This window comes from Haliotis asinina, chromosome 16 (assembly GCF_037392515.1).
Source record: "Haliotis asinina isolate JCU_RB_2024 chromosome 16, JCU_Hal_asi_v2, whole genome shotgun sequence".
In the NCBI taxonomy this organism is placed as follows: domain Eukaryota; kingdom Metazoa; phylum Mollusca; class Gastropoda; order Lepetellida; family Haliotidae; genus Haliotis; species Haliotis asinina.
Window position 1 is genome coordinate 24,295,239 of NC_090295.1, and position 72,089 is coordinate 24,367,327.

The window sequence follows — 72,089 nt, forward strand, 5'->3', positions numbered from 1 at the left end:
GTTGATTTCCAAGACGTTGTCAGTGCATTTTGCAAGGGGGCGTTAAAATTATATATTCAAATATGTCAAAGTCATTTAACGAAACCCCGAGTGGGAATTCGTCTATCATCATCGCTCCTGCTCGGAAGATACAAGAAGTCATCCACTCGTTTGGAGTGAGTGAGTGGGTATGGTATGGTTTACGTCAGTATATCAATATTCCAGCAGTATCACGGTGGGGGACACCAGAAATAGGCTTCACACATTGTACCCATGTGGGAAATCGCCACTCGTCTTGAGACATCAATTCAACACACATGCTCGTACGACCATCTCATGTATGTGATCTGAAGCCAGTCTGGTACCCCGGGTCTCTTGCGCAGGCGCAACAAACCCACCCAACCAAGCTGTGTCGGAGCGTAGCGCAGGCGCAGCAGACCCAGGGCACCAGTTGTAATAACATCTAATAACCGTCTATTTGACATGGGCTATCACAATATTAACATAACTGTTTTTTATGTTATCTGTACAGATATATACCACCGCAAAACATAGCTCTTGACAAGGATTGATGTATGAGAACACATATTTATTATCGGCATTCATACAGAAAGAGGTGGTAAGGGGGTTAGCCGTCTAAGCATCTTCTGCTCAGAACTGCGGCACTTACACGTCATCAAGTTAAGCCATAGTTAAGCTTACTTGTCATTATGTGAATGAATACTAGTCGTACCCATTCTCACTCCCTCACTTTTATCCCTCCACTGTTTGAACATGATACGAGCATTGTCGCAATGCCTCAATGTACCAGAACTCTCTCTCTCTCTCTCTCTCTCTCTCTCTCTCTCTCTCTCTCGTAAAACCAACTCACTTTAATTACAAGTACCGTGCGATCCGAGATTTGAACCTTCGAACATAGGGTCCTGGAGTGCCAAAGGGAGGCAACTCTAACTCTACACGAACAATTGTAGCATGCCAGGGCCCTGGGCCCCATGTCCTCGTTAAGTTTAAGGTGACGGTACATTTCTGCAAGATTGCCTCCATGTTTCAAATCGAGTGTATGTCTGTACGTTTTTCACACACAACAGCGCTCATAATATCAATTCAACCTTGGTACAAGGTCATGTCCTCTTTGATGGCGTATATAACCAAGATCAAACAGTTGTGGAATTAATGACCCCAGAACTATTTTCATAAAAGATGCAATATACTCCCAATGACTTCTTAATGATGTCAAAATATCTGCTTTCAAAGCAACATTCCAACTGCAATCTGCTCCGATTTCAATCGACCGATGAACCCACAAATCGTCAAACATATTTCATAAATCATAAGAGACCTCTCTCCTTCTCCATCACTGGCGATCTGTGTTAATGCACCGTGTGTTTGTACATGGTCCTGTTTAAGCGGGGTGCGATATCGCAGTGGTTTCCTTTCACGACATTGATGTATTGCAATCTCTCCTACAACAGACTTGTTAAACAAAAGCGGCATTTTGAAACGCCCGATTAGCAAGAACGCCATTTCTTAGGCTCCATTTTTATTTCGTGTTTACCTGACGTGTTTAATATATTACACAACAGGTAAAATAAGCTACAAACGGCTGTTTCGCCTGCTTTCTATGTGTGTACAATTTAACAAAGTTGTGTGAAATTGCAGACAAGTTACAAAACTGTTCCTATCAACATGCATGTTGTCATGTAAAAGTGCATAGTCAAAGAAATCGATGCAAAGATTTAAATTGACATATGGCTTTGTACTAGATTATTAGAAGCTAGAAACAGGAATACTCTCTCCTGTACCGAAGATTAGAATAAACAACAAAACATCAACATTGACAAGCTCGGGTGAAAATGTCAATATCAGGTGCAATGTTAAAAAGACAACTATCAAGTTCGGCATCTCCCCTGCAGCCGTGGTTAAGGGGATATGGGTGGTACAGATGTATGAGGCGCCAGAAGTTGCTGTACAAGGTGGCGAAACATATATCGGTGGTTCGAATCCAGGTTGTCTATAATGGTTGATTCTGTCAGCACTATTTCCATGCTCGTGGCTTTCATCAAGAAAGTAAACGGCATCAACAAAGGGCTGCTCTCTGACCAAGTTACGATGCTGTGATATAACTGAAATACTGTTCAATAAACATAGCTCATTAATAAAAACAAACAAATAAACAAACGCACCTCCAGTTGAAATTGGTACGGTGGTGTAGCCAAGTAGTTGAAGCGTTCGCTCGTCGCGCCTAGGGCTCATTCGGCCAAGATATTATTTGAGCTTACATGTGAACATTGTTGAAGCTAGAGTCCAATGTATCTTCCTCAGAACTGTCCTGTAAGTCTCGTGGCGTTCGCTCGTCACGTCGAAGACCTGGGTTCGATTCCCCCGCATGGGTGGAATATGTGAAGCCCATTTTCTGGTGTCCCCAGCCGTGGTATTGCTGGAATATTGCTAAAGGCGGCTTACAGGCTTACTCATCCCCTCACTCACTTCAACTGGCATTAAAAGCAAAACGGCTTTCGGTGGTAATTGGAGAATGGACGGACCATCTCACTACCCGATCAACTTCAGACAGTACACGAAGCCACGCAGTGAGGGCTGGTAGTCTGCTGTGCACAGGAAATTAAAACTACTCGCTGTATCACTTAAAGTTGTAAACTGCATTCAGTCAGTGGCACTTAGATTACAACCGTCAGTTCTGTTCACTGTGTATATCTAGGGGTTGTATTGTCATGACATTAATAGAAGTCACTGGAAGAAGATGGAATCGTAATGAATAGACTTGCCGAAAAGATGGAATGGAAAGGAATCGAAATGTCGAAAACTTAAAATTTATATGGAATCCTAATGTCAGAAAGATTGGATTGCATCAAATCCAGTTGTGAAAAAGATACGATTGAAAAGTATGGAAATGTTAAAAAATTGAATTATATGGAATTAAACTATCAAAAAGACAGAATAGAAAGGAATGAAAATGTGAGAATGACAAAGAATTGTATACACCCGGAATGTCGTCGGAGTGCGTGATTGAGTTTAATGTTACGTCGCACTCAGCAATATTTATGCGAAACGGTGGTCTGTAAATAATCGAGTCTGGAGCAGACATTGCAGTGATCAACAGCATGAGCATCGATGTGAGCAAACGGGAACCGATGATATGTGTCAGCCAAGTCAGCGAGCCTGACCACCTGATCCCGTTAGTCGCCTATTACGACAAGCATAGTCGCCTTTTGTGGCAAGCAATTAACCGCCTTAAAGCAAGACGTACAACCCGAAGGTTCAGATTTCAAATGCATTCTAATTGTGTTTTTATTTATACAGACAACTTCATTAGGATATAGCAATATTTCGTGAATGGAGAACATGTGAAACGAATTATATATTTCATTTCACAATCTTTGATCTTCATATTACAACCAGAAAGAATATTTTGAGTTATTACCACCTTTTAACTAAATAACTGCACATTGTAACGAAGAATGCTCACCTCACATATGCAAATACAGATTACTTCAATAAGAGCTCTTCATAATACTTCTCCTAAAGGAGTCTCCCAACAGCATGAGCTCTTGGACACACAGAACAAATATAACGGTTCTCTTACGGATGTCGTTCACGAGAACTAATTCGATTTCAACACACTGCACTCGCGATGACGGGTAACGAGGGTCTAAATTAGCCTGTCTGTTTTAGTTCAAACATCGGGCCAGTTCACACGACCGCGCACTAAATACCTGCTTTTGTATGGCCATATCACGGTGTTATCAAGCAAGAAACAACAATACTGGGTGACATTCTTGTGAACGTCATCGTCTAATGGAAGTTGATATGAGTTTATCACATTTGCTTATTGTCTTCAATCTACGTGAATGGTTTGTGAAAAACAGGCCCAAAGATGCTAAATGGAAAAAAGTGATTCTTCATGACACAGATTGCGTAACTGAATGATAACACTATCTATATTGCTTATGTTATCCTGTCGTAAAGAGTTTGTTGAAACATAGCCACATACTTCTTCTGTAATAAACTTGGCAGATAAGTTAAATATGTTCACCAAGCTCTTGAATTATTGTGGTTAATGGTTAAAAACGTTAAGTAGAAAATCATTCGTTACCTACAAACCTGATCTAATCGACTAGAGAATTCAGCCAAGATGGGTTTTCTGAATTTGTGCCTCTTTCGCTAATTCTTACTTAAATGAACCATAAGTCCATCTCAGTCACGCAGATGTACACGGTGCCAAATGTTTGGTATTTGTATGTTAATGTGTTTCAAACAAGTTAATATCGAACGTGCACTTCTTGTGGAAATGACGTTTAACAAAAACAACGCGCACATCTTCTGCTCGCTGTTTAGAGGTAATCTGAGGGCAGAATTTAAAACAGCGGAAAATAAGTTATCGATCACGATCTGCCAAAAATGGCTTCATTTGAAAGTAAGGAAAGTAACAGGCCAAAGACATACGTCCTACCCTCGTGGCACTACCAGTTACCTTGTAGCTGATGTATCTTGTTGTGAAGAAGCATTTAGTAATAGATTTTGGCTTTTTTATGGTGACAAACGTGTTTATTTTGCTCCTCGTTTATATCAAGATTAATCATATTAATGTAATATCATGGCTTAATGTACATATATATTGATCTATCAAACATTTGAGTCTCATTTGCACCTTCAGAACGGTAGAGTGTATTTTTTTAATTTTCATTTTCATGGAACATCGTTCACATTATGCGAAAAAAAAAATAACAATAGCTTTTCTTTACTGAACGATGTTGTTATGGTGATTTTCTTTGTTGGACATGGAAACCTGAAGATAAAACTGACCATTATCTGAAGATGAACATTATCTTCCAGATCACGAAATAAGCGCACACTGACGCCGCCGGATTGATATTGTGGCAGCCTTCTCCAGCTCCACCGTGCACATCACCTGAAAACCCATTCCACAGACATTTTCTACAGAGATCTCCAGGAATCGACACTCCCATATCATTTTACCGCGCGCTGCTCAATCAAGCCGTAATTCACTTTGGACAGATTCTACAGCGTGGGACAATAATCACGTGATTACAAACACCTTGGAAACGTGGTTCGCTTCAATCTGACGTCACAAGTTTCTCGGACTCGCGCTCTCATAGTTTTGGAATACTTAAATGTTAACTGCCGTATCCTTGGTGCCTCGAAAGTTGGTAAATTCTTGCTGGTACCGGATTTCTGAATAAAGATGTGATGGAGAGGATGAGACGGGATTAAGTTGATAACTGAAAGCAAAGCATGGTGTATTGAAGACGGATACCGTTTGGACAGCTATGTAAGGTAGGTTTTGTAACTACATGTTACCATTTTTCTTGGAGAATACCCCGAATAGAATAACACAGAATCACAATAACCCATTGTCATTGTGCAAAACTCCTAGGTTTCATGAAAGACACATACAGTGTTAGTCTAGGCGACATCATTCTGGTTCATGTTTATAATTTTTAATTTTTTTTGTACTAAACAAACTTGCTTATGCTTATTGCAAACTTTGCAAACAGAATCTGTCATCACCATGATTGTCCATGAACATCTTTTCATGTGACTGCTTTGTGTCTATTTAATTTCAAGCCGCACAATTTTACAGCTATGAGTCGGTAGTCTGTAACTGATCGAGTCTTGTCTACACAATCCTTTCAATATAAACACCGTATTTCGTTTACACACATACATTACACAAATCAGTACTTGGTAGTTGAAAAACACCCAGAAGTTAGATTTTTCAATTTGAAAATTAATATTTGAATTTAAGATTGATATGTCTAATTAATATGTAGAGTAACTCACCCCAGTGTCTTTGATATGAAATATATCATCACGAGTTGATAAAGTCATAGACATTTACACTTTTTTAAACGAGTTGTGTATTTTATATCAGAAGATACGAGTATGCGACTCTTTTTATCATAAAAAGTCACTCTTCATTTGTTTTCAATGACAAATGTGCATCTCTGAACACGGTACTGCCATTAGACTTCCACAGCACGATGCCATGGTACAGTGACGTCATTTCTGATGTCATAGCGTTGCAAATCATGGAAGTTATGATGTCAGGGCATTGTAAAAATCTACTGTCAAAACAATATTTCACAGGGGAGATCATATCAGCTATCTGAATACATTTCTTCACAATATGCATAAATATATCTTTAGAAACTATTCTGGCAAGTTTAACGGTTCTGATTTGACATGTTGCAGAGCCGCTAGTCATGGGTTCGATTTCAATATTTTGCTCGATTATCCCCCAAGATCTGTAGCACCATGCCAGAAATATGAAAGTAACCAGCATCACTCAATGTCCTAATTATAAGCGTCGCATAATATATCGTCATCGTTACAGCAAACCTCTACGAAGAGCTGGGTTAAAGTGTATTTTCAGAATCCTATGCTTGCCGTAAGATGAGACTAAGGGGATCGGATGGCCAGGTTCTCTGACGAGCAGGATACGCATCATCATGCCCCAGTTGACATTCATGATGTCAGTCACTAAACTGTCAGGTCCAAACACGATTGTTTACACATTGTTATCGCATACCCAGAACGCTGATGACTGCGGTGTTAAAGAACAGAGAATACGTGTTCTCTGAATTTCCTGACATGTCTCAAATGTGCTGATCTCTTTGCTTTAGTTATTGATTTTAATTCACTGAAACCCAATAATCCCTTGCTTTCAAAAAATGACATCCATGTGTTAAAAGGCAATCACCATTTAGAAACCATTCTGTCATTAGGCTCTCATCAGTGGGTGTGTGTGACTGAAGCACTGAATCACATACCTAGCTGTGATAATTGTCATAGCAACCAGATATACAAACAGGTAATCTAGTCACCCAAGCAACGAGTCTCACACATATAAACGTGTGAAAAATACAGAGAGCAGTAATGTATCTTTTTTGTAAATGTTTTTCTAATGTGCAGTTGACATCGGGTTGCTCAGGGTATATACTGACTGTATTATCAAAGATCGTGGCTGATCAGCTTTCTTCTGTTTGTCAGGTAAACATCATCACTCCCTCTCTTATCTTATTTGCTATGCATACATTCAAATGTTCGTTGTGATATTATATTATTGCCATGAAACAATTGGATGTGTTTCGTTTCTTTTGTTCGTTTCTTGTTTAACGTCGCACTCTACGGCATCGCTCTGTATGTAATCCAGTCTGCACCAGAGAACCCAGTGATCAACAACATGAGCATCGATCTACGCATATGGGATACAAAGACATATGTCAATAAAATCAGCGAACCCAACCTCCGGATCCCGTTAGTCGACTCTTACGACAAGCTTGTGGTGCAGAAGATCCATTCTAACCCTGATCTTCACCGGTCGGTTTCGACGAGCGTCCTTTCTCACTAATGAAATTGATGTAAATCATCCATGCAGTGTTGGGTTTCATTGGGGATTTCTGACAGATGTATGCGGGAAGGATGTTTTATATGCACACCGGCAGCGTTCTTCAAAATGGTATGAAAAGGCGTTCTGATTTATATTGCTGTGTGATGGATATACTGAGTGTACACAAAAATGGATTCCGAGATTCGTTAACATCTGGGGTACATTTCAACGTAGTCTCGATTTCAACGAGATGCTAATAAGATTAATCACAAAGGACTACTGAAGCATGGTTTGGAAGGGGTACTTCCTATTTGTGCTCATTGATTACTGTGATTCGGAGTCCGCTGTTGATGCGAATCCTTGCTGTGTTTTTCTTGAGGTGTATGGCAAACAATGAATTCGTGTTGAGGGAGACGCTCCAGCTCCTTACAAGGGAATGGAACAAGAACCCATCAATGAATAAGTGTTAGGTTTCGTACATATTGTGGGTGAAGTGGTAGCCTAGTAGACAAAGTGTTCGCTCGTTTACTTTGTCCGATTATTCACAGACCGCTGTGACATTGGTGTAATATTGCCGATTACGACATAAAACGACATTCACTCGTTCCTATTAGTAAATTCCAGTAGAAGAGATGTGTTCACCTGTCCGTTACTCTACATTCTAATCATATTTCAGCGGGACACCTGTAATTAAGGAAGCCATGCATTATTCGGTTTCTTTGAGCTTGTTTAACTAGTTGTTCTCGCCATAAGTCTCCTGAAGTTGCATCTGGTTATCTTACTTTTTGCTCTGTCACTGAGGAGTAAGCTACATGTCTCATTCCATTTGTATAATTACACAGTATAAAGTCCACAGAATACCGCGTTCGGAACAACGACTCGTTGTTGACTGATGCCCCATTGTAAAACTGTCCCATGCTTGTCCGTCTTTCAAGGATTGCGCACTAACGATGCTCCGTGCAAATTTTTCTCCATCCTATTTCTGAGGTAGTGAGTAAGTCGGTGAATGAGTAAGTGGGACAGAGAGTGAGTCAGAAAGTGAGTGAGTCTGTGCGTCAAAGAGTGAGTCAATGAATCAGAGACTGAGTCAGTGAGTCAGTGAGCGAGTAAGCAAGTGGGGCAGAGACTGGGTGAGTGAGTCAGAGTGTGAGTGAGTGATTCAATGAGAGAATCGGTGAGTGAGTGAGTCAATGAATGAGCCGGAGATGGAGTGAATCAGAGACTGCATGAGTGAGTGAGTCAGAGAGTGCGTGTGTGAGTCAATGATTGAGTCAATGAGTGAGTGAGAGAGCGAGTCAGACACTGAGAGTGAGTGCGTCAGAGAGTGAGTGAGCCAGTCAGTTGATTTATAAACAGCGTTGGAAATTAACGAACGTCCCTAGGCCCAAAGCCGACTGAAAACCACTCGGACCCACAGCTTTTCTGTTCTGCAGATCTCTATGGTCGACGACGATTTCATCCCCAATAACTAAAAGTATTAAAATCTCATTTAGTAACTTCTAGTTCAAATTTCTAAATTAACTGTGTCACATTGTTTGTTTGCTGGGAATTACTTCTATTGCAGCTAAAATATAGGGCTTATGCATTCTGATCAAGACCCACAACTACCGGCACCTGTCTTATCCGGCGCACTGTCAAAACCGACATAAACTCATGGTTCCGCCATTTTACAACGTTATAATGACCATTAAAAGATTGTCTAATCCGGCACCTGTATATTTCCGGCACGACTTTCCAGTCCCAAAAAGCAATGTAACTTTTATTTTATAGGTACTGTTATTCTTGCCATGGGAGGTAAGCCCGAATTTATACAGATGTTAGATGTTTGATACTTTAGTGACACGCAAGAAGACGACTATGATGACGATAAATTTACAAATATAATTACAGTGGAAGCTGTCCAAACTGGCACTCATTGGGATTGAAGAAATAATCCGGTTTAGACAATGTGCCGGATTATGGAGCTGATGGTAAATGCACAAACCACGGACGGGACTGAGATTTTACGCCAGTGTTGGACAGATGCTGGTTTTCACAGCTTTCACTGTAATTGAAACCAATTCGTTTTCGTAATCAAAAGGGAGGCAACTCAGCACTAGTGTTAACGGCGCCTGTGACAATTGCACCACCCGCTTGCGTTAGAAAATCTCCCGTCCCGCAGATGTTCAGGCGGGAGACAATGTGACTTGGTTCGTCTGTTGATTATACCCCTGAGCGCTGATCTACTACTGGAGTGTCTACTGTATGTCACCGTCATATAACGTGAGTGTAGCTAATTATAAGTGAAACAGCTAGCAAGCAAACATCCACACAGACTTCCCCATTCTGGGTGTTTAAATCGCCATTTCCCTTGTTTTGATCATGTATTAGAAATGAGTGAATGAGTTTAGTTTTACGCCTCTTTTAACAGTATCCCAACAACCAGAAATGGGCTTCACACATTGTACCCATGTTGGGAATCGAACACGGATCTTAGGAGTGATGACAGAGTGCTTTAACCACTTGGCTACCCCAGAGCCCGCATTAGAAGGAATGTAACACAGAGCAGACAAAACGTAATATAGTGCCATGATATTCACGTTTCAAGTGCCAACAAAAAGTAATTCATTGCCGACCGTGAAAGAGGAAGTTCCAATTGATGAAGATATCTGTCAGTGAACCATTTAGTTTAACCCCCGATCTGATATTGCAGTCCTGGAAGACTCATAAATTTGGAGCCAAGGTGTAATAATTGTATCACATTACGTACCAGCTTCTGATACGCTGGTGATAAACCACGTGTGATTAATACAGACAGGAAGCACGTGCAAATTACCGCCCTTTAGTAGTATTTTTTTTCAAGGCGTTAGTGTCAGATATTTTTGGCATGCAGAATTCCTTTCTCCATATTATGTGTGGTTGTATTGAGCTATGTCTTCAGAAGGATGGAAGGGTATGTTTTACTATGACTAAACCTCGTTTTACAGCTTTACAATCAACCCGAAAGCGTCGAATTAAGAACGATGTTATAATACGTATAATCATGAATTAAATACTAAAAGGTGATGCTATTTTCGTATTTAATGTTATTTTTGACATTTGCACAAATTTCTGGCTTAATGCAGATGGTGTGATTTCTAACTTGCAGGATCTATTGAAAAGAGTAGGCTTTATTCTCCACCTTCGTTTGGTTTTATGTCGTTTTCAGACACCATTACGCACTATCATGTTTCGTACATTTTATCAGTCTGGGAAGTCGAACTCGAACTTCGACGAAACGAGCGAACACCTTCACTACTTGGCCAGCCGACCGCCCGTAATGCAGATTTGAATGGATACGTACAGATTCGGGTTGTAACTGGTCTTCAGTAACCCATGTTTGTTGAAAGAGACGAGTAACGGGATCGGGTGGTCAGATTCGCTGACACTTGTTATTTCAGTCCGATTGCGTAGATCGATGTTCACAATGTTGATCACTGGATTGACTGACCCAGGCCCTGTTATTAAGAGACCGACGCCATATAACTGGAACATTCCCGAATGCGGCTTTAAACAACAAACCAACACCGAAATAAAAAGGAACACTGATTCAAACAAACACTCACGAGATATTTTCACTTTCAAATATTCTGCTTTATATTCGGTGCTTGCTCACAGTAACTACGTGAATCTTGACTTTTGACCCTGAGAATAAAACTCTTAGTGCTCACTTGAACCTAAGTAAACGTATTGACTTGTTTGTTTCCCCATTACCAACAGGGACACCGCAGTGAACCCACTTAATGCCCATAAGTATACCTCAAAATGGTTTCCGAAACATACAGCTCCGAACAGCATCCCATGACATGGCAGCTGGCACCGAGTTCTCAGTAAGATGTAAACACAATGTTATTGCTACTCTAGTTCTTCTGTTCTTCTGGTCTATCTTTCTCCACAGTTGTTTAATGGTCGGCTTAGAAACATGACGCCTCTGTTTCAATTACGCCCACATTGCTGTGGTCCCAGATGAAACATGGTGTGCAGAGGTTTTGAGACGGCAGATTCAGTTAATAATCTGAAATTTCCTCCAGACAACAGACTACAGCATCTTAGTACGCTGTTCTTGTTATGGTTGTCTGGGTTTGATCGGAATGAGAGGTGCTACGATCATTCTCCCATCACTCCTCAGGTGCCATGGATACGGGCTTTGTTTTGAACGTCAAGTGGAGATGTGTTTATTTGTGTGTACAGATGGGTCTGTCGGGGATGAAAATGTTAGTTGTTGAAATAATGATTAACAGGAAATTGTTTGGTTGACGCCAGTGAGTGAGAGACTGAGAGAATGGGAATTGAGTGAATGATTGGATGGTTTGGATGGCAGCTTGAGTGGATGAGTGAGTGAGGGATAGATGGATCGTTGGTTCATTGGATGGTTAGGCGACTGTAAAGTGATTTTGTGGTTTAGGTGGATGTGTAAGTGGTCGTGTAAGTGACTGGGAATGTGGTTCGGTAAGTGATTGTGGAAGTGATTGTGTATGTGGTTACGTAAGTGGTTCGGTAAGTAATTGTGTGAGTGATTGAGCATGTGATTGGTAAGTGGTTGTGTAAATAATTGTGTAAGTGGCTGGCTATGTGATTGTGTAAGTGGTTGGTTAGGTGATTGTGTAAGTGATTGTGTAGGTTGTCGAATATGTGATTGTATAAGTAGTTGGGTACGTAACTATGCAAGTCATCGTGTACCTTGTTGGGTGAGTGACTGTGTAAGTCATCGTGTAACTTGTTGGGTAAATGTTTGTACAAGTAGTTGGATATCTAATTATGTAAGTGGTTGGGTAAGTGATTGTGGGTAAATTGTTGGGTAAGTAAGTTACAAAGTGACTGAGTGGATGGTTGATTGGCTATGTGGGTGAGTTCAGGATATGTTGATTCATTGGTTGGTTAGGTCGACCGGTAAATGAGAGAGTAAGTCAGTGAGAGTATGTTTGGGTTGGGTGGTTGATTGACCGAGAGAATGACAGTGAGCTTGTCTGTGAATGGATCGTGTTTGGGAAGGTAAGTGAAATGTGTAAAGTGTTTGTCGTTGATGTTTCCCGCATTAATTTATACCGCTTGGTACCAGATGCGATTCCGGTATTTTTATCCAATGTCAGAGGAACGATATGCAGTGTCATAAGCCGTAGGACTATGGATTATGAGCACCATGGCGTTTGAGGCTGCTTCTCAACAGCACTGGATCACTGATTCTATGCTGACATTTTTTTCATATAGCACTGAATGAATTACTGGTCAAATATCTTTACTCGATCTTCTTCTGAAACTGACATACATGCCATTTACTATATATATTTAATGTAACCTGTACTGCACCCCCAAAATATTGATTTCCCTTGCATTCATCTCGTACGAATAACATCATTGAACGTTATTGCCAATCCCAAAACGAATAATTTTCCTCATAAACTGTCTATAACTAAATACTGAAGTATGAAACATTCCCGATAAATTGACATTTACAGACGCCGTTGAAGTATCTCAAACCTCATCAGCACATTACATCTCATTCCGAGACATATTCTGATTTCATGATGCCATGCCTTTAGCCTTTCAAGTGGATCTTTCTGTAGCAGTAATTCAAAAGATCAACTTAAAGCGCATTAAACATTGGGACCGCCCACCGATATCATCAATGTAGCGATCTCTTTTATCTGATGCAACGTTGATCTGTAGACCCGCCACAGCCAGCTATAAACGTTGCTAATGGATATGTAGACGCTGTTACGATGTTTCAGGAGGGGGTGCACCTGGTGACTTCGTATTATTATATCACAGGGTTGGTTCCAGGAAAGGCGCTTGCATCAGATTAGATATGATCAGACTTCTTTGACACAGCTTTCTAATTGGTTGCACTGAGTATTATACAGGATGACATGCTAATTCTGAGACGTGGGTGCTCGAGTTTTGAGTTCTGCAAGCGTTTGTGACTCCCTCCGTAACGACCAACGCCGTCAGAGGCGCCACCGTCATTATGCTGGCAATTATTCACCTCTTGGGGTAAAACATGATTTCTAGTCGTCATATGTTGACAACGAGAACACACTCTATATTTTAATGACTCCGATCCTTTCATCATCGCCACCACCACCACCACCACCACCACCACCACCACCATCATCATCATCATCATCATCATCATCATCATCATCATCATCATCATCACCACCACCACCACCCCTCTCCCCCCCCCCCCCCCCCCCCTACCACCACCACCACCACTTATCGGCAGATTAAATGGCAGCAAAGAGGGTTCGGGTGACCCTGACATAGTCGTGCTGTATCAAGATTGATAAATAATAACAATGATTAATACGAGGGCCGGTCAAGAAGTTCTAAGCCAACATAACGTCTACACTGGTGACACCAACTAATCTTAGGAGTGTTGTTGGACAGTGTTCTTCATCAGCATTTCCAGTTATTTTACTCAAGTGGATCAACTAGTTCGAAAGCAACAGGTCCTTGAAGCATACTGGGTATACACCGATATTCGTCTATAACTTTGACTGTTGAGTCTTATCCGAAAGAATTTGTTTTATTCCTTGTGATAAAATCGATATCTACATGCCGCATGCAGGTGGGGACGCAGTGGCACCGCCGTTGTTTGCATAACTGATAACGAAATCACCCTAATGATTTTTCTGTTTGCAAAAATATATGTTATAAAGCCGTCATATAATACAACTTGACGGCCCTATCTATGTGATGTTTGTATGCAATGTATGCCTGCCGTCTGGTACATATTTGTGGAAATTGGACGTGAACGAGGAGACCAATTTCAAGATGTTTAATCAGTCAATCTCGTTTCTGATTTTCGTGGGAATTTGTCTTGTTTATAGTGCTTGAAAGTAAAGCATAAAAAGCATACGTTGTTGCTTTGAACTTAAAAGTGGACATTTCACTATTCAAAATATTCTGGAAATGGATTTCGGAAGAACACAACACGCAGTGAAGTGTTACTAACATTTAAACTTATTCATGTTAATATTCAGAAGTATACACGTGTACGTATGATATATATCTATACATGCAGAATGCAGGTTATGCAAAGAAATGTTTGTCTCCTCATCTTTCAAGCCAGTTCTATTGTATTGTGCTGTGTTGTATCGTGTTGTGTTATGTTAATGTTATGTTATGTTCTTTATATTCATAACACGACGCATAGCCGAGGCATTAGTTTAACAGCATATTTTAACTGTTTCGAATGAAAGACCGGATGCAATCAGATAATTGCTATATGGTGTCAGCACTGTTATTCTGGAGGACACCGGCACCCGGATGTAATGACTCATCAATTATTGTACTATCCCAGTTGAGATACGATATGCTGATGTATTATGAGCTTGGCCTCAATCGATAATGAATAATTTATCTTTTACGATATTTCTTCAGCAAGATTGTATTAAACAGCCAGATACACTGTTCTTGTCGACCAAATTACTATTTGAAATATGTTTATTTTCGTTGGTCTATATTGACAAAGATCATCACCAAATCACTATATATATATAACAAAAACAAACAAACAAACAAAAGAAAAAACTGCAGATAATTGTGACCCTAGCCTTCAGGTTCCCGTCTTCAGGCCTAAGCTGGGGTTTATTCAACTTGGTTGTAACAGCTAATGGCAATTCTTGTGTGAATATTGTTTCTTTGCATCAGCAGAGTATCTTTAACGATGATGTACACCGACAGCACCCAGGAAATGTAATCTCCATTCATACTTGTGTGGCTAGGTGCATCCTCGTTCATGTGAATCTTTATTGGACGAAATATTAGTGCAGCCCAGTGGACAAGTGAATCAGTTTCGTTATAACCATCTTAATGGGGAACTATCAGAACTCTCCCCTACTCCCTAAACATAAAATAATTACCGCACACTTTTGTGTTTAACATAGCTGATGACTCTAATGTACAATAGGGCTGTGCAACGTGTATCGCGTGCGAAACCTGTGCACTACACGTGCTGTGTATCTGAAACGAATTATCTGATATATTTTGACGTTATCCTTCTGACAGCTTCATTAGCCCTGCTTTGCATCATGTTTATGAACCATGATCTACAACCTGTAATGGCTTTACAAAGATTAGAGAATTTAAGTGGAATCAAAGTCAAGACAGAGACCGTATACTGAATGGTGAATGGTTTGCGTGTAGATTTTCCTTTCCATGAAAACCCGATGAAGGCAAGATCAGCGGATAATGGACAATCCAGATTCAGATTCAAATTGCTCCCTTGTTAAACCATAGTGTGTGGCCTAGTGGGCCCAAGAACCCCTCATTATATCTTAGTGCCAATCCCAGCAGACTTACAGAAATATCGCTAGCCACAGGGGATTGGTGAGTCGAGTACTGTCTCTCTAGAAGGCAGATGCTAAATGGTCATGCTCTTTTGTATCGTGGCATATGGCAATATAACGTTTATGATAAGGCCGAAAATATGTTCTGGCTCCGATTACACTACCGACCCTTGAATTCAGGCGCCGACCCTATTTTTAAAGCAGAATGAATAAAATAACCGTTCAGAAGGCGTTGTTTTATCCAGCGCCGACGAACATCGGTCAATCTGATGCAGAAAGATGACATGATGGCTGCAGCTTGATTAAATAAACAAGTACACCTACCTAACCTAAATTTTAAACAGTTGTAATAGGAACCACAACATTTATTTGGACTAACACATATATATTCATGATACTGCAAATACATATGCATGTGACCTTGACAACAATTGATTTTATGTATTATATGTTTTTTTGAAAGGCCATTTGAAACGTTTTTACTTTTTTTGCTTTTCTCGAGATTTCGATAAAGGTTTTGTATATTTTCTTTCCATATGAAGGGGCGGTGGGGTAGCCTAGTGGTTAAGACGTTCGCTCGTCACCCTGAAGACCGGGGTTCGATTCCTTCGCATGTGCACATTGTGTGAAACTCATTTTTGGTGTCCCCGTGATATTACTGTAATTTTTTGCTGACAGTGGGGTAAAACCAAACTCACTTGCTCACTCACTTTTAATATGAGTCAGTAGTCATGACAACGTATGTCGCCATGCCTTTGTAGTTTGGAGTTGTTTGCCCTTACACATGATAGACTGGAAGCTTGTGGTTGAAAGCAACTCCGGCGGAAACGACAACCAAACATATTTCCTCGCCAACAGCTGTCAGCCTCATGTCTAAGCATGTCTACGGCGAAGATCCCTCCTGTAGTAGTCGGTAGATGTATGTAAAATATATTTTAATTAGTATGTATTTAGCCTCAAAACACATTAAATTGAAGTTTAGAGTCAAGCAGCCGTGGAAAACACATAAAAGTAAAATCTTCTTGCATTTTATGTATTTACTTTTTTGGAAATGAGAGGAACCGGAGGGCGTGGGCTCGCTAGAAACCTGTGAGTGTAGGTTCGAATCCCTGCCCGCATCGATTATGTTTCTAGGTTTGCAGCACCGTCCCAGTGTCCTTGGAGTTGTCCAAGACCTGCTCTCCGCCTTGTGTTTTCGTCCCACATAACACTGGTGGCACGCAATGACATCACTCACTCACTCACTCACTCACTCACTCACTCACTCACTCACTCACTCGCTCACTCACTCACCCATCGAGTTCCAAAAAATATTTCATCGTTTATGTGAAGGTTCGTAGACCGAAGTATAGATACATACACGTGTTTGCTTGTGCGTACGCATATGTGTGCCAATGTGCGTGCGTGTGATTTTTAATACATTTGCCAACTCGAAGCACTGTCCGTCGGATGATATCATAAAAATGACTTGAATAACGATTCATACATCTCATCCCACAACGAACTGACTTGATGTTCTCAAAACAGAAATTCACGGACAGATGGTCCATGAACGTGATGATCATATAATATTCATGTAATTCCACATTTGCTCCGGTACATCCGTATAGCAAGTAATTGATCGTAAACGTTAATCACATAAGTAAATAATGTGATCAATTGCACTGCCATTCCTTTCTCAAGGCAGGGAAGTAACCTCTCGGGTGTTGGCGAGCAGTACTATCACAAGAGTATGCTTCGAATCATTCAGCTGTTTGAAACACGAGCGGCCGGACTTGGAAACTCTGCAGTCGCACTGCCTTTCGAGTAATGACGTTGATTCATGTTGGTAAAACAGACGCACACGATTTCATGTTGGAAAAGATGAAGATGGATGGATGTCTGGGTGTTTCAAAGTTTTGATGAATTCGTATTAGCCATAATAAAACAACTGCAGTTGTAAAGAAACAAACCTCGTTACACGTAGTTCGTCATACGCAGTTCGTTACACGTAGTTCGTTACACGCAGTTCGTTACACGTAGCTCGTCATACGCAGTTCGTTACACGTAGTTCGTCATACGCCGTTCGTTACACGTAGTTTGCTACACGCAGTTCGTTACACGTAGCTCGTCATACTCAGTTCGTTACACGTAGTTCATCATACCTAGTTCGTCATACTCCAGTACCCGAGAGGCAAAAGCAGCCCCAATGTCGTAGAAACGTTTTGCTTCTTTAATTCTTTACAGCTTCTGTAAATTAACCTTTGCCGAAGTTTGCGAGATATTAAAGCAGGTGCTTAAATGAATAGATAGATAGATAGATAGATAGATAGATAGATGGATAGATAGATGGATAGATAGATAGATAGATAGATAGATAGATAGATAGATAGATAGATAGATAGATAGATAGATGAATAGATAGATAGATAGATAGATGGATAGATAGATGGATAGATAGATAGATGGATAGATAGATGAATAGATAGATAGATAGATAGATAGATGAATAGATAGATAGATAGATAGATAGATGAATAGATAGATAGATAGATAGATAGATAGATAGATAGATAGATAGATAGATAGATAGATAGATAGATAGATAGATAGATGTGGCCCAACAGAAGATGCACTGCAAGGTATTACTTCATTTGATACATGTCCAATTAGATTATAAAATAAAAAAATGGATCTAAACATGACAGCATTACCTTAACATGGATGATATGTATTAGTACAAGTACTTTAATAATACAGAGATATAGGAGACTCATTCTGAAGTACCCGTGAATATCCGGGTTTGAACTAATCTTCCGTAAACCATGATTGCTGTAAGAGGCGACTAACGGGATCGGGTGGTAACCTCGCTGACTTGGTTGACATCATCGTATCCCAATCGCGTAGATTGATGCTCATGTTGTTGATCACTGGTTTGTCTGGCCCAGACTCAAGTATTTACAGACCGCCACCATGTAGCGCGAATATTGCTGAGTGCGGCGTAAAACTAAACTCACTCACTCATTCTGAAGCTTTGGTGAAAGGCTTGGTTGTTGTAAGTGAGTGTCGTGGAGAGCTGATGAGGAGATATTTTCCTTGTCTTTGAACCCCTCCAGTAATACCCCACCTTCCCAATAAGAGGAGCATTAAGTATGATAATTGGACGAAATGGAATCTAGTCTTTAAGAATCGGTTACGGTGTTACCACGGATAATGGCTCATCCTCTTCTTTACGGTTTAACACTCCCATTATGCGCAATCACCCATCCTATCTGGGTGTGTTTTAGCAATAATATTTTCGTCCGTGTACTAACATTTCGGATTATTTTCCCGAGGGAGAAAGTAAAGGACAGATAAATGTTTTTCTTCCGAGAAGTAAATATGTATAGTTATTTTAGGAACGAAAATGCGATCACTATCTCTGCCAAACAAAACATATTCAGATGACGGGAGCATTTTCAAGTGATATATGTTCTAGATGAACATGTTTAGAGACGGTTAGTGGGCTCTTCTTTAAAAGATAAGGTTTCTACCGATTGTCGGGCTGGTTATTGCCTGGGAGGTGTGTCCATTCAAGAAGCTGCTACGTGTGCCAGTCCATGGCCTGATGTGTCAACACGATCGTATGTTACGTGTGTCACCTCAGCACGAACACGACGTCATTTGCTGAGGAACTGAGCTGTTCTTAGTCTTGGTAATATTTAAAGGATTTCTGCAGCGCAGTATTGAATACAGTGCACGCAATAAACTTACAAGAAGCATGCCATGACACCAGTGTTAACATAATCGATATCTCTTACGCTAGTCTGTTTGATGTTATCTTGTGTACAGTCGAGCCAGTTTCATGCAACTGTGCCTGGCTCTAAGCTTTCAGATTTTGTCGACAAATAGTTCCCCTGTAATTTCAATTAATTTTCGTGTACAAATACACCTGTTGGTGTCATCATGCGAATTTGATTGCCCATACCTTGGAGAGAAAAAATACCAACGCGAGAAAAATATCGCATCGCTAAGTTTCAGAGAAACGAACACGGTAATTGATGTTCTTATAATAAATTATTCCAGTACCTTCATTCAGAACGAATTACCTTATAATTGGTTCTACACCTTCCTGTAGCACAGGAACCAAAGCCAAACCAGGTGCATCTCGTTGGTGTCAACATGCAAATATAGATAGAAATATTTTCAAAATTATACTTTCGAGAACAAACTTAATTGTAATGGGAATTTCGGGCGTGTTTTGAAAACGGATAAGATTGAAATGAAATTGGTTTGATAATGGTCCTCTCATACATGACATAATGGTAAAATATGAAGCAAGCTTCACTTGTATGCCTTTCCATAGAAACAAAAATGATCACAATGACAAATAATAAAGAATAATCGTTCACAGAAATCTGGTTGGTTGGTTGGTTGGTTGATTGGTTGATTGGTTGGTTGACTGGTTGAATGGTTGGTTGGTTGGTTGGTTGTTTAATGAGGCCCAAAACGTCACGATTCATGTAGGGACTGAGAGCAGGTAACGGATATGAAGCAGAATATTTGAAAGTGTAAATATATCATGAGTGTTTGTTTGAATGAGTCCTCCTTTTCAGGTCTGTGTCTACGAGACGTCGAAAGCATGGCATTCAGTTCCGATTTGTCGGGTTGGCTTGTTGTTTTGAGCCGCATTCAGCAATATTCCACCTATATGTTGGCGGTCACAGACTTGATATACATTGTCATAACTTCAAGTTTTTATGTTCCTTTGAATGTCGTGTCGATGTTATCATGCCCACCACATCAAACGTACCATATTACTCAGCAAGTATTGGAATATTTATAACACACGGTCCTGACACACTCAATGAAACATCAGGTTATCTTGTGAACACCATCACGTGCTGTGTCACGGAGACGAAACACGTCACACGTTAACAGTTAGCTCTACTCTGACGAGTACCACGTGTTCATTACATTTCCATTGTTTTTCTTTAGTTTAGATTCTAAATTCGCATTTTTAATTATCTTGGTTTGTCTATTCCATGTCTGCCTTCGTTGTGTTTACAAAATGAGGTGGACGTTTAATTTAAAAGAGTGAGTGAGTTGGTTGTAAGTCAGTTTTAGAAATATTCCTACAAAATCACGGCGGTAGACGCCAAAATGGCATTGACCATTCACACTTTATACCTATGTGAAGAATCGAACCTAGATCGTCAGCAAGACAAGACGAACGTTTTATCAATAGGGATACCCACCCCCGTAAAAGTTTAAGACTATTACTTAAGACTGTCCCCTGGAAAGTCCTATGTTCCCATGGAAACAACCGTATTTGACGTCATTGTTCAAATAACTTTAAACCCACTATCGATGTGAAGTTTCAAGGGTTAAGTAAGAGATCGTATATTTCAAGATGTCCCACATCAACGACCCAGCATGTCCTTGTGGCAGTTAAGACTAACATGACCGGCAATGCAATCCCTACCGCCGAGGGCAGTAAATTTTGTACCTATTTTAACGCCGCTGCAATCATTAATTATCTCCTGACATCACTTTCAGACTCAAGGTGGGTCACGTTTTTTATTATTATTTTTATTTAAGTAGATTAAGAGAAAATGTATTGAATACCTGTCTATCAGCCTAAGATAAGCACCTGTCTTTGAACGAGCATCGTTAACGAGGGTCAGAAAAGATTTAGTGCGATACATCTCCATCTATCAATCTCGACATCTCGGGGGATTCCGCAGTTGCTTATGAAAACAAGGTTTTATTTTGTCTAGGACTGTCCGGAGATCACAAACATATTGCTAATGAAATATAGTTTCACCTGTTTAGTGCAATCTCGAGGGGTACAAGACTCTCTTAGACCTGATCAAAGGAAGTACTACAAGGTTATGTTTTTTGTCTTGGTTCGGGGACATGCTCCTACCAGTTCATCATCATCATCATCATCATCATCATCATCAACAACAACAACAACAACAACAGATGCTGTGTTATCCATCACAAAGCTGTCCGTATTTCCACATTATAATATAAACTTCTGTATGTTATTAATCCTATTACTTTTCAATCTGACTGATTAAAACAAGTGATATATATTTCAATGTCAGAAACGGAGCATGTTATTTTGGCAAGGATATACGACTAACTATATAAACGAAACAACTATTCAGTGTATTTATTTGATAATTATGTGAAAGCTATTTCAATTGTGTATATTAACATTATTAAGGTTTGTTTTACTGTTTTGTATGCGATGGGAACAGTATTTTGCTAATGATAACGTAACGTAACGTAACGTAACGTACGTATTTAAGCCTTACTACCTAACCTATCACACGTGTACGTTATTAAAACTCCCGCTGTCTCTCTCTCGCATTACAACAAGAACATCAGATCCGCTAAAGTGATTTCAAGTAGAACAGGCATCTCTTTGTCCACTGTTTATCGTGTTTTGAAAAATATTGCAAATGGTAGGTAGACCCAGAAAAATTATAGTCGGTGACAGAAGGCGGCGTGGTATTCTTGTTTCAAAATACACAAACGGAGGAGTTTAGAAAACTTAAGGATGGATATGACTGATAGAATGTGACTGTGACTGAATCTGGAGTTATGTTCTGCTAATATTCACATTAAATACGTGAGTAATGAATGAAAAATTACAACCTTTAAATGCTCAATAATTTCTGGTCATACCATATAACGCCTTGTGTGTATGTGCGTGCGCTCTGCGAGTGTGCGTGCGTGCGTGCGTGCGTGTTTCTTCTCGGTCCATGTACGTGACGTGGAAGTGCGTGCGTGCGTGTTCGTTTCAATAACAATTATTGTATTAAATAAACACTCATTATTTGGGAGACAGTGTACTAGCGGGGCTGTGTACTAGGGTTCATGCAAACTCTTGTACTCTGCAGTGTTTAAATATACAGCGTACGGTTCTTCGACCTTCGGTAGTATTTAGTTCGCCCTTTCATGTAAGTACCAGTCATGAAAACCCATGGCTGCCAAAATATGAGAATCATCAAATTACAAGAACTGTCCTCTTCATAGCCAGTTATAATGCACCCACAGAGACCATACTGATTTAAGTGAATATTATTAAGTTAGTATTTTCCCCAAAGAAATAAAATGAAAACTTCCAAAATTGGCATCCTGAGATATGTTTCGTGGGCCCAAAATAAGTTGCTAAGGAAAGTTGCTTTCTTTTGGCTTAGAGAAAACTATTATACTACTTCTATCAGTGCTTCGTCTTAGCATTCTTGAATGTTCAGGTGATACCTTGATGTAAAGTGATGCAGTGATGTTAAGTGGCGGTGGGGTAACCCTGTGGTTAAAGCGTTCGCTCGCTCGGGTTCGATTCCCGACATGGATATAAGGCGTGAAGCCAATTTCTGGTGTCCCCAACCGTGATATAGTTGGAATAATCCTAAACGCGGCGTAAAACTCACTCACTCTGATGTAAGGTCGCTGTGGACTGGGTTCTGCGATTACATCCGCTAGTGGCACAGCAGAGAAAGCGTTTCAGCAGAAAATTTCAACGGCAAGGCAATTCTGACATTTTGTCTTATCTTCTGAGGACGGTGGTGTAGCCTAGTGGTTAGACATGTCTAGAGTATCGCTGGAATATTGTTAAAAGCGGCATAAACCCATACTCACTCACCCTTCTCTTCTGAAATGGATTGACATATGTACACTGCAAATAAGGGTAGAGACATGGGATTAAAGTAAATCGAAAACAGCACACCGTTTCTTAAAAGTGTTCTCTCATAGGTTTGTGGCTGGCTCCATCACGAAAATGATTTTCTATTTTTGGTGTGCACTGTTGGATGTTGCGACAGGGACGTCGACTCCCACTTCCTCACTAAACAGCTTTACTCCCCCGCCAGTTGACGTCATAATGCCTGAAATATACAATTGAACTGCACGCTTATCATGTAGAAAAGAGCATACCTGCATCATTGGGCGGTGCAATTGCGTGCCTCAAGCAGCTCGTCTTGCACCATTTCCGACACGAGTTACATGCATGTTGTACATATTGTTAAACAGTGTTGGTTGAAGGAGAGGGATTTAAACAAAGTCTCTCGTAGTTAATCAAATCCCGAGACCGATCACAGAAAAACTGCTAGGGCTGCTCAAATGATTATCTTGTTCTTTGTTCAAGTAAACTCCACAAATACGTATGTTACGTCAACTTTGATGGATCGAGGGGGATTGCATACATTCTTAGACGTATTTAATTTAACCGAGTTCTTCATTTAACGCGTTCCCCGGTCGCTCCGATCAACCGATGATGTTGTTGCGTGACTGCATCCTGTGCATCTCATGCTTCATCGTATCGATCAGACTTCTCGTATATCATTCTGGCGTGTTTTTGTATTATTCTACAAGTCTTTATTGCCCCCGTGTTGGTGCCATATCGTTTCTGAAAGTGAGCACTACGTTTCAGTTTCTTGTAGCGTATGTTGTCGACATGCTGCATGCATTTATTTTAAAACCTGCGGTTTGATTTACGGCTACTCTGGAATGTATGGAACGAAGACACGGGACGTGAAGGATGGGGATCTGCCTTGAGCATGGTTCCACGAAGTCAGATAGATATGTCATAGCAACATATCTCACGTTTTCCGATAGCAGGGCTGAAATTCCTAGAGGAATTGGACTGCAGTAAGAGCGGACAAACGGAATTGGGCGGTCAGGCTCGCTGACGTAACCAAGTTAACTCATGTCATCGTATCTGGATTACGTGGAACGATACGCACACTGTTAACCAGTGGATGGTCTGGTCCCGTCTGCGCTATACTGTGACGTTCAACAACATCCAAACCAAATCCTAGGAGGGGAAAAATGTGATCGGCGTTTATATTGCGATCATATTGTAGCCGGTGAAACTAGCGATAGTCTTCCTCATTTTGAATAGTACCCGTTTTTTCTGCTTACAGAGAATGTTTTTACCAATCAGCTACCATCCACATGTAATCTTTTCCCGACATTTGAGATTTGAACATAAATGTAAGGGAGCAATGTGAATTCTGTTCTCTACAGAAGATGTGCCTTCTATGCACTTTTATAATAACTAAGTTGGAAGGTTTTAGATAATGAAAGATGATTAAATGATTATATTGATCAGATAGCGCGAAACTGTGGGTAACAATCTTTCGCAACCATTGCTTGTCATGACAGGCGACTAATGGGATCGGGTGCTGAGGTCCGATGGCTTGGAAGACAAATTACATGGTATCCCAGTTGCGCCGATTTTCATAGCTGTGATGTTAATCACTGTGTTGTCTGGGGAACACCCTGTCCCGACTCGAGTATGTGCAGATCCCCGTAATACTGCAACATTGCTGAGTGAGGCTATAAACTAATTCCCTATGCATGTCATATTCATCCCCCATTATTACCGGATATTCAGTGGCTGTGGCTGACCCCTATCCAGTTATTTAAAATGCGGCCCGTATTGTAAGGTCCATTTCTTATGTTCACCACTCGAAATGAAATGTTGAACCGTTGGCACCGTATTTGCAACAAAACAAAGGCATGTTCGCATCTCATGATGACAGAAATTGTCGTCAAACATGGGATACTACAATATTTTCCGAAAGAAAAGATCAAAGCTGAATAACTATGTTTTCGGTCGCCCTTTTTGATGCCAAACTATGGTATTCCAACCTATCGGACCAAATCATGCATGCATAAGACATACTTGTAATATAATTAGGTACACATAACGGGTACACCACAAGGCGATTCACACGTTCCCCTTATTTTCCAATTTCAACGGAATTTTTTCACCGTTGTACCTTCTTTTTAACTGGATTAGGGCTTAGTCTCTTCAACACTATCGACCCACATTTCTTGGCGATCAATCTCTTGTTATGGTCCGTACTGGGGCAATCCGGAGATTAGTTCCAGTTTTATAGTGCCAGATAGTGTCAGTTTGACATCGCCGTGTTTTACGCACCAGACTTGACAGGCTCCATTTGAAGTTTCCGCCTTAAACGTATTAATCTGAGACTTTGAAGAGTGCATGGTTGACGTTTAGCCAGTCCTTAGATATGCGTTTAGTTTAAAGCATCATCCTGCTTCCTAAATAGAAACGACTCGGAGTGCGCAGCTATTTAAGACACCAGCAATTAAACGGAGATGTTGCACTCTGTTGTAAATATATAATGGGATGATTTAATTCAAGGGAAGGACACCTGGACTGTTTTATGATATAACTTTTTTAATTTCTCATTGTGTGGTGGGGGTGGTGTGGTAGCCACGTGGTTAAAGCGTTCGCTCGTCACGGGCAAGACCCAGGTTCGATTCCTCACATGGGTACAATATGTGAAGACCATTTCACCTGTTAATTACACCGCAATGAAAAGAAATGGGATGGCGTATGGTGGTTCTTTTCACACTGAAAACAACCACGGTTAAAACCATGTTTATGTAATGGTCCTTTCACTTTCTTTCTTTCATTCATTCCTCACTTGTATATCGAAAAATATCCTTGGAATAATGACAATCATAATAAACTTTGACAAAGTTGAATATAATTCAGTCCTCGCAGATTAGTACGATTATATAATTTTAGAACATTAATCCCTGTATAAACACAAGGAAACTGTTCTTTTTGTTTATGGGGATACATTCCTAAGTGAATGTCATGGTATACTATTCCAATAAAAGAAACGCATAATCGATTTGTATTTTTTTAGAATACATAAATTACATATTCTGTTCAAACAATCGTCAAAATATGTAACTAAAGTGTTGGTAGCATGATATCACATGACTGCACAGGTGAAAAATCGATTTTACCTGAAAATATTGATTTTGATTAGATTTCCTACAAGGATTAGAAAGGCATCGCCACAACGTAACACAACTAACCTTCAAACTGAAATTGTGCAGCAAAGAGCAATCACTACCTGGCAATACAAATCCAGATTACTTTCAAAACTTGACATTCGTTTTGAAAGTGTTTTGATGTCAAATAACTACGTCACGTCTTGACACGGAACATCGCAATTGAAAGAAAGCATGCTGGAGATGACCAGTCTTCTGTTACCAGGCGTCTGAATATTAGTCTGAACAAGATATCATGGCCTGCAGCTAGTTGCGACTAAACAGATATAACAAATGACCATCCCCGTACAGACATCGAGTTACCACTGCAGCCCAATACTGGTACATCCTAGCACTACAGTTGCGTGATTGTACTGCTATGGATGACAGCACAGCGGCCATGGTGCCTGTACGTCACAGGATTTCCGGTCAAACTGTCCGGAGGTTGAAATAGATTGGCCTAAGAGCCAGAAAACTCGACGCAGGATTCATGCAACGTCGTCACCGATGGGCTCAACGTCACCGTTATCTCAAAGTATCCACTTGAGGTTCTATAGACATTAACTTCTTCTACACTGGTCTACAAATCCATGCACTAACGGCTATTTGTGGACGAGTTATACGAGTTCATGTTTGAAAATACAGCATTTTCGCAACAGATTTCTCGTGTATACGTTTCTTTTTTTTTTGATAGTATATTAAGTTATATATTTAGTTCCAGGAAATCTGCCTCACCGTGTGTCTAAGTGAGTGAGTGAATTTGGTCTCAGCAATATTCCAGCAATATCACGTCGGGGAAGACCAGCAGTGTGCTCAACGTGTGTATAAGTACTTGATGCACTCTGAGTCACTAAAGTAAGCACACATTTAAACAGGTTTTGACAAGGAACAACATTCGGAGCAAAAAGACACACTTAGCACATCTGCTCTGAACATGTATCTCCTTACCATAAATACATGAATTTCTTTTAAGGAAAGTCAATGACATCCAACATTTCTAACACTTTCCAGCATGAACCAAATATCTGACATCGTGTTCGTATACGTACATACGCCGGTTTCTTTTTATTTATTTCACGATTATGAATTCACGAATTTTGCAATAGCAAGTACAGGTAATGCCTTGAAGGATCGTGATAGTGTGTGGAGCCTTGAGAGGAGGTGCTGAAGAAGCTTTACAGATATAAATCGTTTTCTAATTATTGTACAGGTGATTTAATATCTCTGAAATAAATACCACTTCTAAGGGAACAATAAATGACGTTCCTGGATGGGGGTCTGCAATGTTGAAGCCTTTTTCTGTAATTCAATACTACCAAATTCTTGCCTGCAAAACTCAGGTCCATAAATTAGACACTTTTATCTGAAGCATATCGCATTTGTCGAAGGCGAAACGTCAGGGTTCTTTTTTTCCACCTGAATACTTGTAGTATTTATGTCTGTGAGGGCACAGTGTGGTGTGTGCAGACACCACACAGGTATTTATTGAGAGCACTGGGGTATGCGAGGAACCAGTCAGCACATGATACAGGCGTTGGATCGGGAAGGGGATTTACGGGGAATAAGAACTTCATTGATATCTATTATCGCAATAGTGGCCTGTTTGTCTAAGGCTGCCAAACTGCTAGGTAAACTGTTTTTTTGCTGACCGTAAACTGAAGCCATATACTCTATTCATTCTCCGAAAGAGCATGGAAAGGTTTTCAGACATCCAGACTACAGGTAAATCCTCTTTCTACCAGAAATCAAACACCAGTCAAACTCTTCCATCAGATATCCCCACTTCAGGCAAACACTCGAAGCTTTCACCTTCCACAGATCCCAAACACCAAACAGGTTTTTCCCTTAGTCACCTATGCGCCATTCCTTGTCCTGCATCAGTTTCAAACACGCTCTACAATCTCAAGCATCCTCACTCAGGTCCTAGACAAGTTATTTCTCGTATACCGACACGAAGCGTATCCCTTTAACAGATCCCATGCAAACTCTTTCATTCAAGATACTCCTTCCGTAGACCCCAAAACAACTCATTCCTACTAGACCGACACTTGAAGCGTAAGCCTTTCAAAGATCACAAACAAACTCTTCCATCCCTGACACACGTCCTTTAGATACCAAACGACTTATTTCTCGAACACCAACTCTCGATCCCAAAGATCAAATAATAACTTCCCCGAGACATTCACATCTCAAACATACTCCTACCATGAATCCCTACAAACTCATTGTTCGGACACCAATACTCGAGTCACATCTCTTCAACAGATCCCAAACACCAAACAAACTCTTCCCCGATACACCCATGCTCCAAGCGAAGTCTTCCCACAGCCCGCAATAGTACACTCTCACGATGAATCTTTGAACCGCAACAGGCAACGTTTCCGATGGCAACACTCCTTCATAAAACCGCGGACATGTTCAATATAATTGCCTCATTACAAGACACTTAAAACAGACTAATAACCGCATGTTTCCAAAGGATCAGAACGGGAATGAGACAAATTCTGTGTATTTAGCTGATATGCGGCTAGATGAAAAAGAAACTGTAATATTTTTCATATGTACTCTGATATTTACAACGTAGGCATCCGGCCCCACTTAAGTAAGGCGGTTGTAGTTATAATGTCTTAGCTTAACGTTTAATTAGCAAGTTATGGCATTTGCATACTTTACGTTTTTCTCCAGAAACATGAAATGTATTCTGACACTAATTACCTGATGAGATATAATGGGCAGCGACTGGTTCCTACCCTCCTGCACAAATATCAACACGATTTAACGTGACGAAATATCACTCAGTCAAAAACAAATATAGCCTCACCTAGTTACAAGTGAATGTGAGGATGCACACTTTATCAACTCATCTGTGCTGATTCCTGCTTATATTGCTGGAGTAAAAGCTATACTCACTCACTCACATCCTCCTCAGAGTGCTCCTGACTTATAGTGTACTGCACTTTCATTCAACTCGAGGGATTACCACCTCGACAAAAATGAACAGCAAGCGTCCTTGACCAAAAACAGATGGTTCTCTAAATCTGTTTTGTTGCCATTGCCAAAGCGTGTTTGTTATGTACATAGTCTACTCCACATAGTTATTGGAGTTATATTCCACTGTTCCAATATCTTCTGGGATTTCAGGGAAGGTTGTGTTCCAGTGGCATCAAGTTGTGTTCCAAAATCTTAATCATGATTAGTGCGAGTCATCATAGCTCTTGGCATGGTGGCGTCTGCCACCTCTCATCTGCCTGGTCCTAGTCTGTCTAACAGTGCTGGAACCATGTTACCTTTCCCTCTGCCTCGTCAAGAGATTCATCAAGTCAACGATCTGCATTTCATTCGGGCCCTTTTCCTCAAAGGGATCATTTGTTTCGTTAACATTTGATCTCTCCATTTTGCTATTTCTCTGGCTAAAATTCGATTTTGTACAGGTGATCATAATAAAAGGCAGTGGCTTGTTGCCTACTTCATTCGGTCATTGTAGTTCCAATTTGTAGGAAATATGTATACGATTGTAACGTTAAATAGATTTATCCTGAGATCATCCTTGTCGTTTTTTGATTTCCTCAAATATTCCTAATTCGCAGTGCAGAGTCACGTCCCTTGGGCTCGCCAGAAACCTATGTTCGTCGTTCGAGTATGTTTATATGTTGAAGAATCATCTGTATCAAAAATGCAGTTCTTTGCGGGCCATGGAATAAAACACAAACTTTTTATGGAGGTAATTCCTGTTTAAGCACTCACACAAAAACAATGGTGCTTTGGCGGTTTCAGTTTACAGCTTCTGAACTCAGGTATCATCTATATTTGTATATTATCTAGGTTTTATTGACGGAAGCACTAGGGAATCCCCGTAATGCCAAACTGCAGCCCATGTTTTTACTTATTGACTGTTTAAACATCTGGCTCTTACCTAAACACACTTGTTCAGCCCACATGTCTCTGAAGTTGGACGGGTACCAGTTACTCAAGAGTCTGTTGGCTACATAGAACAATCCATAGAAAAACGCAAATAATGAAAGTATCGTAATGTGAATGGCAGGCACTCCAACCACAGAGAACACCACCTGTTTGTATTGCGGGCGTTCAGATAAATCTAAAACTTGGGTTTGCCGCCAGAAACACATTAACTCTCCCTTGTTGTTTACTCGAAAATATGATATATTGTGAGCAAGCAATGTATAATTTCCTAATTCAAATGAGTGACTGAGTGAGTGCTTGAGTTTAGTTATATGCCGCTTTTTGCAATTTTTCGTATTTGTACGAGTGAGTGAGTTTAGTTTTAGATCGCCTTTAGTAATGTTCCATAATATCGCAGCGGGGGACACAGAGTTGGGCTTCACACATTGTACCATGTGGAGCATCGGTGTGACGAGCGAACGCTATAACCACTAGGCTACCCCTCCGCCCCCTGATAAATTGTAAAGCGAGCTGACCTCATAATTCATTTGCAAAAGGACAAATGAACTAAACTGAAAAACTGAATTATCTGACCATGTATGTCTTGCTTATGAAATAATTTGCGCATATGGATTTGATGGTGAATATACTTATAATATAATAACTTAAATAATATTTGATAGACATACTAAAATTAATGATTAATGAAGCTACTGACCGGTGTCCGAAACCCGCGGAAGGAATAATGTGACTATGTCGATGTCAATCTGGATGTAAATCTGTCTGTATTGACGACTTCAATGACTACCGAGATTAGCTGGTAAACTCGCTGACTGGGTTGACACATGAAATCGATTCCCAGTTGCGCAGATCGGTGCTCATGCTTTTGATCACTGGATTGTCATGTCCAGATTATTTACATTATTATTTACAGACAGCCTCCTGGAATATGGCTTAATGCTGCGTAAAACTAAACTCTCTCGCACATTGTCCCGTTTGTAAAAACAACATGCTTATGATATGGAGCAGGTGTGCAGTGTTTGGGTAAGGTATTCTGCGTCTTGGAACATGAAGGTACCTGTTCTTCATTACAATCAGCGTTGAGAGCAAGTAGTCGAAATGCAATATATGAAAAGAAATAGATTTGAAATTGTGCAGATTGTTTGACTAAACTCATTTATTTGCATACAGGTAATTATGCATCACATACCCAGGGAACAAATAAAGGATCACATGAAAGGACAAGCGTTCCTTTATTATTTCCAAGTTTCTTCACACGAGGAACGCATGGGCTTTCACGTGATTCCGTAGTTTCCCCCTCAGTATATATGGGCACGCATGCAAAGCCAATGGTAACCAGGTGAAATGGGGTCTAACATCGAACTTAAAAGTATGACGACGTGCATGCGTGTGTATGTATGGCTGTTGTGCTTGCACAGACTTAGGCTGGTATTTGATTCTTTGGAGATTTTTTCAGGCAGCCCGACATGAAAGTTGCCAACCTCGGGGAGGCCGTTATTTCGATATTTCGACCACTGTAGCTCACTGAGACAGTTATGCATGAACACCCCATTCAGGCACATTATGCTGACTCCGAGGCCACTGTCCTTGTTGTAACTATTAAGGCTGAGCGCCACGCAGGGACAACATAAGTACCACGTCTTGTTTTGTATGACACGGTCGGGAATCGAACCAGCGATCTTCCGCTTCATATTTAGAGACCTACCGGTAGCGTGTATTAGAGACATTATAAAAATATACAATATGTTGGCTGAAGTCGTTTTTATCACTTTTTCATACCGCCTGTGTATTTCAATAAAATAAAATCATAGAGACTGATGTTGACAGTCATAAATGAAATGTATTCATACGCATGATCCCTGTTATAGCGGCGTGATGCACTCGATCTGTAAGTTTAATTCTGAGATATTATTTTGCTAATGCACCATATGAAGTAAGAGAAACAGAAGATATCTTCGTTGTGAAGCGTTTCTGTAATTCACAGTGGGCTACATGGTAATAAAAATATAGGTATAGAGAGGTTATCAATTTCGACATTAGAGATTGGTTTTTCTATACTGATAAGTCATTACCTTGTAATCGTTTTTTCATTACCTGTCGTATTGTTCGCGTACACTTACTTTAAGCCCGAAATTCCAAAATGGATACTTTAACTATGTGTGTATATCTACATGTATTAAACATATTAATCAAAGTGAAGGATCTTTTGCATGTAAACATGGATATATCAAACTAACCAATGTTTTCCTTTGGTGACTTCTGGGATATATTTTACACAGATTGCCGGAAAGCGTTCGACGCATGCGCAGTGGAAACAATCAAGCACTAAATGCTTCTGACGTTGATCTGTATGGATCAGATGACCTTCACATTCCTGTATGTGAGGATGTGATCTTCTTCCTCCCATCTGCTGATGCTATCAATGAACACAGCTGTGGATAAGGCATGTTCGCCAGAGTTACACTGCGCCTATTTCAAGGATTGTTGAACGCACACCATAACAAAGAACAGGTGCGCGATAATGAAGAAAGTTCTCAATTGTGGGTTGGGAGCTACGGACATGACGGTGGAGGGTGTTGAGAACATGGGAACGTTTCGGTGATACATGGTCTTTCGGAATCAGCAGATCCTGCAGCAACTGGCACGCTAAAGGTGCTTTACTTCTCGATTTTCCGATGTTCTCCCACTGGGGATAACGTGAGTGTTGCTAGGCAGTAGTAAGAAATAGTCATGACACAACACCTCCACCTGAAAATTTGAAAATATGTCTGTCTGGCTTGTTCGACAAAACAGATTCTGTTGAGAGGCAAAATGTCGGTGAATGTCATGAGAATGTGTTACTGAAGTCAGACGTGACAGTCACTATGTGATAGCAAAGCAATAGTCCCAGCCATTCCGATACTATTACACATAATCACCCAGATAATCCAAATCCAATGTTTTGGCCTCCAGCGTCAAGTCTGAGGTACTGGAGACCTAGTCTGTCCCATCACATGGATTATATTGGACATTCTTACTCCTTCATAAGGAGATGACATTCGTGAATTCTCGCCTTCCTAACTCATGTTATACATGGATTAATTGCAAATTCAACATCATTCTGTTCCTCACATAGTTCAAGCCTAAAGCATTCCATTCCATTTACTCGCATCTGTAAAAACATGCAAGTACAAACGGTAATAAACCTAATCTTCCCTTCAGTCACATCGCCTGTCATCATCCGGCTGCAACTATCGGCTTTATCAAGAGAAGCACATTCCCCTCTGTCATGCAATGACATTAATAGCGTCTTACGTGCAGGAATGAATGAGAGGACTATCAACGCAGATGACTGATAACTGCATCACGATCATAATAAACCCTTGTTTCGATATAACTTTCGTGAGAGGAACTATTTCTGAGAAGACATGGACTATTTTTTAATTCTAAATTATTACGTGTGTCAAGGCACTGGTTTGGTGGACGTGATTACAGGAGAAATCTTTAAACACCAAATGGGCTGAACGTAAACATTTTCCAAAATCAGTAAATATCATTCCAGATGCAGAGGTGTGATTTGCAGAAGATGAGGCACAGTATTGGTGATCTTAAGAATGATGACGTTGTATTTCCTCCACAGATGTGTGCTTCTTATTTATCCGTCACGTTAGAATGTTTAACCGTTCCATGTTAAACAACATCAGTGTGAAAGTGAAGTTACCATGTTACCAGAGCGATCTATGGAAACATAATTAACTCCATGAAGATAGTGATGTGACGGATTTGAACGAATCCACTTGTCCTTTTGTGCGTGCGTTAAAAAATGTTGGCTAAAAGTAAGGAGCGCTGGTTTTATTGGTGAGCTGAAAAAGAGAAGTCATTACAGCAGATCTGGGCACTGGAAGCGTAGTCCACATAGGCTTAGAAACGGTGTAAGAAAGATATATGCATGTCCAGACCCTACCCTTGTACTATGTAAAAGGAAAGGGATGTGACGATGAAACCAACCCCGCTTCTTACAAAGTTAGATTTCACCACGAAAAATATTTATAAGGCCCCGCCGAGAACTATAGATCGAAAGCCAGATGATGTCCTTGCAACAGGAACTATAAATCGGATCATCATCTTAAAGGTTATACGCAGCGACTCCTCGAAAACAGCAATCTCTGCAATCCCACGCTAAAATCATGGATCACCCATGACAGCGAAAACGCACCCTTCCAATTCAGCAACGTTGACAGAACATGTGCTGGGAGTATACAGGAGACTTTCCAGATAAGGAACAAAACATGGACCTGTAAGTCTCGTCTCGCAACGTCCGGTACAAAAATGGTTTCCTCTCCCTTTGCCCTCTTTAACTTGCAATGTGCAAGACGGTGCCCATTTAACTTCCTGTAACAGATTTCCGTTGACAAACGTGTCTTCAAAAATCAGTTCTAGTTCTAAAGCGCGACCTCCAAATATGACTTTCACAACTGTTGACAGTCGTATAGTTGGCTAACTTGGGGATACTTAGATTGGAAGTGGATTCCTGCAAGGCTTATTCGTTCCTTACTGTGAACTGACAACCATGAGCCCTTTCGAAACGTTGTTTGTCACTGGTAGTACAACGGCCTCGCAAAGGACCGTGACATACTTACCTAGCCCTATTACTGATGGAATGAAGGACTGACGTTATGTCAGTGGACTGTGAAGAGTACCGACGTTTTAGCAGATAGTAAGGAGTATTGACGTGAGAAGAATGTGAAGAGTAATGACGTTTTGGGAGATGGTAAGGGGTTTGATATGTGGTCAAACTTGAAAGGTCCTCACGTTGTAGAGCATTTTAACGAGGAGGGACGTTGAAGGACATTGTAAGGAGTGCTGACATTATAGGTGATTGTAAGGAGTGCTGACATTGTAGGTGATTGTAAGGAGTGCTGACATTATAGGTGATTGTAATGAATGAATGAAGATTTTTCTGAGACTATTTCACAATGGAACACTACCCAGTTCAGATTGTTGACCTCGCACAATAAGGTATTGAGTTTAACATGTGTTCTAATTTGAACATCACGAAAACGTCGTTTCACCAGAAAAAATGACCTTTGCTAACGAGTGTATTACAAAAGTAGATTCTCTCATTTGCTTAATTAGGTTCCCGGGATATATTTAGTTGTAACGATTCCAACACAAGTTCAGGCTGGAGCAAGTTGAAAGTTTTTCCATCTATCATACTTTTGTAAGATGAAGCACTTGTCCTCCATTAGATCTTCATCGCTCTCATATGAATCTCAGTTGAATTTCCGAGACTCTGTGAAGTTCGTGTGTCGGTTGCCGAATTCTTTAAGTGTTTTGTTTTCAAGACCGATGTTTTGTTTCAGGGCGCTGATGACGTTGTGACAGAGCTGACATGAGCTGCTTCTCAGTATTCCGCGCCATCACTGTACGTCTGCTCTTCTCAAGTCACGGCGCCATTTCAATATGGCGGTTGTACGTGGTGACGAAGGACCAGCGTTTTTGGTACCTTGCGTGTGCGCTTGGTTTGCTGTTACTGGAAATGACTATCACCCTCGGTAAGAAGGGAGGCAAGGAGTGGAAATGGTAAGTTCAATATATAACAGTATTGTCTTATCCTGCTATTTGTCCAAATGTATCTTTCATTCAAAAATATAATTTCACTTTGTGGAAGTGTGGTGGAGTATGAACCTCCACAGAGCGAAGGACAGTGTATAAATGCCGGAAATCTATGTTGTTCACATCTGTTTTCTCCAGTCTGTCCGACCGCGCACATTCATCTTTTCCAGAGCAGAACTTTCAAACCATTTAATATTTCTTCACCAAACACACCAAATGGATAGTCCAAATGGTGTACTGGTGCCTTTGGTATTTTTGGATTTGGAATAAAATATTTTTTGCGTTTCCATGGCAACAGGACTGAATTTGGTAGTAGTGCTCTTTTCCGGAGCAGAACTATAAAACCGTACAATATTTCTTCACCAAATTTGGCACAGAGATAGGTCTGATAGTGAACTGGTGCCCTTTGGCAGTTTTGGATTTCTGAAAAAAAATCTTTTTGTTTCGATAGCAACATGTGTGGCTTCGGCTGAATGTGGTGGTACTCTCATTCCACTTTGCAATATACCTGTCAAACCATTTGATATTATCACAAGTAGACATAATTTCGGAAAGTATATTTTGCCATTACGGGGAATATTGATGACATTGTTTTCCAGTTTTTAAAGTATGTGTGTTTATACTAAAAGTTGTAAAGAGAAAAACAGTTCCTAGCTGTTTCGCTAACAAACTTGTAGTGTTGTTGAATGGCACATATAACTAAGTTTTCTTTGTTAGCCCTACTTTAATAATCGGTGAAGGTCCGGATTAGAATTGATCTTCAGTAACCCATGCTTGTCGTAAGAGGCGACAAACCGAATAGGGTGGTCATGGTCGCTGACTTGGTTGACACGTGCCATCGTATCCCAGTTGCGTAGATAGATGCTCATGATGCTGATCACTGGATTGTCTGGTCCAAACTTGATTATTTACAGACCACCACCATTTCGCTAGAATACGGCTGAGTGTGGCGTAAAACTAAACTCATTCTTTCTTATATTGTCATCGTATTCGTCTTGACTTTCAACCATCACTTTTTATAACACAGTATTACCGACGAAGGCGGTGTTACAACTGACGAAGTCATTCACTTACTGTTCCAGGTTCTGTCCGAGTGTTCTGATCTATCTGATGTGTGTGGTTCCTGCCATCTGGTTCCTGGAGCTCAACGAGATGGAGAAGCGGGTCCAGTTCCTGGCAGCAAACAACGGCACCATCCTGCCTCTGAATGAGTCCATGGAAGAGATGAGTGCCACCCTCGGTAGTGCATTTGGCGTGAGTACAAGACTGGCTACATTGCATTTCAGCACTTGAAGAAACACTGTATTATGTGCCTGTTGGGCTCAAACGATTCTTGAAGTAAACGCAGTCACATTATTTTCAAAATGTTTATTTGTGTGCTTAACATCTAAATGCGTTTGTCGCGCTTTCTGATAATTTGATGCGTTTGTCCAAAGAAGCATTTTTATCGGGACAAATACATAAAAACGCCATGCACGTACCCACACATGTATACTAGTGTATACACTCGCACGCACGCACGCACGCACGTACGCACGCACGCACGCGCGCTCTCACACAAATACACATAACAACACTGGCTCGCTAGTCCATGGCTAATCTTCACAGTGAATCTTCACAATCACTGGCCCGATTTGGAAACAATTTCACCCACTGATGGTTTAAATTCTTTTTCAAATGGTGATATTCATAATTTTTGTATTAACCTTTGAACCAATTCAACATTTTCCCAAGAATTGTGTAAATTAGGTTCAAGGTGCAATATGTATATTTCAAGGAACATGTCCATGTGGTTGCAAGTAGCTTTTCCAGAAGGGCCATTGTATCTGCATCGGTAAGTTTCCCATCCAGACACACTGATGTAGGGAGATATTCCCATAACAGCACTTAATGGTGTTCTGGATGTAAAAGATACACTTAAAATCCCCTTAACAAAATGGAAGTAACTAAATACGGCTATTAGGGTAAATGTGAGCAATGTTGAACGTGATGGAATCTGACTGAGAACAGTTTGGGGGTGATAGTTTTGAAGCCGGATGCATGTAATACTCCTCTGCAGGACGAGGTAGTGATGTACGGGTCTTAAACGAGCACTTAAACAGCCATAAAGAAAAACTGTGTACACACAAAACGACGGGATATGTATTCTGTGTATAGAGCCGCCTTGACCGTTCTCAGCACTGCGTGTCTGAGACCATATGTAAATGAGTATGGTTTGGGGTATTCTTAACAGTGATATTCCATCAATCTCGGTGCAGCCAACGCCAGAAGGATTTCACGCATCGTAGGAATAAATCTGAACCTTTGGCATGACGACCAAACGCATAAAATACTAGATCACCCAGTCTCACAGAATATATGTAAATGTTAGATAAAAGTATGTAAATCGTATCCCCCAGCTTTTAATGAGGGGGATATAGTCGACGGCTAGTCCGTCTGTCCGTCCATAATCATTTTATTTCCGGAACATAACTCAGAAACCGTTCAAATATTGGTAGATATTACAAACAGAACCTAAGGTGGTGCCTTTTGCTATTTACAGTTTCTTGTCTTTCATATTTTTCTCGGTTTCCATGGAAACGTTTTGCACTTGGTCTTAAAGGAAGGGTTGCACTTCGTTTCCTGAGCACAACTCGAAAACCTTTAAGTATGTTTCAGCAAAACCTGGCAGACAGACCCCAGTGTTGCCTTTTGCTATTTACAGTTTTTTTATGTTTGTTTGTTTTTTCGTTGTTGTTTTTTTTTTTGGTTTGGGCATTCATTTATACTTCTTTTCATGGCTCTCAATGAAATTTTTACTTAGGTTCAAAAAGGGAAGGGGTGCGTTTTCTCCGGGCACAACTCGAAAATCTTTAAATATCTTTGCTATTTACAGTTTGTTTGGTTTTTTTGTATTTTTGACATTTATACTTTTCACGGTTTCCAATGAAAAGTTAACGTTGTTCGGCTTTGTTTCCTCAGCATAGCTCAAAAACCATTCAATATTTTTCAGTAAAACTTGGCAGATATATCAAAGAGAACTGAAGTGATGCATATTGCTATTGACAGCTTTTTGTGGTGTATTATTTTCCGGGTTTCCAGGGCAATTATTCTAACATAGTCTCAAAAGGGAAGGTGGATTTCGTTTCAGAAGCAAAACTCGAAAACGTCTTAATATCTTTCAGCAAAACATGGCAGATATGTGAGGCAGGTCTGGAAGTGGTGCTTTTGGTATTTACAGATTTGTGTTATGTTTACTTTTCTCGGTTTCCATGGAAACGATTTGAACATAGTCTCAAAACATCTTTATATCTTTCTAATGCAGGACGCCTTTATTTGGGTATGTTGTCCAGTTATACCTTTTAATAGATGATGTAGTATCAGCTTGGCATTTACTAGTGAAATCAACGTCCATGCTGAAGCAGGTTTCTCTTGTAAAGTTCTTATGTATAGTTCTACACAACGTCACAGGATCTCAGATGTACAATTCGGCACAACTTCACTAGTTCTGTAAGAGACTTCTCTGGTCGATTCTACGCAATTCCTCTAATTTCCGTCTGACTTCACAACTTCATCAGTTGGCCTATGCAGAATTAAACGCAACTTCACTATCTTCCGAACATTCAGTTATAAATACCTTCACTAGTTCTCGAATGTATACAAGTTGTCGCAGGTGCAGTCATAAAGCGCTTCACTAATTCTCATGTAATTAAGTATAAAAAACTAGTTGCCGTATATGCAAATACCCAGAACGTCACTTGTTGTTGTCTATTGTAGTTCTTGTATTTCGCAAAAAATCCCTGGTACCATCGCTAATTGTTCTATTTATCATGTATTGCATGGTGACAATCACTGGATCGTATGATCCAAACAACATGTAGAGTAATACATGTAATACTGCTGTAACAAACATAGATATTCTCACAATTGTACAGAGAACGAGATTTCTGATAAATGTGGAAAGGGTTTTGTCGTTTCTAGTGTGCATATTTTATTATGTGTCATCCTCCGCATGTTTATCATTTTCGTTTTTTGGTGTTTGCTACTCATCGCGAAGCGTCTTTGCATCGTCACTAGTTCTCGTACACAAACGTATAATAATGACGCTGGACACAACACACCAGCACATCTGCATATGAGTCAGTTCTATAAAAAGACCTGACGTGTTATCTGCCACACCTGGCAGAGCCAGACAGTGGCAGGCAGTGTTAGCTGCAACAGCTGCATCAGATCACTCCGCTCACTGAGATGCCAGTCCATCTTGACAGTCACTGCAATATTTTTGTAGCTCATTAATTTGCTGCGGAAGGCCAGAGGGTTGCTTGTCCATCAACACAGCTAAACCCGTGCATGCTTGTTTCAGGTCATTCAACAAAATAATCAACTAGGAATTATACATCCTAGGATCTCTTCCCATACTCCTCTGAATTATTGTGTTTATCTGAAACTCGATTAGATAAGGTTAAATAAAAAAGTAAAATGTTTCTCGGGCATTGGCGCATCACTTTATTTAGTGCGCATAAGAATTCGTTATTGCCGTTTATAAAACAAATTTCGACATAGCCACGTCCCGGTCATGCATTTGTCTACCAAGAATGGGTCTCTGTAAGAACAAGTGTGCTTCCATTTTGCAAACTCACAACATTGCTCTTGCTCTCCTATAAAATGCAGTGCACACTATGCAGCTACCGAACGCTGATGTACGGAGTTTCCTGTTGTCAGTGAAAATCACAGAGGCGACTAAAACTCAACTCTCATGGACACTTTTGCGTGGAGTCTTTGAAAATATAACACTAGAGGAGGTATTTCATTTCTTGTCAAACAAAAGACTGCAATCTGACATTGGCCATTGAGTGTGTATGCCCGCTGGTACGATGACGTTTCATCAAGTTGTACCTGACGTGTTGTGCAGTCATATCGAAACCACAATAGTTTGAGTCATAGATGAATCATCATTAGTGAAGTTCCCATAGATATGCATGTTAATTAACTCTTGCAAGGATAATTTTAATAGATTTAGATTCGATCGAATTTCTTTCAACACTTATAAATTATCTCGGCTACAAATACATAATTTCCCTTTAATTTTCCCGATGATTATTAATTAAACAAAATATATTAGATATACCAATCAGGTTTAACATGGCTGTCTATGGTATAGATCAAAATTACTGTGTACCTAAGGTGCTTAATCATGTGTCATTCGATGACCAATCAAAGAAAAGATGAAAAAATATGTACCCGTAGTAGGATATGATTCCCGAATAGTTTGCAGAATCTGAAAATAAAAGAACTTCTACTCAATTAATGAAAAGCATTTTTGCAATAATTGATTAAAATGTAAGTCTTTGGAAATATCACCAATGATGATTCAGTAATGGCCAACTACTGTAGATTCGTTTGACGACACACTTCTAACTGCGAGGGTCACATATCTAGTTGCTTATTTCGGACGATTTTGCATATTCAATGTTAGTCCGGCCAAATCTAATTCCAGTATTTCTGCAAATAGTATGAATGAACGAGCAATCACCTGCTCCAGTCCAATAATGCACGGAATGTGAGATGAGACACGCGTGCTCGTGGCGTTAATGTGAAGTTGACAACACGAACCAAACCTCACAGAAATGCAAAGATCATCACAAAATGATTCGAATTGCAGTCATTTTAGAAACGGTTTAACAGGCTAATAAAATGACGATACGAAACCGACAATACTGAAGTTTTGGATTGTATTACGGTACTCCGAAACGATGGCAAAATATCGCGGTACTACATATATAGCGGTACACCGTTTCAGCCATCTCACATCAATAAATTGCCTGACGAAATGAACAGTTCGGAAAATACCTGCTTTCAGTGACATCTCACCATTATAATTTTATCGTTCCTCGTATCCGCATGTAATGATATGAGTGAGTGAGTGAGTTTGGTTTTACGCCGCTTTTAGCAATATTCCAGCAATATCACGGCGGGGGACACCAGAAAATGGGCCTCACACATTGTACCCATGTGGGGAATCGAATCCGGGTCTTCGGCGTGACGAGCGAACGCTTTAACCACTAGGCTACCCCACCGCCCCTGTAATGATATGAACACTATATAGTAAATGAGTCAGCCAATGCTTCGTATTGTTTTACATCGTCTACGATCCACCAGGTCAATACACTGACACAAACACCGCAAGAACATCAATACTGTTTTAACCACCTACAATTACAACATCGGAAAAGATTGCAACGTTCATATTCTTCATGCCATATTCTTCATGCATAAATGATATACAATTTTCCATCATAACACAAACGCATCGATAACCGTAACAGATGGCCTAAACGTGTACCACTCAGAGGGGAAGGAAATGGGTAAATGACGTTAATATCAAGTTCAAAGATGGGCATCAGAGAACCAAAGCCATAAAGTTATAGGGCAACTCAGTTACTGCATGAAATATTGCTTAAACGTGACAGTTGTTGTAATCAAGATCTAGAAGCAAGTTAGCGCTCGAAGAAGCCATCATGGTATGTGAGATTCGATATAAACAGAATAGGATGGAGTGAAAAACTCCAGCCCGCCTCGCATTTTTCACTTGTTCAAAGAAGCTAAGTGGGAATAGGTGTGCTTAGTGGAAAGGTTCATCGCAAAAATAACGAGATTACGCCTCTGTGATTTGCATTATCTCGGTAGCAGATAGAGGTTAATGAGACTTTAAGGCGTCGGCCAAAAATTAGGACGTTGAAATTTGAGGAGACAACCGTAATGTTTTTGTTTTATTTTCATGTTTTAGGGGTGATGTAGTGCGCGATTTCAAGATTAGGGTTGTATTCCTTTGGTTCTTCAGTACATTTAAAGAATTTTATTGATCGTATTTTTATATATTAGAATATCTTCTCCCATAATGGATGTACTTCTTTCCTCTAGTTTAAAAACCAAGTGCAAAATTATCAAGTTAAATTGGGTTGGCACAAGGTTAGGTACTGTAGTCCGTTTGGCTCAAAAGTGTACGTAATTGCAATCTACCTCGAAAACTAATAACCATGCAATGCTCAATGAAATGCTGACCATAATCGAAACACCAGACCATGTCTGTGAGTCTTTTTTGCGGAATGTAAGCTCTAAAAATAAGAAAACCTTTTTAACAAATTATCATAAGTGCCTAAGTCCCTGCATTCCTCCGTCGTAACAAATAGTGATCTGTGTCAATATCTTCACTATAGTTTAACAACTTATTTTCATTTTTAGAACTTATATTATGCAAAACCTCACAGATTTGGTCTGATGTTTTGATTATGATCAGTGTTTCACTGAGTACTTTGTGTTAATAGTTTTCGAGTTACAAACGGACTGTAACTGATGTAATCTGTGCTATCGTTGACGAAACCTGTGGGATTTCAGGTCCCTGGAAATTATGCTTAAAGGTTGCTGAGAGTTGGGTAGAAGTGACCAGGCTTGGTGATTTGTTTTGATGCATGACTTCGTTCCCCAGTATCGGCGTTCCTTGATTATAGTAACAATCACAGAGATTGTTAGAACAAGCACACACACAATAACATATGATAATCTTGTGTAATAACGCCATGATACCCTTGTATTTGGTGTAGCAATTGTTTCCTACTGCAGCAGCAGGAACATGGAACAATCTTCAAGTGCAACTTCTACCATCTCTGCATCCTTTTCTATCTTCATCCTCCTTCGCTTTCAGCCCCCCCCCCCCACCCCCACACACACCTCCCACCCCCACACCCTCTTCCTCAAAAGCATGACATTATTTTCAACTAACTCGCATCTCTGTTCCTTACAGTTCAGGTTCGAGATCCGCATTCCGATCCTGATGACGTCTGACGAGTGGATAAGGACCCTGGAGCAGCTTCTGCTGCTGATCCTCATCCTAGGACGGTGGATCCTGCCCAAAGGGAAGCTGACTCACGACCAGCTGTCGCAGCTGCTCCTCGTGTACATAGGCACAGCCGCTGACATCGTCGAGTTCTTTGATGCTTTTAAAGAGGAAGTGGTGTGTATTTACCCTTTGTGTGGTTTGCATATTAGCTGTATAAAGACAGCCAGTGAACCACCAGTCTCTGCGTTCGTTTTGACTCCAGTAATTAATCAGTCTTGAGCCTCCTTGAAACGCAGGTTTTAGTGATAATAATGACGGAGGATAACGCCGGAAATGGCCTTCATATTCATAAAACATATGGGTCCTGTTGTGCAAGTGACGTTGTTCGAATTATTCATCCTTTCATTCATTCATTCATTCATTCATTACCATGTCCATCCTTCGCTTATTTTCCTTCGACCCCCTTCAAACACACACACACAGTGCTCGCACTTATAAACGCAAACATTTGCATGCACGCACATTTTTATTGTCACATCCAGTGCGGCGTTTAACAACAAACCAACCAACCAAATCGTTTTTGCTTCACTTATAAACAAAACTATTGCGGAAGTTGTCTTTTTATGATCCTTACGAAACTCCTTTTAAAAAGTATCAATCTTCAGCACTGACGGAAGGTCCTTACCTGTTCTGAATTCAAACTGTATTTTAGTCACTGGTGACGATACGTTACATGTTTCTACAAATATCTGTTTGTGTGTTTCGATAATTCAGAACTATGAAAGCACTTGTCACTTGCTCCGGCTCACACAACGCTATGGGCTCATTCGTAGATCTGAGGCGATTTCATAGGTCTTGATCCATTTGGATCAACATTATTATTACACAAATATGTGTAATGTTGAACTGTTTCTCTTTCAGGTGCGTTACAACAAACTCCTGTGTATGATAATTCTTGGGATCTGGACTTTGAGTTTGCTTCAGTTCACGTTAGTTCTCACAGCGTCGCGAGTCCGTCGAGACCAGTCTGGGCTGGCAGCAGAATATCCCCCAGAGAAAAAGGTGGGTTGTTGCTCCGCCGACGTGTACGGCATTGTGATCTCAATCCTCCTCCAAGATGTTCCGTTCCTGGTTCTCAGGATGCTTCTCATCTTCCGCTACGGTGTCCTCAGCTACACGAACATGTTCTTCACGTCCAAAAACACTATTGTGATAGTACTACTGATATACCGTCTGGTCGTGGTTCAGGTTGAGAAATCACAGCATGGTCGTATCAAGAAGCTGAAACAACATCGGTACCCTTACGACTTCCAGAGCAAGCGTTTGGTTGATTCTATGTCATTGACCGACAGCATCAGTACATCCTGCAGCAGTTACTATGACAGCAAATCTAGACTAGTTGGGAGCTCCAGCATACACAGCAATGGTTGGCTGGATACTCCAAGATCTCAGATGAGACGGAAAGAAAAGCAACGGTTAGCAAGAACGTACACACTGGAAGATTTGAACACGGATCTTTAGTCCACAGTGAAACACTGATAGCGGGACATTGATAATCAGGGAGCCCCAAGTGATTGATATCGAGAGCATCTATCGAAAACAGCATACCCTAGAATCGTTGATACGGGAATATGTTACTCCGAACGACTTGTTTTGGAGGGAGTTACCCAGTATCAACAGGGGTCGATGTGATTGTTATTTTTGTGTTGTCTTCATTGGGAGACATTTCATCGTGATTGTTCTCCCGGAAATTGGTATTTTTACCAATATTCTGTTACAGGAATCTGACTGAGCTACTCCTTCGTGCTTGGACATCATTTAGCATTGTACGAATACCATCGTCCAATTCAACTGCCGATGAATATTTATATGTTAATATTTGCTTGTTGGAAGTGGCACTATGTCATCTGATTCTGACACCCTGGCCAGTAATAAGCTGTGTGTACCAATTCTTCAGACGGCTTAAGACAACCAGCTGAACGAGGATAATGGAATTCTACAAATCTGATGCAGTGTTTGTTCCAAATATATCATATATCGGATTATGTGTACCCAAAGACTATTTTTGACGTAAGAATATGGCACGGCTTCTCTATGTTTGTATTTCTGCTTGAGTCTCTTAGATGGCCCGACAGGCAACTAGCGTATGACAGACTTGTCCTATATGTGATAAACATCAGGCCATCCACGGCACAGTAAAAGAATATTGTCATCAAGTATAGGGACAGGACTGGGTCACATCATGCATGATCCGAGATATTTGAGTTTAGCCATTATGAATGTGTGCAAACATGTCTGCAGAGAGGCTAAATATCATCGTGATTTCAATATTCTGTTTCAAAAGGTTTGTAAGTGTTGCTATAAGATGGTAATTAATTGTTTTCAGATGTAAAAAGTACTTAACACTTCAACACTGCACATCTTAAAAACACAATCTGACGCATTTTCGAAATCGTCCACTTCCCAAATCTGCAAAGACATTTGTTCTAGTATAACTATATCCATATGAAATCTGGATTGTTTCTGTCGAAATGAAAATGATTAAGTAGAAATTGTATTTCTCATTTTTTTTTCATTATATATTTTTGCCCTTTGAAAACGACAAGGTTATTTTGCGATTGTTCTCAAATCAAACACAGGATTCTGTTGTGATAGAATGTACTTCTACGTGCATTGTTGGTCGTTTGTTGTTGTTCTACAGGTGTCTGGAGTCAAGTCAGTACTTACCATTTTTGTACCATGCATTCACAAAGTGTGTATCATCCTTTCCCATACATTCATGTGCCTGTACATCACGCATTGTGTGTAGCATAATGTTTTATGCATGTACCATCACACATTGCGTGTGTACATCATACATTATGTGTGTACATCACGCATTGTGTGTCTACACACTCATTTTGTGTGTTCTATCACGAATTACGTGTATGGTTCACGCGTAAAATGTGTGCAACATGTGTGTATATTAAGCATCAAGTGTGTCTTCATCGATATTGTGTACCATCAAGCATTGTATATGTACATAATGCTTTCCTGACATGTATTATGTGTGTATGATCAATCAATACACATGCACCGTGTGTATCATATATGTTTGTACCGCGGTGGTGTTGTGTCATTGCCGTATTCCTTCTGTGTACAACTCGTTGCTTACATCATTCCCCAACTTGCGATACTGCTACTACTGATACTGCTACTACTTTAGGTAGTTACATTTTATATTTGTATGAATGGTGAGCTTTGTGAGATTGTTTGTATAATTTGAACAGTTTTCTGTGTGTCATAACGTTTAGAATACTTATGAAAACTTGTCCCAGAATATGCCATAAAATAACACACACATACTATTTGGTATTGTGTTGTTACGTGGCTGTACATTTGCAGGGAAAATATTTTAGAAATAAAACTTGAATTAACGGATTATGTCATGTTTCATATGATACGTCTTGTTCCTCTTTTTTTAATATAGCACACAGATTAGAATAAAGCACCCAAGCCCATGTTGGTCCTTAATCGTAATACAGATAGCCTTTATAATGTAGGTCAGATTTAACATTTTTCTGATACCAAAGTATACATTCCAGTAGGTAAAGGCCAGGAAGGTCATAAGACAACTGTACTGACCCCTTAAGTATGTCCACCATTGCACTGAACAGAGTGAGTGAGTGAGTAAGGTTTTGCACTGCTTTTAGCAATATTCCAGCAATATCATGGCCAGAAATGGGCTTCAACCAGAAATGGGCTTCACACAGTGTACTCATGTGGAGAATCGAACCTGGGACTTCAGCGTGACGAGTAAACCACAGGGTCCCCAATGTTCATCACTGCTCTGAGTCTGACAGAATTGGTTTTGCATGACTTAGAATCATGGCAAAACATCAGGATATATTCCTAGTCGTATATCCCCCATATGCTGCAGATAGATATACCGAAGCAAACGGCAATTAAGTTGATCTTTTGACTTTAGAGTAATGTTGCAAGTCCAATCCTCCCACAATCCATACCCTTAGAAATGCATCTATTCGCTTTTATCAGGTAAATGACACACAAATGGCTACAATGATAAGTACTCGTGAAAATCCGGTTAGAATTGATCTTCATGTAATCCATGATATTCTTAAAAGGCGACTAACGGTGGTCAGGCTTGCCGACCTGGCTGACTCGTCATCGTATCCCAGTTGCGTAGATCGATGCCCCTGTTGTTGATCACGGATTGTCAGATCCAAATTCAATAACTTACAGACTGCCGTATTGAACAGTCATTTTATACAATCTGTTTTGACATTGGGAGGACATTTAACAAACTTGTGCAGGAAGATGGCCTGCTTCAAAGCACCGGAAGTTATGGCAGTACGACTTCAGAAAATCACCCTTCTGAGTATTCTAAATGCTCGTCCTTCTGTTTTCTTGTTGTTATGTGTACCTTTGACAAGGACACTAATAACAATCTCAGTCGGCTGTGTTTTATATTGTAGGCCCACCCCATGCATGACGATCCAACAAAATCACGATGTTCATAATATCCCATGCACATCGCTGCAAGAATGTATATGATGTTTTGAAAACATGTACAAAATGTTTTTATTTATATGTCATAATCTAAAGGCCGTATATAAATAGATATAAGTATTTCCGTGTACATGTTTGGAAAATAATACAAGAGCAGGTGTCTACTTTCTTTTGTTCATCAGAATATTTTGGTGCCCAACCACATCGCGATTCTAAAGGGGTAATCAGTCAAGATTGATTTTTCCCGTTGTACACCAATCACTATATTGCAATGACGCCGCAGCTATCATATACGACAGGGCCAGAAAGATTAGTTTTAGACAAGACACACATTCTGAGAATGGAACCTGAGGCGGCGGCGTTGTGAGCGAGCACCACAACCTCCATGCTATCCCACCATCTCATTTTCCTGATAGCAACGTATTCAATGTACGCCATGCCAAAGATCTGTGCGCCCATCCTGTTGTTATCAATCACCACGGAGCCCTTGTCTGCGCTATCTGTGGCATCGGTGCTGGGAGATGTTCTATCGCCCCCTGTTTTCAATTATTGCACTTGTGAAACACGTACCATTTGTTATTCTAATGAAAAATCCACTTTATCTCAGCACAATGAGAAGGCACATCGCCTGTGAAATGGAAGGTCGACTTGAAGAGTGGTGGGATGTTTATTGTACAATACAATTGTGCTAAGTATACAAAATACGTTAACATTGGGTATTTCATCAGTGAAACACGCAGAGACACGCGTATGGGTAGCATCATTTGCTTTCTTGTACAGTGCTGCACCTTCAACATTGAGGCTATATATTTCAACCATTGGGGGACGGTGGGGTAGCCCAGTGGTTAAAGCGTTCGCTCGTCACGCCGAAGACCTGGGTTCGATTCCCCACATGTATACAATGTGTGATGCCTTTTTTGGTCTCCCCTGAAGTGATATTCCTGGGATATTGGTAAGAGCAACGTGAACGTACTGCATGCAAATGCTTAATACGCACCCATGTAAGTATTCTAGTCAAGACAGCTATCTGTAGCTCTACAGGTGGCAGATCAGGCTAGGGTCAATATAAATAGACAGGCCTAAAACTAAACTCCCCCACACATTTCAATGGACTGACCGGCATAAGACTATACTTTATTCAACATAGCATAGGTCATATACATGTATCAACATGGCAAATGAAATACTGATATCTTCTAGGAATCTTGTCTTTATTTATTCTCCATTTATTGCACTGGACATTCGTAAATTACGAAAGCATGAAAGAATTAAAGAAAGGGGTGTGGTGTATATTCGCCCTCGTGACTAAATCTCCACCAAAGTGTTAGTCCGATGGTAACATGTGCATGGATTTTCAAAACACATTTCCCTTAACTGAGTTGTGTTTATAATACTTTGAAAATTTTAATACATAATTGGAATTACTCGGTTTTTGAGTCGCAGATTGGAAACAATTCCCGGTTATGTCACAAATACTGACCTCGTACAGTAATGCAAGGGTGCAGATATATATAGGAATCCGCACCATCTCACCGAAACTTTCCAACGTCACGTATTTTTGTGGTTTAGACGAATGTTTTAAAATGCTAATAAATTTTGACGGAAAATGGAAAACGTTCTATGTAGATTCTTCAACTAGGTCTACTGTGAGGAACAAAATGTCAAGTTTGCGTGTTACTCATGTTCCGTCGCGCCCCTATGAACATCTCTGCGTGATCAATGCGCCACGAGTAATCCCATATTTTGTGTAAACATTACATGTAACCCCTAACCCGATGAGACTATATCTGACGTGCCAGTAAGTTCAAAACTGATATGAATGCGTGCGTGGATTTCAAAAATATCAACAAACATGGCTGTATGCAGTTTTTCCTAAACACTTTGTAATTAATTAGATGAAAGTTAAGAGAAGCACGCTGGGTATCTACAAATTAGACCTTGTTCGCCGGGATTGAAACTGGGCGATGACACTTCTTTACTGTTTACTTGCGCATTAATTATAGAGCCAGATCTCTAGAATGTTTCATACATTTACTCAGATGAAAGGGACGTTGCACTGTAGCCAATGCGTTTATTCTGCTTGGCGTGCCTTAATGCAATAACGAAAAATATTTCCGTTAATTAGTGTCGGGTTGTTGCAAGGACTTAGACAAGCACGTTCTTCTTGTAAAAATCATCTAAGCAGACGGGATTTTTTTATGTGTGAAACTATCAGTGATGTAATTCATTAAAGACTTGACAGTTCTGGCGTATCATACTGGCAAATTGCACTTTAATCATTAATTGAATTTATGAGAGGGCGTCGATTATCTGACATGAAAGGCGCCGCATTCTGAAATAGATTACGTGTTGACATCAACATGCACGTGTTATTATGAAATTGACAAAGGTCTGAAATATGGCCCAGCCTAAGAGCTGGATAATGAACAACAGGTTCAGACTATATAGACGTCGAGTCATTATTAGAGACAGTGGACGCAAATAGCAAGTAAATGAAAACAAATTTTACAGCCTTTACCCTCATACGCTTGTTTTATGGGTGATGCATCAAATTTCATGGCTGTTTCGCGTCGGTGATGCGGCATGACACTGGGAACGGTTTTGGGGGTTTTTTTTGTGAATACAAAAGCATATGTAATCGATTCTAAACATGTCTGCGCGCCCAGTACTCGGGTACACATTCTTCCCTTGAAAGGAGTATTGACTCTTGGAACAGGTAGGAAACAGGTTAATGTATCGCCTATCGTTATGTGAATTGCCTCCCTTGGGGGTGCTGGATTTCACCGACAGTAGAATCAATTATCCGCCCGTATTTTACTCACTGATTCAGCAAAATGATACACGTTTTACGATTTCGGTTATTGGGGGATTCCTCCGACAAAAGTAGAACTGGTATAGGGGTTGGCTCGCCACGCCGAAGACCCAGTTCGATTCCCAAAATGGGCACAGTGTGCCAAGCCCATTTCTGGTACCGCCCATTGCTAGAATATTGCTGGAAGCGGCGTAGAACTAAACCCACTCACTAACTCCTTCAAGCCTCATCCGATTTCCGTTATTTGTCCCTTCAAAACAGTGTTGGTTCATAGGATACGTGTATGTTACGTGTAAAGGCCCCACAATGACTCTCTAAAAGGTCAACATTAAGATTTTTGCAATAGAAATATCAAGACCGCGGGAAACTCAGCGGCGACATCACCAAACTGTTTCAAACATGAAATGTATCCGCCATCAGCAGTCACCGTGTGCGGAAGTGTTACGATTATGGCCATTAGTTAAAAATAAACAGAAAATGCTAAAGCTGAAACAGTACGATTTGGGAGAATATCATTAATATACTCATATCACAATGTTTTCAAATGCAGTTTATTCCGACCATTCTTTTCTAGCTTATGTACATACATACTCATGCTGCTAATCACTGGATTGTCTGATCCAGACTCGTCATATAGCTGGAACAGTGTTGAGAGAGGTGTTAAGCTAAACTCACTCTCTACATCCATCCATCCATCTCCATCCATCCATCCATCCATCCATACATACATACATACATACATACATACATACATACATACATACATACATACATACATACATACATACATACATACATACATACATACATACATACATACATACATACATACATACATACCGCACATGTGGCTACCATGAGCTGTTACGTTGACGACGATGATGATTTAAAAATTTTACGTGCGCTTTCCTACATGACGCGCATTTTGCTATTAGCTGTTGTCCCCATTTGTGTCAGCCCGTTGACAGACGATGTGTAACGTCGCAATTCTATATTGATAACGAAATATCGGAACGTACATAGCGGTTCGTAATCATAAATATTTGACTGGCACATATGCGATCATTTTAATCAACTTCGTTAAACCGAAAGACACTTGCTATTTCCTATGTCAATCAAATATATACACGACGATGATGGGACTTATAGATTTAGTTTCCCTAAGTTCGTTTTGTAAGTTCATTAGTGTTTGTAAATAAATATTTTGATACTTGCTTACATTTGCTTTCAATTGTCCTGGTGATATATAACGTTTGAAGTGGCGTTAACACAGTTAAGTCACAGGTATTATCTTTCTGCCATCGACGAAGCGGTTCATAAAATCTCTCACTTTCACCTTACGTTCGGATATGATTCACCACATTCGTCGTGAAGAGACTGATGGAGATGGCTAATCAAACTGAACTACTGACAGCTTATATGTATTTATCCTTTTGATATATTTATGAGCCAAGGGTATCGGCCCAGAAACCTGGGATGAACAGGCATTGGGTTTTCTCTGTGAATAATTGTTTGAACATGTGGACATTGCTGTCGGTACTCTCACGGCTGAGGTATGAGTGAGTGAATGAGTGAAGTTATGCCGAAATATTTCAGCAATATGGCGGAAGCTTGTAAATACTCTGAACCAGACAGTCCAGTGATCAACGGCAAGAGCATTGATCTGCGGGATACGATGATATGTGTCATACAAGCCAGCGAGCCTGACCACCCGATCGCCTCCGATTACCATCAGTTACTGAAAACACATTCTAACACAGATCTGAAGCGGTCTCAGCGAATAAAGAACGAAAATGACAGCTGTAAGATTATTTGGAATACGCCGACATAAAACCTCAGGCATACAAGGTGAGAATTTCTGATCTTCACCGGTCCCGGCAAATAAAGAAAACACATTACAGCTGTAAAATTATTTGGAATACGCCGACACAAAACCTCAGACATAGAAGGTGAGAATTTCTGGCTATCAGCGTCTGTAGCCTGGGGAACACTACGTCTCGGGGTATGTTCTTACGCCTTCATCAGCCGAATAAAAAGCCGGAAGCAGATAACTATATGAACCTACAACAGTGATGAGATAGCAATGGTAAACACGGAGTAGGACATTCGGCTTGTTAATTGTCGATGAGTGGTTCTTTCAATGAACAAACAGAGGCAAGTAATTAACCCTGGAATAAATAGTGCTGTAATGTGATCACGTACTGATAAGTAATGGACAAAGGGTGAATGATTGCACTCATGTGATATGGAACCCAGGACAGATAATTGTATTGCTGTCTCCAGCGCTTGGCAGGAATGAAACCCTATTCTTAGTTTATTCAACAAGACCATCGGTCCATGACTGGACAGAACAAAGTTGTATTCTCGCATATCATACAGAGTAATATAGAGAACATACAGTCATTCATAATCCAGGAACAAATGATGAGAGGTGTTGATCAACATTTTAGAAATGATTTATAGCAGTTTCAGCGAAAAGTGATAGTTTCAACAGGAATAGGTTATAATCTGCTTTCATGAATGATATCAACTTGTTAGTATATGGCTTATTACAAAAATAAGAGGAAAGTATCTTCTTACGTTCAACATTAAGAAGTGAACATGGTAAAATAACGTTATTAAAAAAACCCATCATTTTTACAAATTGTACATGTTCTCTTTTCCATATTAACATTTAAAAATCGTCCCGTTTGAGTGGGTAATCTGCGGTTATAAGTTCTTAACTTTGTGAACCAGATATAAAATTTTGATGGAAGATCTAAAAGACAAGGTGCTGAAGTGAGTGAGGTTTTATATAAATGATAATATTTTCCTATAGATGTATTTTGAGTATCGGCCTACCAGGACTGTTTGAACCGGCCAGTTGATGAAACTGTGACTTTATGTTTCAACCAGATGTTAGGGAAATTGTGAGATTGTCAGATGTAAGAGAGAGGAATGTGTTTGGTTGGTCGGAGTCAGCATTCTGGAGAGATGATCTAAATTTGATAATGTTTTCAAGAATGTGGGGACATTTACAAGTTTCAGTCATAACTTTAAATCAGTAGCTAATGATTTTTACTGTTATGTGAACATCAATAGGGTATGTGCCCAAGTCACCACAAACCATAGAATTTGGGGGCAGGTTGTTTTACTTCAAGAATACATTACAGGACTTTCAGTGCGTTCTTTCCAATATGAATGAATTGTCATATCCGCACACTTCAGGACTGTCAAATAGGATTGATAAGACGCATTGATCAAACCTGTTTCAGTTGACACTGCAGTTATACAGCAGCCATAACAGTTAACGCTGGACTAACAGATTTGTCCTCAATAGAATAGACTTCTCCACATACATAGCCAACTTCCTTATACGATCGCCGTTATCACTGGTCACGGTTGACTGTTGGTTGGATTTCCTAACGCCAATGACTTGCTTTCCCACCAGCTGTTGTTGGTGGTGGAGAACATGACTTTAGTGTTTTCCCACATGATGTTATGGTCTTCGTCCTTGTGGATGAGTTCACAAAGGGCGGAGTGGGTGAGTGACTGCGTGAGTGAGTGAGTGATTTGAGTTTTACGCCGCACTTTTCCTGGATCTTGATCATAGGATAGCAAAACACTCTGACGCGGTGGCGTTGATGGCTAGTTTTATTTGGCTATAATGGATTGTACCGGTCTGTGTCATGACGTCCTGTTTCTCACAATAAAAAAGTTAACAATAATAAATTCAGGGCCTGATGATGTACGCCTCTCCGTGGTGGGCCTAGAGAGGGGAATTTTATTCCCTGAACCAAACGTACATCACCCAGTTAGGGCTGACCCCCCGAAGCTGGTTTTCTTACTGGGTTACAGCAAGACAAGAAGAATTCAATCTTTTACTTCCGCAGCCCAGTCAGCATTCCTCCGGTAGTCAAACCAACCTTACTGGAGATGGGACTTGCCCCAGGGGAAGGCACAGAACCCGGCCAAGAATATCTTGGTCAAAACATCTCAAATCCACACTACTTGAGTGTGCGATGGCGACTGGATGGCCTGATAATCCACGTATTAATGGCAAGTCGCTTAAGCTGCATTGGGACAATGCCATGCCCATGTATGCTTACCTGACGGAGCAATATCTACGAGATCAACTCCGGCGGCTTAAACATCTCATGCCCCGTGAGCCAGTTCAATCCACAACTGGTGCCCGTCAGGAACCTTTGCAAGAGCAAAGTGCTCAAGTGGCAGCAGACCCCAAACTTCTGATGGACGTCCGTGTCAACCTCTTTCCTCTTCCTGATGGAAACTCTTCTCAGAAAGAGCCAATTGGCCCCGAAAGTTTGGACCCTCACTCTTCCTCTACTTCAGTTGCAGACCTTACCGAAAATCCTGTGTACATTTTGTTTACATCTATTTATGAGGAAACTTGTGATTTACCTTTAGAGAAACGGAGGCCAGTTAAACAACTAAACGTGTCTTTTCCCCAAAATGAAATTGATTTACTTAATGAAATTATCTCTCTAAAACTCCCTGCGGACTGTTCATTACATGAAATAAACTATTGTGTCTATGCTGCCGCTCGAACTTTGGAGGAGTGTACATGCAGTGTGTGGAACAGAACAGCAATCCAACCGACTCCTTCGCCTGGATGAAGTCGGCTGGTCTCAAATGTGAAACTGAGGGCTTCCTTTTTGCTGCTCAGGACCAGTCACTTCCCACTCGCAATCGCCAGAATGTGATTCTTAAAGAAAATATCAATATGAAATGTCGTCTTTGCAATAAATTTACAGAGACTGTCCAACACCTTGTCAGTGGATGCCCTTCCTTGGCACAAACAGCATATCTTAAAAGACATGATGGCATGGGTCGCTGCTTTTATTATCGTCTCCGCCATGCCTGTGGCTTTGACCCCGAGGTCCATCCATGGTACGACCCTGAACATGTCCAGGGCGTCCTGGAAAATGATGCTTTTAAACTTCTCTGGAATAGGCCAATATACAGCCTGAGACGAATTCCAGCCAACAAACCTGATCTTGTCCTTTTTGATAAAGCCAATGAAATTATTTACATCATAGAATTTTCTGTCCCTTTTGACAGCAACGTGATTGGCAAGATTCAGGAAAAGCATGATAAATATGCGGACCTCGCTTTTGAAATGTCTCACTTGCATCCCAAGTACACTGTCGTCAGGCTCCCCATTGTTCTCGGTGCCCTTGGTTTGGTACCTCCTGATCTCTTGGCGCAGATGAGGAGAGTGCCCGGGTTCTCCACCGGGAGCACAGCCCTTCTGACAATCTGGGTAATGCAGAAGGCTGCAGTATTGGGGAGCCTCCATATTCTCCGGAAAGTTCTTGGTGGGTTCGACTAGGCAGTGTTTCCTGGGAGAAGTCCCATTCGCTGTCTGGGCTGCATGTAGAGGGGGCGAGGGCCCTGAGCTGATGATGAGCTTGACCAGCCTGACTGTGCCAGGATCACCCAAACCCTCTCTGCTGCATTTGTATCTCAATCTGTAAAAAATAAATTCATACCTCTTTGTGTATCATTTCTGAATGCCATTCGACGACTTTTAGCCTCTGAGATATCCAAGCAAACAAACACGACCTTGTTTATTGTCTACAAAACTAATGAAACCATTCATTTCATCCTTTTCAGTTCCTCAGATCTCATTCGTTAACCTGGAGGGCATCATGGGAGATAATGAAGGCTTAGGTCTGTTGATTCAGGGAATTAAAGACAAGGCGTGGTGCCATACGTGGATTAAGGGATTTAACTGCAGCTTCTCCCATCTCCCGTTGCCTTTAGTGTATTGTTAGTTAGACGGTATGATTAAAAATAGTCCTACCTTTACGTTTGATGTAAAGACGTGCCTTCTGTATTAGGAATATATTGTTATTTCAAAATTGTGAGTGAGTGAGTTTAGTTTTGCGCCGCACTCAGCAATATTCCAGCTATATGGCGGCGGTCTGTAAATAATCGAGTGTGGACCAGACAATCCAGTGACCAACAACATGAGCATCCATCTGCGCAATTGGGAACCGATGACATGTGTCAACCAAGTCAGCGAGTCTGAGCACCCGATCCCGTTAGTCGCCTCCTACGACAAGCATAGTGGCTTTTATGGCAAGCATGGATTGCTGAAGGCCTATTCTACCCCGGGACTTTCAAAATTGCATGGCTGTGGTGGGTGATATAGTTGTGTTATGTTTAAGTGTTTGTAAAGCAAACCTCTGTTTCATCATGCTGTCACAGGCTTGAAGGACATTTTAATATAATAATACTGCGCATTGCTCCATCCACAGGCTCGAAGCGACGAAACAATCTGAGTTTCATCACCCAAGCTACCTGTAAGGCGGTCGAAGGTAAACAGCCTCATTACTTATTTCACCGGGTTCACATTTTCTGCTTGGGGAACAGAGGCAATCTTGAAGAAAGTATCTTGCCTATGCCTATGTCTCGAGACCACATGCTCACATAATGCATTGTGGGACAGGATTGAAGTCCATGACACTATCCTGCCACGGTCACCCATCTAAATACTCTCCGAGGCCAACGTTGCTTAACTCCACAAGACCTCGTGTCACCACCAACGTGATTATATTATCAGTCCTGTGTCTTTTATGTGTAGTGACTGCATTGTAAGGTAAATTCCATTGCCCGCATCATGTTACATACTTCCCATCCAAATTTTAGACCGCTAATTTTGCAGATGAATTGGAAAACGTGCAGATATCGTGCGGTGAACAGCTGCGGTTCGATGGAAAGTTTTGTTAAGAATTCGCCAATATTCGCTGATTTTTATCATTATCTAACTCATGACAATAATCTTTTCAACACCACGAATATTTTTACAATGCATCAGTTCATGTGTAAACAACGCCCTTAAACAGCATGGAATATTATTGCAAAATTCGTTTTAGAACAGTTGCCTGAAGTAAGTGGCTGTATTTATAATGGTGAATCTAAACTTTTGACCACACCCACAATACACAAAGGATAGGTGTGGCCTATTCTGCAATCAACCACGGGTAACACTTCTATAAAGTGTGGCAAGTGCGACAACCACCAGCTACCCCACACAGAAGACTTTTCGTGAGGAAAACGCCCGTGAAGATCAGGGTTAAAATTGATCTTCGATAACCAATGCTTGTCGTAAGATTCGAAATAAGGAATCTGGTGTTCAGGCTTGTCTTGGTTGACACATATCATCGTATCCCAGTTGCCTAGAACGATGCTCATGGTGTTGATCACTGGATTGTCCGGCCCAGACTCAGTTATGTAAAAACTGTCGCCGTATACCTTCACCATAGTTGTTTGTGGCGTTAAACAACGCCTTAACTCACTTCTCAAGACAACGTTGAGTTGAGTTGGGCTTCACATAACATCGAAGTAACGATCTCGACTCTCCTCTGTCTTGGCTATTTTCCGATACTCTTTAATGGCACCAACGGACCGAGCATTCTAGGTGTGATCAAGCTTCATTAGCAGGGCGCCTAACGTTCTATCATGGGGATTCATTACACAGTGTTCGGGCAAGCGTCAACTCTTTAATTAGAGTAGCTATAATCAAGAAATACTTTCACCGTCAAGGTTGCTCATTAGGTGACAATTCTGTTAACAATTAACTGATAAACATCGTCACATACGCTACACACAACTAACCTTCCCATACATCGCGACTGATGCGAAAACGTATGACGAGATAATTTTGTGTGTATAATATCACTCAATATAAATTATCATTAATATTAATCTTAATCATTTATTTTTCGTATTGCAAACAAGCATTGTAATAGATTCATACTAGGTAACAGGCCATTATAGTAAACAGACAGAAAATAATTAGAAGTCAGCTTCTTAAGGTGGTCCATTAGAGAACTTGTATGTTTTCATAATGAGTGGGTGAGTATGGATTTACGACGCATACCGCATTAATCCAGCAATATGACAGAGGGGGACACCAGAAACGGGCTTTACACATTGTATCCAGTCATGAATTCAACTGGGTCTTCGGCATGACGAGCCAGTGTTTTAACCACTGGGCTACCCCCCACCGCCCCGTTTTCGTCATGGAGCAGAGCGCATTATTTTGATACATTTTCTGGCATATTTTTACTAACTTTTTCGTGATTTTTATTTGATTTGTTGTCGTTATATCCACGGTTTTTATCACAATGATAGTGTCAATTTTCATATTTCGTTAGCTTTAAATTTAGATCATAAATTAATTCACAATCTAGCAATTCATACCGTTTTCTATTATGAGCACTTTGAAACTAATGAAAACGCTTGATACTCTGAACATGTCCCAAACATCTCTATGTACCTAATGGGATGCGTTAATTAAATCTGGCTGAGTACATCAATATGTACACATATTGTCTGAAATACTATAAAATTATTTCCCCCCTGAGAGAGTATATAAGTCAACATCATTCACAGAATACCCATATCTTCCGTCATTTTTATTCGTAGTATATATGTACATTTTAGATAATTGCTAACACTGCGCAGAATCGATCGCAGCTGATCATGAAGGGGTTGTATAAAACATGCTGGGGAGTCATGCAGGAAACACAAGTAAAGTATTCCCTGCGGATGCCCTGTGTGGTAGTCGTTGGTAGCGATACTCTAGCCCCTTTTTATCTTGTGTTTGTCACCTGACCGTTTATTGTTCTATTTCATGTGCTATCAAACTAGTAAAACAAACGGTGTGACAATCTAGTTGCCTTACTGTCCTCCGACGTATCTCGGTCTTTGGCAGAGATTGTAAAGTTTCTTTCACTGACATGTTCCTGATTTCCTTTGGAAGAGAGTTCCACAATTCAGGGCTGGCAAATGAGAAGGTTCGATCAGACAGTTGATTTGGTGATATGTGTTTGGCTTGGAGAAAGTAAGAGGAGGATCGGAGACTTCGGTGGGGAACATAAATAGGGACAGTGTACTTTAAATCACGAATTTTTTGCGTTATGATATGTTTGCGAGTGGCGACCAACAGACGATTTTATGTCACGATATTTTTGCGACTTGCCTAATTCTCAAAACATAGTTTAGTTTGACAGTGTCAAAGCTTACTTGCATCTGAAAGTTTTATCTGAAGTAAATCCAATCACATATTAAAGTTTGACGCTAATCTTGAACACCATTCAGTGGGGTGCTTCCGCATGTATGCAATCTGTGATGTTTTCCTAAAAACAACACTTGCTGCATAGGCCAGATAAGCTTAAAACAGTTCAAAGGGATTAAATTAAATGGAATGACTCTAATAAATTGGCACTGATGAAGGACCGGTACCAGTTTAGTCAGTGTCGGCGAAGCTGTTGATCTCCAGATAAGTGTCATGAAACCTATCCAAGGCTAGGCAATATCATACGATCAGAAACAATCCAAAGCAATTATAAACAATCAAAGGCGTTACAATACAATAATAGGAAGCAACCACATACAATCATGTTCAATACCAACAATAGCACTATACATTCCAAGAAGATACAACATAATAACAAAACAATCGGTTTTTTTAAATAATTCAAAAACATATAATACAAACCGACAATTTGGAATTTTGCTAAATGCGGAGTAAGCAAAACGCAATCCACACTCAAACAACAATTCCCCGATATCAAAGAACAACCCCATACAGTGCAAAATAATTCAAACTAGACCATGAAAAGAACGACCAAGCTTGGAGTGAGTGAGTTTAGTTTAACGCCGCACTCAGCAATATTCCAGCTATATGACGGCTGTGTGTAAATAATCGAGTCTGGACCAGACAATCCATGAGCATCCATCTGCACAATTGGGAACCGATGACATGTGTCAACCGGGTCAGCTCGTCTGACCACCCGATTCCGTTAGTTGCCTCTTACGACAAGCATAGTGGCCTTTTATGGCAAGCATGGATTGCTGAAGGCCTATTCTACCCCGGGACCTTGACGGGTCAAACAGTTTAGAAACAGGGCTGAGAATGCACGGATATTTGTTTTGAGAGAAAATGTGAACCTACATTTAAAAAATCATCGCACACCTAATATGCTGGCAGAAGCTACACCACACCTTTGGAAATCTTTCGGGAATGTCCCATTTGGTATATTATGGTTTTCACAGATCCATGGTAATAACAAATAATAACATAATCAAAGACAGAAAGTTCCAGTGCGAATGGGGACTGGTGGTTAAAGCGTTCGCAGGTCATGTCAGAGACACAGGTTGGATTGCCCCCAGGGGTACAATGTGTGAAGTTCATATCTGGTGTCCCTCGCCGTGATATTACTAAAAGCGGCGTAAAAGCATACTCACTCACTCAACTAAGAATCATGCGGTATAGGTACCAGAGGAATGGCCGGAAAGGGAGACGATTCGTGATCCAAGTCGTCTTGAAACAGTTGTGTAAGACCTTAGGAAGCTCGAGGAACAATTAAAAATGTTTATGACTCACAAGAAAAAAAATATACACGCTACAGCACAAAATGGAACATGGTTCATGTTGCTGATGATAATTATTTCGTCTGGCGCGAGAATTAATATTGTACAAGGATTCTCTTTCATTCAGACTCGTCAGTCATTAATAACTTGTACACGCTTTTAGCGTCATCGGCGTTGACATGATCATTGAGATTAGATATGATTCAGCGTTGTTGTGTGTATTTCATAGGGGGCTGTGATTGTGGCTTGTGATAACACCTATTCATACCAACATCTCACTGATTTCCCTTTGGTTCTGGAAATGATTACTTTATTGATTGACAGTAATAACCAAAGAGCACTGAAAAATATGAAAAATGTCGCTACAAGTGTGTGACCTGCAGCGTATTGCTTGTTGCTGCTAACGTCTTTTCTTCTTTATTTCCATCAACCAACCACCGCTGTTGAAAGAAATTCTGCATTTTAGATAGGGATTATCTCGCTTTGTTCCCGAGATTACTCTCTGGCGATTGAATGGGTTTTGTTTTTAGCAATGTTCCATCAAAAACTAGAAACAAATTGGCTGTACACATTGTAACCATATAAGGAATTATTATAGAATCCGTATGGGTTTTTTTTTTGACGAGCGATCGCTTTAACCGCCAGGCTACCCTATCGTCCAGATTGCTTATGCGTTGTTAGTGACACAATGCCGGACAAAAGATTATTCTCTTGAAGCATGGACGACCAAAATGTTATAAACTAAATAGAAAGTTTGATGACGGAGAACAGTCGGCGATACACCAGGTTAAGAAAGAAAAGTATGATGCTTAATTCAAATATGTCATCAAAGAATGTCCCTGGCAGTTAATCTGCCTGTGTGTAGAGATGTCTTTCGACCAATAACTGTACGACTGAAGCCGTAGCTGACTGTGGATTCTGTTTGAATGTCTGAAATGAACAGCGTATATTTCGTATATCAACGCATCAAAATACCGAAACTGTGGTTAACTAAATCCATAAAAGTATTGACAGTTCGGATAAAGCAACACCCGAAGTACGGTTTGTTGGTTGTTGATTTACGATTACTACAGAGATGGCGAGTCTGCCTTTAGTCTTTTCTTACGACAAGCATGGGTCACTGACATGCATGGGTCAGTGACAAACAATTCTGACTCGGATCTTGACGGGTAGCAACAGAACTGACTTACAGCAAAGTACATTATACATACACTACTATTTAGAGCAGCATTCCACCCACCGCGACTGCGGTGACCATTCTCACTTTGAATGGCCATGTATGTTTACTTTTTAAATATACTGCTTCGATAAAACTTGCAGCAATGAAACTGTCAGCTGATGACCTTTAATGTAGAATTGCGACCCTTGGGTACGCCCGGAACCTAAGATCATGAAGTTGATCCTGGATTACATTTCGAGGTGTATCAACACTGTTCCCGCGTTCCAGGGTTTCAGCAAAGATTTAAACGTCAACCGTCCTTCGCCACCATTCCCCCTGCCAACTTCCGGTTCAACGCAGTGAAGGAACAGAAGGACCTTCCTGCTTCATTCGCCAACTACGCCAGGAATGTTTAATTGTAAAATAAAAGTTACGAAAATTCTAACAATAACGACAACAGTTAAGACAAAAAACTCCAAAAGGTTCATGATAAAATTAGGCAATATGGTATTTCATTTTAATTTCTCCTTGTTCTCCGTGTTCCTTGAACCGGAAGCTGCCAGGGGTAATGGAGGCGACGAACAATCTGAATACCATGAGTGGCGCTAAAAATGTTGAATAAAACATATTTCACGTGAGTAATTATTAAATATGGGGTTGGAAATCTTAGACCACAACCAAGTGAGGATATGGGAGTGTACGTTTAATGGTGGCGATATTTTATTTTGACATGTAAAATATTTTTGGAACCGAAGCGAGGGAAGTGCGTCGCCAAAAGTTGCTCGTTTCGCTTGCATTCAAGATGACTGGTGATATACTCTGTGCTGCGCAACCCCATTTTCGCTACAGTTTGTCAATGCTAGAACGAATTTCCTCACTCACTCTAATGTATATATACACCAAACATTTATATAACTTCACCCCCAGCTCATCAATAACGATCTTCGCTGTATATAGCAGCTAATTTGTTTAAAGCAGAAATGTTTCACTCTTCAGTATCACATTGTTTACATTGAATCAATTAATATGCATTGTGTGCCTTCGTACATTCAGGTGAACTCTGGGTCAAAAGATATGCTCACACATGTATTGTTTGTTTTTTCTGTCATAATATGTTTCCAACGATCACTAATCGATAAACCTGAGCAGAACAACATCAAATGTTTTTCATGTGTTTATTGGTTCCTGTTTTAACCTTCATCAAAAGGGATTGAGTACAGTTCAAACATTGTCAAGCTTGATTTATCGGTTGAAATGATCAATTGATACTACAAATGACACAGCGCGTTAATTATTTAGACAACAGACAACAGTATTATATCAGGCTCAATGGATTTTCCTTGCATTCTTATGTTTGCCAAAGCTTTTTCGTGGCACTTGAGCTTTGACATTCGTAAGTATGATAGAGTTACTTAGTGGTTTGGTTTGGCGGATATTTTAATATACTCCGTAAATAAAACACGGAGACGTTATTGATAAAATTATCAGTTATTAACTAATACGATATTTAGTTGATCGTTTTCAATTTCTCTTCGATGATGGGTGCGTCACACATGGGTTGCGGCCCTTCTATGGACTGAACGTGGCATATAGGTTCTTCTTCCGTCGATATATATTTGAAATAGCTGAGCCAATTTCAAATGACATTTGGTGGCCTTGACATCCATCCTTGTCTATTTTGATTCTTTTCTAATGGAAGTATCACCACTTGCACTTTGGTGATGTTACGAATTAAACTTCGTATGTTTTACCTTCGTGTAAAACACTACTGTATATTTTTAAGAGAGGGAGTTTGGTTTTACACCGCTTTTGGCTATCTCCCCGCAATACCAAGGCGGGCGACACTGGATATGAACTTCACACATTGTATCCATGGGGAATCGAACCCAGGTCTCTGGCGAACAACGAACGAACGCTTTAACCACTAGGTTACCTCTTTTCAATCATGAGGGATCTCCAGGTATAGATGAATGGCGTTTACGCGGCTTCTAACTACTAGTATATGAATTAAACAGTATTATATTTTACCAAAGACATCTAATACACAGGAAACATTAATAAATTACAAAAAGAAAAAAAAGAATCAGCAAATTGTACTACATATTTTACTACACTTTATGGAAAATGGTTGGTATCATTTAAGAGATTATAAACTGATTTTATTTACATTTCCTTTCCATACTGAGTCAAAGATTCATCGCCGCTTAGAATAGCGTGTAAACTTATATTATTTTGAAAGAAATGGGTTTTTTTAATCTAAATCTATCATATAGAGGGGAATAAAGAAAAGGATCATCTCTGGTGTTTCCACAGAAGCAGATTCGGCTATCTGACACACGTCTATCAAACAGGTCAGAGTTAACATCACTGCAACCTAGGCGTAAACGACAGAGAAGAATTTAACCTCGACGGGGACCTTACGATGCATATTTTTTAAATGTTGCGGAAAACGTCATTCCACAAGATGTATATTGCATAAATTTTGATAATGGCCCAACGTTTCTAACACTGAAATCTAAAGAATTCCATGCTTCAACAGCAGATGGGAGAAAAGAATGATTAAAGTAAGACGCACGTCTTGCATAACATTGGAGGTTATCACTTAAAGACATTTGGTGGTACCCATATTGAGAGATACTGTGGGGTGAACCCATTTACCATTTTGGAGAACATGCATAATTTATGATAGTGACGCCTTTCGACTAAGGAACTATATCCTGCCTCAGCATAGAGTTTTTCGTGACTTGTGCCTTTCACTCCACCTGAAATAGTCTTAAGGGCATCTAAATGTAGCTTCTCTGTCTGGGGAGCCTGTTCCTTGGTACAGTTAACCCAGATGGTATCGCAGTAGTCAAACATAGGCAAAATACGTAGTTTCAAGCGATAGTCTGTTGAGTCCGTATTTCATGATCAAACCTCTCAGAGAGTTTATTAGTGGACTTGCTTTGGCTGATATATAATGAATATGTTTCTGCCATTTTCCATCATCTTGTAAAATCAGACCAAGGTGTTTATGTCTTGCAGCTGCATTTAGAAGTTGTCAGATATAACCAATATCGTTTAATTTATGGATAAATCGTCTTTTAATTCTTTGACACACCACGTTTCGGAGTCATGTCAGATCACGTCATCAAGTGAAACGGCATGTAGCATAAAAGATCTTGGTTACAAGGTGTTTATGTTCACAAGCGTCAGAAATCGCAGCAGTATTATTAAGTGTTAGTTGAAGTTGACTTTCATTCTCTTACTGGAGAATAACATAACCTCTGTCTTTCCAGGACAGAAATTAACATGCCACTTGCTAGTTCAGTCTTAAATACGTTCATTATTAAGCAATGTTTGAGCCTGAAACGGATCCTCCATTACTAAGTATAGGAAAGTATCACCAGTGAAGAGTTTAACTTTACTTACTATTCCAGCTGTTACTGTTTTATATGGGAAAGAAATAATAGTGGCCCCCAAGACAGCCTTGAGGAAAACCGGTTAATACAAGTTTTGGTCTTGTTTTGCGACCATTAATGACAACTGACTGTTTTCTATCACTGTGATAATTTTCAAAGTTTTCTAGCTATTCCTATGTATACAAGGTTTGGTAACATCCTTGCGTGCCAAACACGCACAAAAGACGGCACGGACTTCTTTTCCCGTATCAAGAGCCTTCGGTAAAACTTGATAAGGTTCAGTTAATTGGTACATTGTGGAGTCCCCAGGTTTCAATCCAGACTGGTGTTTCGATATTATTTCATAATCCATAAAGGAATTATAAAGATGCTTGAATATACACTTTGCAACTACTTTAGCCAAATAACAAGAGGGGGCAACTTCCCAATAAGTAATACAATCGTAATACAGTGGAAGCTGTCTAAACCGGCACTCATCGGGACTTAAGAAATAATCCTGTTTAGACAACGTGCCGGATTGCTGATGGTAAATGTTCACGGCGCAGACGGGACTGAGATTTTATGCTGGTGTTGACACCTTGCCTGATTGGATACATGCCGGTTTTGACAGCTTCCACTGTACTTCTTTTTTAGTGAAGAGGGTCAACAGCTGAACATTTCCAGATGTTGAGAAATTAAGAACATTTTAGGAATAGATTAAATAGCTTCGCAACAGGTCTATAAAGAGGCCAAGCTAAAACTTTTAGCAATTTATTGCTGATGTTATCAGGATAATTAGTTTTTATTGTCTAAACACACCAGGATGTCATAGATTTCATTTTCCGTTAGAGAAAATATATTTACTTTGTTATCACTGTATATGGGAGGAGGAGTCTATGTAAACTTGCTCTGTGAAATATTCCTTAAACGCATTATCAACGTCATCTGCTGGTTTCAGAACTATACCGTGATAGGTTGAAACTGTTTACGTGAATTTCTCTTTTTCTTGATAATTATGCTTATTAATTAACCGCCACCGTGATTTCGTTCCTGTCTCAGTGTTAATGATATCACCCAGTTTCAAATACGCGTTTAGCTTTTCTAACTTCCGAAATGACTTTGTTTCTAGCAACTTTAAAACATTCTAAATGATAGGTATCATTTTTTTCGTTTAGCAACTTTATGTAAGCGGTTTCCTTTCCTCTTTAAATTGCGTAGATAATTTCCATTCATCCATATACGCGTAGAGTCTCGAGGTCTTATAACGACTATAGTTATTGGAATGTAGCTATTGATTAATCTACTGAGAGTAGACTATATCGCGGAGGGTGACACCAGAAAAGAGCTGCCCATATTGTATGGCCCGTGAAGGTTCAGGTTAAAGTAGTCTTTAGCCATCCCTAGATTGTAAGAGACGATCTGGTCAGTCTCAGTGACTTGGTTGACACATGTTATCGTTTACAAATTGCGAAGATCGATACTCATGCTGTTGATCACTGGATTGTTTGGTCCCGACTCGATGTACATACCGTCGCCATATATCTGGAATGTTGCTGAGTGCGGCGTTAAACAACAAACCAACCCCAAAATCACACATTGTGGGGAATTGAACCCGTGTCGTCGGCGCGACGAGCGAACGCTAAAACCGCTTGGCTACCCTAACCACCTAATTTGCAGGTGGCATAGGGATTGGACCTGCATGCTACTAGGGCTATATAAATGTTCAAAGGTGAACACACTTACTTGAAGAAAAGATCCCGGTGAGGCATTAGTTTTTACACCAAACCTATTATTTCGAAGAACTGAATATTTGGCCATGGTGAGCCTGATAATTTGCTGATTTGTTTTTTTATTTGTTTTTCATCGTATAGATACGGTTACGTATTCATAAAAAATCAATTTTCTTTAAGTAAACCAATGTTTTTGGCCACGTACATCTGAGATAAGAGCAATCCAAAGGCTCCAACTGGAAGCGCAAATATTTCACAAATCAAGATGTTGACATGATCGTTTTAGATGTGTCAATTGATTGCCAGGTAAGCTAGAATCAATTGCTTGCCGATTGTACTCTTAGAAACGTTTTTTCCCGTTGAATTTTATTCCTGGGGCTATTATTCTGTGAGACGAATATTTTATTCTAATTGACGCTGTATATCACACTGTGACACACTCATAGAGTGTTACTGAGTTTAACTCACTGACTTAACCCGCGGACGACAGATGCGGGAGGTTGAGTCTCACTTCACTTTCACATTCTGGTCAATGTACGTATACTCAAAGCAACAGTTTCCCGCACTTATTCGCTTATCGCATTTCTCAGACCCCATGCATTTTCTTTGATTATTTTATTGGATTGATGATAAATCATTGTGACCCTTTAACGATTTTCACTTTTTCAATAAGTTAATGTGGAGTGACATTCGGTTTCATGTCTCGTTCAAGATTATTTCGCTTCTATATGTACGTATGTACGTGTATGTGTGCATGTTTGTGCGCGTTCGCGCGTGTGTTTGTGTCTATTTCTATCAATCCGGTAGGTAACTTGACGATTTATAGCTATCGCTGACTAGCATACCACGGTGAAGACACAAAATACTGACTATGAGTGGACCAGTCCTTGCTCCATCCCATGATGCCAGCCAGGGTAACAACAAGTACTATCTGTAAACTTGTTTTCAACTCCGACAAGCTCTTTATCCACCAAACCAGAAGTGTCATTATTATTAAGATTACAACAAAGTTGTAAGCTTTTGCTGAGCCCTTCACAAGTCATATAGATGTTCATTAAATAGTGTCTGTGTAGTCATGGTGATGATAAGTTGATTTGAATGGAATTGAATACATAAAAAAGAGTACTCGTGACAGGGTCCCATCGGAAACGTCCAGCTTACTGGGACCCAGATTGTAACTGAGATCGCGGCCTCCGTCATGTTTGATGTGAGAGTGAGTGAATGAATGAGTGAGTGAGTTTTACGCCGTTTTTAGCAATACTCCAGCAATATCACGGCGGTTGACACCAAATGTGGGTTTCACACACTGTATCTATGTGGGGGATGGAACCCGGGCCTTCGGCGTGACGAGCGAACGCTTTAACCACTGGGTTACCCTACCGTCCCTCGAAAAGATAAATTTGATGCATGTTTGCGATAAGTGGTTCGAGTCCCACATTCGTCCAGAATAAGTTTCCAGTATCTAAACATATTTTCGGTTCTCGTGGACTTGATCAACCTGATCAACGCCAGAGATGTCATCCCACCGAGATTGCCCCCTACCTCAATATTATTATTGATTAATTATATAATCGATTTACTGTGAGACGAAACTCACAGCTTGTACGCTCCGTGGGCTTGATCACTGGACAGGAGAACCTGTGAATGAGTTCATTAGGGTACTTTGATCTGGCAGTAATCACAGACTCGTTAAATGTGCCTTTATTCTCAATAATAATAATAACATTTGCCAATAATACTAATGAGACACACAAGACATTGTCAATAAAATTGCGTATTTCAATACTGGGTATGTTCGGAAGCGTGGCCTATTAATATCGATAACTATCCCTTAATCAGAGGTCACACTTATGTGAACCCATCGAGCTATCGATCGAGAACCTGAACTTAATCACATGTTTGTACACCTAATCTTAGCCCAAGGTCAAATTTGACTCTGTTTGATCAATTAATTTGACCTGCAATAAGCTTTCCGTTTTATTTCCTTCTCGGTTCCTATTTCGTGAACCTAATGTTACATAACACCAGGATGTTTAAAACCACACGCTCTTGTAAATGCCACGAGTGTGTGAGTGTGGTTTTAGGGATATCCCAGCCTTCACAAATTGTATCCGTGTGGTGAATCGTACCCGGGTCTTCGGTGTGACAAACGCGTGTTAACCACTAGGCTACCCCACCGCTTTGTAAATCCCACGAACACAGAAGAAGTGATGAAATAAAAACAGGTGGAATCTGGGATTGGAATCGAAGATTATCGAACCTTGCAGTGCATGTCTTTGTATGCAGATTTTTGCAATCACTGGATTGTCTGAACCTGACGCGGTATTTACTGACCATTGCCATGTGCCTGTCTGACTGATTATTCTGCACGAAACAACAAAAAGTCCCAACAAACAAATTCTACATATATTCACAGCTGGTAATGCATTTGAGATGCCTATTTCGAGACGACACCACATTATCGTATGATATCATTTATTTTATGAAAAGAGCAAAATGTTATAAAGAAAAATGTATTATTCTCATTTTGAGAAATTATTGACCCTTTCTGATATCTCATCAAATACCTAGTGAACATCTGTCTGTAAGTTTCAGTTGGAAAGTCATAATGCATATTTTAAATGCGTTTTCAATGTGTACGCCCAAATCAATAATCAATGGTGCATATGAAAATAGCACAAGGTATCTCAATAGCTTGATGAAAACCCAAACGAAATAAACTTATAATTGACGTTGCGAAATCAATGAAGCCAATGGTTATAAATGCACGGTGTAATGATCACATGCGTCATAAACTGACCTTACACGTGATGATTTATTGATCTCATGTTGTCACGGAAACGTATGTGTATATGTAAATGATATTCCCCCACAAAGTAGATCTGGTGTCGGTCCACCTGACGGCGTGTAGGGTGGTCCATCAGCGTTTGATGTCGCATCTCGAATCTCATGAAGATCCCTATTATTTGAGTTACTTGGAGCCTTCGTGAAACTCTAAAGTGACATTGTAACCAAATTACGTTTAGCACGCATGCGTTTGATTACATGCAAATCTGATTTGAAAGATCAGTATCACATGTTATTGTTGCATTTTCTTTTCCAGCAATTGTTCAGGTTTTTTGTGGGTTCATTCCCGGAAAGACGACAAGAGTGAGCATGCAAGGATTTTCCATTCTACTGCCTCTGGAGAACAACAGAGGTTCCGTCTAATTTCAAGCACATGGATGATTCTCAATTGTTAACCTGTAAATAAATGAAATACTCCCACGAAGCAATATTTACACCCCTTATAATACATATCACGTTTTCATTCGAGACCATTTTATCGACGATAAGTAAGTTATATACACCGAATGACATTATTCTCGTGACGTGAAGTTAGAATGAACTTCTCTAATTGCTGATTTTCTTCATTTCGTAAGTGACACTTTGGATTACGAATAACGACATATAATACCTATAATTATCAGTGAGTAAATGACAAGTAATTAGTGAATTAAAATCGGTGTCAAAGGCAATCAGGTAGTAGTGAGTCAACGTTTTTCAATGAGCGATGAAATCAACTGTCACTGAGTTGACTTAAATGAACGCCGATTTCGTTATGCAGTTCAGTTGATAGTATAACCCAGCTCACGTGTCCACCAAAACAACATTAGTCTACCTCGGCGAAGCACCAAAGGATTTTGACCGTAATACCAAATGTCGAAGACACGGCTGTGTGTGTTCAGTATGTGTAAAGGTATGAGTGAGCGAGAGAAAGTGAGTGCGCTTTTACCCAATATTCGGGCAACATCACGGTGGAAGACACCAGAAATGGGCGTGCAAAAGAGAAACTCCTTTTAAAATGAAAATACGCACCAATTTGCGATATGCGAGAAGGGGCCCAACTTACTTCCGGTACCAGATTTCCGGTGACAAGTCAATATTCAAGTACAGTTCTGGTTCCAAAATGCGCGACAGCAAAATATGACATCACTAGACCGGACCCCGTGTGTACCTTGTTTGTCATCGAGAGTAGGCTACAGAGGTTTCGCGAAGTGCTTGTGGGCCTAATGGAAAACGTCCACGACGTGCATGACTTCCGGATTTTCTCCCCCTAATCTGGATACCGTTAAGTGACCTGTGGTCACTTTCATTCAATCTCAGTTGTTCAACTTGGTCTTAATTATAAGTACCATCTGTGTATGAATTCTTTGAGACAATCAATAGATTTGCAATGGTCTAGTCACAGTCTTATTTCAGCAAAAATAACCATTTGCCGTGATAAAAATCAAATGATGTTCCCAAACCAAGCAAAACTTTTCCAGTGACTCAAACAGATCATTTGACCAAT

General features: G+C 40.3%; 1 protein-coding gene across 1 annotated transcript; it reads left to right on the forward strand.

Annotated features, from left to right (window-relative positions):
• The first annotated feature begins 5,149 nt into the window (after positions 1 to 5,149).
• On the forward strand, positions 5,150 to 47,197 carry LOC137268243 (transmembrane protein 26-like). Its single transcript, XM_067802780.1, has 5 exons — positions 5,150 to 5,292; positions 35,712 to 35,931; positions 37,047 to 37,218; positions 43,745 to 43,954; positions 44,702 to 47,197. The coding sequence occupies exons 2-5, from the start codon at positions 35,741 to 35,743 to the stop codon at positions 45,299 to 45,301; spliced, it is 1,173 nt and encodes a 390-aa protein (XP_067658881.1). The 5' UTR covers positions 5,150 to 5,292; positions 35,712 to 35,740; the 3' UTR covers positions 45,302 to 47,197.
• The last annotated feature ends 24,892 nt before the right edge of the window (positions 47,198 to 72,089 follow it).

Excerpts from the sequence above, each read along its gene's own strand:
- LOC137268243 (XM_067802780.1), top strand. The coding sequence starts at position 35,741 with ATGAGCTGCTTCTCAGTATTCCGCGCCATCACTGTACGTCTGCTCTTC. Across the intron at positions 35,932-37,046 it reads GGAGGCAAGGAGTGGAAATG|GTTCTGTCCGAGTGTTCTGA; the intron begins GTAAGTTCAATA and ends TTACTGTTCCAG. Across the intron at positions 43,955-44,701 it reads ATGCTTTTAAAGAGGAAGTG|GTGCGTTACAACAAACTCCT; the intron begins GTGTGTATTTAC and ends TTTCTCTTTCAG.